This window comes from Centroberyx gerrardi, chromosome 10 (assembly GCF_048128805.1).
Source record: "Centroberyx gerrardi isolate f3 chromosome 10, fCenGer3.hap1.cur.20231027, whole genome shotgun sequence".
Taxonomy (NCBI): domain Eukaryota; kingdom Metazoa; phylum Chordata; class Actinopteri; order Beryciformes; family Berycidae; genus Centroberyx; species Centroberyx gerrardi.
Window position 1 is genome coordinate 30,383,324 of NC_136006.1, and position 60,948 is coordinate 30,444,271.

General features: G+C 41.6%; 1 protein-coding gene across 1 annotated transcript; it reads left to right on the forward strand.

Annotated features, from left to right (window-relative positions):
• The first annotated feature begins 13,887 nt into the window (after positions 1–13,887).
• Positions 13,888–59,752, forward strand: arhgap15 (Rho GTPase activating protein 15). The gene is made up of 13 exons (XM_071914583.2): positions 13,888–13,987; positions 15,649–15,826; positions 18,966–19,031; positions 19,271–19,420; positions 21,302–21,391; positions 31,863–31,961; positions 32,513–32,657; positions 35,218–35,352; positions 36,903–37,001; positions 39,593–39,670; positions 41,196–41,330; positions 49,969–50,074; positions 57,783–59,752. The coding sequence occupies exons 1-13, from the start codon at positions 13,914–13,916 to the stop codon at positions 57,964–57,966; spliced, it is 1,539 nt and encodes a 512-aa protein (XP_071770684.1). The 5' UTR covers positions 13,888–13,913; the 3' UTR covers positions 57,967–59,752.
• Positions 59,753–60,948: the final 1,196 nt, after the last annotated feature.

Consider the following 60,948-nt stretch of genomic DNA (forward strand, 5'->3'; position numbering starts at 1 on the left):
CAAAACCACTGCAGAATTGTTTTATATCTAAAAGCCACGCTGTCCACGGTAGCGGTCTAACTGGAGTTCTGGTCAGAGCTAGTGTGTGTCATGAGCTGGCTAGCTACCATTGTTAGCGTAGCTTCGTTGAAGTGGAAAAGCTGATATAGTTAGCTAAGCTAACCGGCACCAACAGAAAATATGCCAACACTGCATCACTCTTCATCCCCAGCTCCCTCGCCATACTTTTTTACTGTTTTTTACCTACCATTCTGGCAACCGCAGGGAGGCGGGGTCAACTTTGAAAGCTGTGTTGTGTACAAGCCACAGCCAGCAAAATCCTACTCAGTATGCCTTAAAAAAAATAAAAAAGGTTAGGTTACATAGCAACCAAGTCAGTTGTTGGTCAGTATTCAAAACTCAAGTCTAGAAAACAGCATATTTTGCTTTCAAGTCCACTGTTAATGTGGTGGAGGAGGAGGAGGAGAGACCTGTGTGTCTCTTGTGTCTAAAAACCAACAAATTAAAAAGATAGAGAAAAAGTTGAACTTGCCAGCTGATACTAGCTGATAGCTAACTTTAATCAACGTTATGGCTTTGTGATTAATTCACTTTCAAATTTAACAAGTGGGCAGAATGCGAGTGTTTAAGGTATATTCACTTAAGTTAATTCACTTCTCTGACCAGAAAATAAGCTTCAGGCACGAATTCTTTCTGTCAAATAGCGATGAAAGAGCCGGGAATGAATCGTTCGTGGCAGACAAACCTTCATAAGGAGCTGGGAGTGATCACTCACTCTGCCAAACAAGTCTTTCATTCACGGCTCTGCAGCAGCATACACATTCAAGAATTGAGAATCGTGAACGAGAGCTGTGTGATTGACAGCGGGTTGGAGAAATTCTGCTGCAAGTTGCGCATGTGGCAATAGCATAGGCAGGAGGCTAAGCAGCAAACACACTCTTCCTCTTTATGGTACGTTTTCACAGGGGCATCATTTCACGCTGCTTCCCAGTATTGGACGCTTGATAGGCGTGCTTCGATATTGGTTCCTTGCTGTACCTGATTGGACGAACACTGTCACTCGCTGGGCCGTCTGCTCCCGGATTTCAAACTGGAAAAACATGGCAGCTCGTTTGCAAACTTTCTCTTATATTACGAAAATAGTTCACCGAAATGTGTTTCTGAAAACATTTGAGGCGAGAAATAAGCCATGCAGTTGCTGAATCTGTCTTCATTTTAGATCGACAACGGTTAGTTTAAAAGTTTGTACGTGAGTTTCCAGAGGCGGCGAGTCGCACTGGACGCCCCTGATTTGCATAAAGTAGCCTAGACCTCAACTTTATGCAAATGTGGAGCGGCCAGCGTGACGCCCCGTTTCTCGAAATGCACCGTGGCGCTACCAGAATGCATTGCACGGCTGCTTACATAGAAAATGAATGGGAAGCGTGGAAATGACGGATCCTGTGGAAACGTACCATGACTCGCAACTCACGAACGGTGAGTGAGTGAGAGAGTTAGTGAGTGGTGGCATGGCAGTTCCGGGCTAACCCTGTAGTGTGCAGTGCAGCTCAATTGTGATTCACAAACAAGTTTTAAGAATGAGGGTTACACTACAACTAAATAAGCAGTCAGACAATAGTAATTTTACTAATTGACTGACTGACTAATTCACACTTTGACTAATTCACACTTTGCATTCCTCCACCTACGTAAATAATTTTGGTTATTCCACAAACTTAAGTCATGTTAGAGAAAAGTCAGTGCAGTCATTTTGGCTGCATCCTAACTATTGTGTATATCCTAATCATCTCTGTGCCATTATCAATTATCATAATCTATTTTGTTTGCATAGTTTTGAAAATAAACACTACTACTCCTACTGTTTTATAGGTCTACATTCGTCTTTTGTTAACTTTGTTCTTGTGAAGCACAATAAAAGCGTCTAAAGGCCTCAATACAATCAGTGTGTTTATAGTAATTTTTATTTGGACCGACAGACATTCATTCGCTGCCAATCGTTCACAAATCGACGACCGATGAATGAGAAATAAAGGAATTTATTTATTCTAATCCACACGGTTCTTAGTGATTGAATCAACGCGGTTCTCATCGATTCAAAGACTCTAGGCCTTTCTCAATCTGCATTCTTGTCTGTACTTGTGTTCTTGTGGACTTGTGAAACGTCATCAGTCGCAGCCCAAGTACTGTTCCAATTCAAAAGTACAGTACAGCCAAGTACAGTCCAAATGCCCGGATGTGTTCTTGCTCTGCCCGTTTTATCGAGGATGCATCGGGAAGTGACTTGTGTGGACTTGGGATAGCCAAGTATCCCAGAATGCATTTCGCACCAACCAGCGGCAAAATATCATCGGCAGTGGCGGAGGAGAAAACCCTTCGAAATACTACTGTCATGGAATGTAGTTTTAAGATTTTTTTTAGGCGGTAATGTAGTTGTATAAACTTCAAATCTGTGGTCGATTTATCAAGATAGAGCCTACTTGAAAATTTGCTCTGACGTTTTCAAGGATGTGAGGCGGGACTGGCTAGCTAGCTATCAAGATGATTGGGCGGTCAGCGCTCATGGTACCCCCGCCGAGAACAGCCTTATCTCGGCAAGTCCTTTTGAAATTTGCCGCTGGCTCTGATGCCTCTGTAGTGGTTAAACATGAGATATAATTAGTTTTGGGTATATCTAACGGGCAATCTTTGGTCTCAGAGTCTAAATCTATTATTTGTTCCCGGGGAAATCGGTTTGGCTGAGGGCAAAGTTAAGGTTCATAACTTTATATTTTTATTTAACTGTAACGTTGTACTAGAGCGCTGTCTTTGTACTTTTGACCGAATTGTTTGCTTGTCTTTATTCCCTATTGTACAAACTTGTTATACTTGTTATAATGGCTATTGTTGTGCATTAAAACATTTAAGCAATATTTTAATCTAGGGACAACTGAGGAAACCCGGGCCCTCATTGACTGGCGGGCGGCCAACGAGAGCCTTTTCACCGGCAGGCGAAATTCCTCAAAAACTGGATGGGAGTGAGTATTGATTTTGAGTGCTTGTATCGTTGCCTGTATGTCTGGGGAAGGGTTGGAGCCAGATTTGGGCAGTCTCCATCCATAATGATTAATATCTTATTGAAGTGGCAGTGTGTCACTCTTTATGTTTATGTTTTTGTTTTGCCCAGGGACTTTGATACCACTTCTGGCCTGGCAATAACTGCCAAACAGGCCAAAAAGAAGTGGAACAATTTAAAAGACAAATACAATATAATCTGCCTGTTTCTCTGCTTTGTATTATATACTGCGAGAGCCTTCCTGAGATTCCTTTTAAAGAAACTACTTAGCTTTAGTTTGCCAGGCCATATATGAAACCTAACACAGACAAAAACAACAGATGTAGTGGCCCTTGAAATAAAGTGTACTTTGGGACTGTGAATACATTCAAACAATCAGTTTCACAGTGTAGTAATTAATACCCTATTTTCAGAAGCTTAGGGACCCACCCACAGGCAAAGGGGTAGAGGCCGGTAGTGTGACTGCTGCCACCTGGCAGTGGTACAGTGTAATGGATGCTGCACTCCAGGGGCAGCACTCGATTAGTCCGCCCCTGGTTGTTGCAGCAAACCTGACTGCCACTACAGGTGGCGCGGTCAGCACACCGGCCTCTGCCCCTTCTGCAGAAGAAGCCAGGGCCAGCCAGCCACACAGGAAGAGGCCCAGGGGCAGTGAGGGTGTTCTGGACTTCCTGAGAGAGCAGGCAGAGAGGGAAGAGGATAGGGAGAGAGAGGCAGTGGCAAGAGAAGAGGAGAGGGGAAGGGCAGCCACAGCACGAGCAGAGCGATATCTGTCTCTGTTCGAAAAACTTCTTGATAAATTCGAAATAAATGTTCAGTTTGAAATTCAACCCAGGCAATTCATTCTTGAAAGCAACGGTGTATTGTGTATATTTACAACAAAACAAAACAAAATTACAAAGTCCTATATTTTGCAGTTATATACAATTATTTACAGTCATGCAGTTAAATTTAAATTAGCCAGAACAAGAAAAACATTGCAACAAATGAACATATACAACATGTATACACACATCTCTCTCTCTCTCTCTCTCTCTCTCTCTCAATACCATCTAAATGTTTTAACTTCGAGTGAACATGACTACATCTGGAGAGGTTTACTGTCTAGATGTAGTCATGTTCACCCAGACATGCTGGCAGTTCCTCAGGAGCAGAAAGCTGGGCAGCAAGCCTTCCTCAGACACCGTTCCCTGACAGGTCCCTCTCGTCGACTTCTGCGTTGCCCGTGTCATCCTCGTTGTCATCTGGGTCCAGGCCTTCCTCCTCCTCTTCCTCCAGAATATCACCTGCTGCCACACACATGTTGTGGAGGATGCAGCAGGCACCAATCACCTTCAGGACGAACAGAGGCCGGATCTCCAGCGCCCTCAAGAAGATGGAGCGCCAGCGCGTTTTCAAGATCCCAAAGGTGCGCTCAATAATGTTCCTTCCTCTCGTTGTACCGGGCTTCAACTTGGCCTGTTAATCAAAATTCACATAGAAAATGTATGGTGTATTTCAAAGTCACCAAAGTAACAATTTGCTGTGTGTGTGTGTTTAATGAGACAGAGAGAGTGTTCTTACTTGCTACAGGCTGGTGGTATGGTGTCATGATAACAACAGGACGCTGCAGGCACGGGTATCCTCCATCTCCTAATAGAAAGTACCCAGCTGGTGGATACAGGGCCTGTTGGTACATGAGCGATCTCCGTAGGACCAGCGCATCATGTACAGATCCTGGATTGCCAATGTACACATCCAGAAATGCGCCCTTGGCATCACAGATGCCCTGCAGTAGCACTGAGGGGAAAAGTTTCCTGTTGATATAGCATTTCTTCTGTGGCTCTGCAGGAGGAAGAATCCTGATGTGGCACCCATCGATGGCACCGGCAGCACAGCGGAATGCCTCATGGCCAGCAAGGCGAAGAAAGCCGGTCCCCACCTCCTCCATCTCCTCTGGTTTGGGGAAATGAATAGCTCTGTGGAGGATGGTCATCATTTCCTCCACGACGTTGTGGACGGTCCTGCAAACTGTGGCTAGTGGCATGGCAAAGATGTCTGCATTTACCCTGTAGGAGGCTCCACAGGCAAGCCAGTAGACTGTGACCTGCACCTCAATTTCATGGCTCCATCCATGGGCTTTTTGCCGGGGCAGCATCTGGACCAGCATGTTGATGCTGTTCCTGGATAGCCTTAAGGCTGGTTTCAAGTCCGCTCCAGAAAATAACATGGCGAGGATAGGCACATGGTCATTAATTTGTGCATACCTTTGTAAGGGACTTTGGTCCTGTTAAAAAAAAGAAATCTCTTTTTTAGAATTTTTTAACATTGTTTATTAATTGTTATATTTATTATGTATTATATTTATTGCTTATTTATGTGTTTTTACTATTTAATATTTATTCAACTGTATTCTAAATATGAATTGTCTGATATGAATTGTTGAAGTCTACCGGAATTAAATTTCCCTCTAACATCTGACCTGTTTGAGAAGGTTTGTATTTCTTTCATTGCTTGATAGGCAGTGTAAGAGCACACCTATCTTCCCAGGTTCTGAGTCAAAAAGTTACTGTAGCCTACATGATTACTGTATCACAGACATGAAATGTCCTGTTTGTGTTGAAGTCTGTCCTGGTTAATGACTAATGATGTACGTGACACAGATGAGGTACAGGTACTTCTTGCATTAATGTATATTAAACTGCATTAGTTTTTATCTAGGTGTACCAAGTAAACTGTCAAGTCTACATATAAATGGGTAGACAGGTTAACAAAAAAGCATAATGATTAGACAAACATACAAAGCTAGAGAGACATGCTAATATGGCACGTCTCCTCTCCATCCTCCACCGCATCCTGGCTCTTCTTTCACGGATTCGCCTCCTCAGTTGGGCAGCCTCCGCTTCAGCTTCTTTATAAAGCATACCGAAGGCAACGGCAATCAGGGTCTGATCCATTTTGATGTTTTTTTGTCTAATTTTCTAATGTCTGATGTCTAATTTTGTTTCTCTTCATTTATTCACTCACCGATATCCACAACAACAACCTTCCACAACCTTTTTCCCGCCACTGGCTTTTTATATGTAGGCTACAGATCTTGGAACACTCAAAATATATACATATTAATATATTTTTTTTAATTAATATTTTTAAAATGAAAACGAAAAGAGGCAGGGTTGTGTTTTATATCATATTTCGTTTTATTGTAAATGTACATTACAGTGAAGATAACCGGAGTAGACACGTATTGCCAAGACGAGCTGAGATGGTGACATCATCAAGGACGTGCTGTTCCAATTGCAGAATGACCGTACTGCGTCCTCCCGTCCTCAGGAGTTTGTACTCCCGAGTCGAACTTGCCAAGTCCGAACTTCCAAGTACGCAAGTCCCAACTTGGCGTGCTTGGTATTGAGAAAGGCCCTCTGTGTTTCCGCTTTTATGAATGTTGGCTGCCCTCTAGCGGTACTGGATAGACACTACATCGTTCACGAACACGAATCATGTGGAGGCAACCCACTCTTTTGTCATTCATCGTTCACCGGGAATCTTCCCTCTCACCCGCGCATAATGGCCAACTGAATCAAATGAACGAAAGAGTCAATTGAATAAATCTTTCCACTGAGTCACTCATAAAGAAAAGAGCCGAACCTTTCATCACTACTGTCAAATAGGGCAGCCAATATCGTACAAGACAATTTGAGGTGACACCATCAGATTTTAAAGCTACACTAAGCGATTTTTTTCTGACGACTAGAGGGTGACAGAAACCGCAACACATTTGTAAACACACAGCAACGCTATAGGCGACGGAAGCAAGGACAAACTGTGCATAAAGGCTAATGGCTAAAATAAACGTACCTACAGAGAAATATCGCCGGTTACCAGTCTTGCTTTGCCAGATTTTTCTCCTGCTGAAGGTCACATGTCCCACAATGACAAGTGAAGAGGCAGGTAGCAAGTTTACTAGTTGAAAACGTTTACTCGCTCACTTCATCGATTCCACTATTACTCGGGCCGAATTTGACAACAAGCTTTAAGGGGGTCGCACACACAAGACGAGAAGCGTCACGTCGTGTCGCGCCGTGTTGCGCCGCGTAGCAGATAGGACAAGGCGCAGGTATACCACATAGGAAACGTCACACAGAGCGCGCCAGTAGACGTTAATATGTATACTAGATTAACGTTATAACGTTACAATTTACCGGTACATCCCGTTACTCCCGCAATCTTCCTCCAAGCTGCCGACTTTAATTGGTTATCCTTAAATAATCTGTGATTGATGGCGTATAATTCTGGATATTTACCTACTTCATTGATTAACCATTCATCATCCATCTTTGTTTTTTGTTTTTGTTTTTTTAGGGTCATTCATAAAGTGAATGAATGGATATAGCTACTGGATAGCCTACATTTATAGGCGATGTTTTTTTAGATGGAAAACAAATGTCAGCCAACAAAATAAAAACAAGTTATTGTTTTTAAAATATTAGATGGCTTGCTACTTCTGTTCACAATGATAAATTGTTCTGGGTTTAGTAGCAATAGTGGAAAACATGAGTGGCGCTCCAAGGCTCTGAGCAGCGCTGGAAGTCGTGGCTGGGTGCCGGCGTGCGGCAGCGCCAGACGCCTCCAGTCGGCGGCGGTGTGTGCACCTTCATTGTAAACACTGGCTTCGAATTTTTGGACGCTGTATGTCGTCCGCCAGACGCGTCCGGTGTGCAACCCCCTTTAGGAAAGAGGTGAAAACAACAACACAGCTGCTGCTGTGTGGCTATTTGTTTATATCATTACGTCTCATGGAAATCTCCACGTAGCACACGTTAGTTTCAGGATTGGTTACAGGGTCTGAAATTGCTTATTGCAGGTTTAAAGGATAAGGCCGGTGTTTTTTAATGCATTGCTTACCGTCAACAAATCCTATGAAAATAACAAAATCAACAATACGTTTGCTCTACTTTCTGACTTCCCACGTACCGTTTTTAGCCGTTACCCGGAAGTAATTGGCTCCAATTGTAAGCTAAAAACCTTGAAATACAGCTCACAAAGACATAGTTTCAATTTTAAAACTCGCTAACTGTTACCACGAAAAGTCAGGCTGTTGTAGTTATTACCAAATCAAATTCAAATGGGAACAAATTCTTCATTACGCCGGGGACTATTTTAGGTGCTACAGAACTACTTTCCTGAGATTGCAAACGTGTTTACAGCCGGCTTATTAAGTTGTTTGAGGAAAAAGTCGGCTGGCCCGGTGCATCGTGATGATGAAATATGTTGCCCAGAGCAACGGCATGGCTCTTTGACGTGTTTTTAATCGTTTTTTTTAATACAATGGAGTTCTATGGCTGCTGGGACATGGCTTCATTGGGCATCGGCTACATGGACGAGACTGCTGATTGTTGATTTTCATAGGATTTGTTGACGGTAAGCAATGCATTAAAAAACACCAGCCTTATCCTTTAAGCCAGTGCTACCCAGGCCACCCTTTGGCTCCGCCCATTAAATTTTTTTGAGGCTGTCAAGTAGTGTGGTCGACTGGATCAAAAGCAGTGTTAAGATCAGGAAGGATTAAAATAGAGCAATCACCAGCATCAGCAGTAAGCAGTAGATCATTGGTGACTTTAAAGGTCCCATATTCTACACTTTCCAGTGTTTTATTTTCTGTCTTGAGGTCCATTCAAAGCTGTGTGTGTGGTGTCATGAACCAAAAACACTCTCAATCCATTTCTCCACGTTCATTTTCCAGCATCTCTCTGAGCCTTACCAAGAACAGGCTGTTTCTGTCTCTGTGTCTTTAAGGCTCATTAATATTAACGACCCCTCTGTTGTCAAAGTCGATCCGAATCGAAGCTCCTCCCCCGAAGCTCCCTCCCTTCAGTAGCTTTTAATTTTTTTTAAACTAGCTTGTCTCCTCCCTAGCTATTTGAAAGCCCCCCCACCCCGAAAAAAAACAAAACTAGTTTGTTGACAAATGTGTTGTGGTTTCTGTCACCCTCCAGTGCGAAAAGAGCCAGTAGACTGGGACCTATTAACAACTGCTGAAATATCTGGTCCAACTGAACCAAGGATCTCTTTTATAAACTTGATGTAGAGAGGGCAGGAGGAGAATTTCATGTGACAAATAGTTTCCTCCTAAAACCAAAAGAGTAATGGGTTGAAAACAGCTCAGTACTGTAAACAAAATACAAAATGGTGGCAAATTAAATAAATTAAAAACACATTCAACACTAACCACAAAAAATATAATCTGAAGACATTTAGATCATATAAACAACATCCCACATGATCATAGAGAATGCAATTGACTGGTTCAGTATTGTTTAACTCTAGAAGATTGTGCTGCTTTCAACTCCTAACATTAAAGGATAAGTTTGGCGATTTTGTACCTATGTATAGACCTATATGTATTGTCTCTTACATACGTGTAGTACTTTGACCCACAGAGAATATCGGCTTCTGAGTCAGCAGTCGGTTGAAACTGCGAGCTCCGTTGCTAGGCCTCTTGCTGCTGACAATGAGTCAAAATGTGGTATGTGAAAATATCTCCCCCCCCAAAAAAAACAGCCTGTGAAAACAATATGGCAAATTTATATATAGGTCCAAAATTGCTGAACTTATCCTTTATGAAAACTTTTAATATTAAGCATTGGCTTCCTCAAGGAAAAAAAAGTGCAACACTTACACACAGTGAAATCATATATTTCATATATCAAACTGTACAACACATGAAAAGGTGGATTAATGTGGTGCTTAGTTTACCTACATTACATTATTTGCACCACATTGAGTATAAAGTAGGTTGTGCAGTTTAGTACTGTAGAGCAAAATTCATATGCTTATATGAATAATATCTTTTTTACATAAACTATGCTCCACGTTCCAGGCTCCGAAAATGTATCTGTTTGAATCCATTTTATCATGCCCACTTCAGTCCACTTGAGGGAGCCATTTACTTAATTTTGTCTGGCTTCCCACAGCTTGGGTTTGACCAAACCAAGTCACCACAAGCAACCTTTTGCACAGGCAGCATTATGTTTGTTAATTGCTAGGATTAGAAAGCCAGGGTTTATCTTGCCTCTTGACTCTGTATCTAGAGAATGGATCATGTCTATTCAAGATATGTATTTTGCATTTGTAAACTATTGTGAAATAATTATATTTTTGTGATTGTCAGCAGGACAAGCAACTGCATCTAGATTCCTCTAAATCTGCATAATTTTTTATTATTATTAACTCAAATAATTGCTTAAATGCAGTTCCTGAAACTACTATACTGTACCTGCAAAAGGCCCTAAAACACTCAAAATATGTCTCAAAATGAAAAAAAATCTGTCAGTGAATATCAGTGTCACCAAATGGAAATCTCTCTTTCTCACTGCATAAATACTGACAGGCAAAATGCCAAGTATCAGCATCAATATGACATGGTCAACCCTGAATGCATCTTCCTTTAGTTTATACCATACTGGTGATACTGTCTATAGACTGTATAGTGTTGCTGTCACAACATAAATTAGTGTAAAAATAAAAAAATGGTCTGCACACAAGTTATTCCTCACGCGCACACACACACACACACAAACATGTATTTCAGTATTCAGATTTCACACTAATTTATGTCTGTGTATTATGACACAAATGCAAGCTTTTTACAATATTGCAAACAAAATGATTCATAGTTTGGAAATAATGTTGCAGCATATACAGTAAGTGCAAAAGTTCACAGTAATTACTGTAATGGAAAAGAAAATAGTGAAAGATAGATTTGACTGTGGCATCTCACAGGTCATCCAGTATCACACATCACATTTACATTTTCTTGCGAAATTGCACATTGCTAGTTGTATTTTGCATGTAAGGATTTACACAATGAAAACATGTATAAATGCATGTGTGGGAGAATTTCACTGAGATCAATATCATCTATTTTGATTAGTAAGACTTTTATTATATAGTGTTATGGGCAAAAGTGTTAATGGTGGGCGTTTTGGCACAGTTTTGAGAATGTAGTTAGTCATTTAAGGATTGCGATTGAGAAAAACTGTATATCACTGCTTACATTAAAAACGTATTATAAAACCAGATCACAAGATTGTCTAGTTGCTCCACAGTGCTCCACATATTGGCTCAGAACCTGGCAAACTGGGTTTGCATGCGTGACATTTGCATATCCGACCTTTGTGCGGCCCAGTTGCAGCACGGAGCACGGTGTTGCGACTATCTACATTTTACCTATGGGTAAGTGAATACAATTATCTTGTTTTGCTTATTTTTCCATAAACAACTCAAGTTGTACTATGAGGAACATTAAAGGAATAGTTCACCCAAAAACGAAAATTCTGTCACTATCTACCAGTTGAAACACAGGTGAAGTTTGTTAGTCAATGTGACACAGTCTGTAGCAGCCTTCTCCAAAACAACTTAAGTCAGTGGGAACCGGTTCTTTAGAGTTCCAAAAATAACAAAAAATGAACATAAAATGACTCCATACAGCTCATGCAGCATAATATAAGTCTTCTAAAGCCGAACAATCGTAGCCTGGTAAGACCATCCTGATCACGTGACCGCACATTCTGTTTCGCTCCACGGATCAGTCTGGACTTCCAGCCGCCCACATCGATTTCAGTGGGCGGGAGTACTTGCCTTGACAGACAAACTCCTTCAGCCAATCAGCGAATCCAAATTCAAATCCAGTCGGAAGAACGGCGAAAACGTCTTTTCCGCCGAGAAACTCCGCTAGTGCATACTCTTGTTCTTGTTTAATTGTTGTTATTGAGTCTATTTCTGCAATAACTGCACTTATGGCTGTGTTTACTCTACTAACGTTAACGTTACCGCTCGTTGCTTCGGGAGACGCCATTACTGTTTTGCCAGCGGCGGCCTGTATTTCACATCATCAACTACGACGCAGTCCCTGATTGGCCCGGTTACATTGTAATTTCAGGAAATCGATGTGGGCGGCTAGAAGTCCAGACTGATCCGTGGAGCGAAACAGAATGTGAGGTCACGTGATCAGGATGGTCTTACCAGGCTAGAACAATCGCACAGTGAGTGGAAAAAAACTATATTTACACCATTATTTAGCTCAACTACAGCTGTTTTTCGGAAAACGGTCATGCGTGTGTGCACCCAGACCGCGTGCATTCATGTGAATCTCCTCCACTTCCGTGTTTACACTGCTACGCATAGGTTTACATCACACAAATTAAAATAGCTCTGTTGGAAGTGCCTCCGTCAGACCTAACATTACCTTTTCGGTCATCGGCCTGTTGCCTAGCTGTTGTAGCTGAGCGAGGGCTCTTTCTGGTTGGTTTAACAGAGACTGTAAGACTGATCATTGCGGAATACAACTGTGACTTTTCTCAAATTGCAGGACCCAGAGCGGCTCCGGCTAATTGCTGGATGTCAACTTCTGTGAAACAAGTGAAATTGCATTGGAAACAAGTGAAATTATCTCAACCCAGTGGCAGATTTCTTCACTTGTTTTAAGAAAATTTGGATTTTAGGACTCAATAATAGACTAAATTACTTATTAAGATGGAGATTTTTTGCAGTGTACACACACAAAGACATATATATATATATACCTATACATACACCTATATACATACTCATACATGTAGGCCTATACATACATAGCCTCTCCTATTTATGATGGCTGCATTTACACATATATACTGTATATTTAAATATTAACCCTGGGTTACCTACATCTACATTTCCTAGACTATGAATAGGACAATCAACATGTCTGTGGTATATTACAATGGGAAAATAAGGGCACGAAATCAAGTCGAGTCATAGTGTAAGACAGATCACAGGATGTGATAATATGCACTGAATGATTACTTAGATATAGGATTTTTTATTTAAACTAGCTGGAGACATAGCGTTAACGTAAAAATCCAGCAGGCTTCATGTTGGACTAGTCGTTTTTCTAAGTTACTATGTGGTTGAGTGGCTTTCTCTATGCCGATACATTAAAGTTGAGTGACTGAGTGGTTACTTTCCATAAAGTGACGAGTAACAGGAGAGATAATATCTTTTTTTTTTTTTAAGATTTATTTTAGGCATTTTATGCTTTATTGACAGAGACAGTGTGAGAGAGAGACAGGAAGGTATGGGAGAGAGAGAGGGGAGGACACACAGCAAATGAACGCGGGCCGGACCCGAACCCGAACCCGGGTCGCCGCGGGAAGGACTGAGCCTTATATGGTACGCGCTCTACTCAGCGAGCCACCGGGGCGCCCCTAGGAGAGATAATATCTTGACGTCTGACAACTGAAGTACGTTCTGAGATTCTCGTTCTCAATTGACAGGGTGTTTTGGAACACGGACAACGCAGCAAATATATTAAATTTTTTGTGTGACACGGTATACGTGACTGAATATGAAACTTGTTTTTGCCAGAAACTGGGTTTGCAAAATAACTGTGCCCTCAACCAAAAGGGTCATGTGTGCAACGTGGAGAATGCAAAATTATTGTATACAACTTCATGATACATATAGCCCATCATTGAATTTTAAACAGCACTTAGGGCAATTTGACACACATTACTAAAACCAGCCAGTGAAAAGGAGAAGAGCAAAACCACACCAGCTTTCTCTCTTTCTCTGTGGAATATGGATTTTGACATGCAGTGAATACGCAACGATGTACAGTCTCTCACGCAAGTTACAACTCCTGCACCAAGTGTTAACATGTAGTCTCCTGAGAATGAGGTTAACGTGTTGTCTGTTTTTTTTTTTTTCAGAAGATTTCTGAGCAAGTGTCATGGCTCAGGAAATGGGGAGGCTGCAGCACAAAACACAACTCACATCGACTGTTGTACTTTGAGAGACGGTGGTTTTGAAGAAGCCACGTGACGAAACGCACTTCCTCTAAATGGAAGGCCTGTGCGCTCTCTCTGTCTTTCTACTTTTGCAATCTGTGACTGGCAGAGGGATGGCGGGGACGAGGTAAGATGCCAGTAAATGATCCGTCAAAGGACTTCATCTGTGGTCCAAATTTATGATTTTACGCATCTTTTTTTTGTTTTCTTGGTGACTGGTGTATGTCTGCATGCTCTTTTGGATCATTAATGGTTCAAAACACTTTTTGGGGTGATTTATATGCTATGTAGGCCCTCACTTACTGGATGCGTGATGCATGGAATACACAGTAGTTTGTTTTCTTATTTAAGTCTATGGAGGGTCGTCCTCGATTACAGGTTGTACTTGGGGCTTGATGAGCTCGAAACAGCTTATTAGAAGGTGTTGAGACATCTGGCTTGTGCTTTTGGACAGAGGGATTTCACGACTATTGTATTTGCTAACTGAGTTGCTGTTAAGGTGTCATGAAACTGTTTTTTGCTCAACCCTCAGCATCCGGGGTGCAGATTCAGGGTTAAAGATAGCCTTTTGCAACACACAGAACACTATGCGTTTTGGCGATATTGTTCACCAAATTTAGGGGGGTGTTTTAATAAGACTTCATGCATGACTTTAGCTTCCGTTGTACAGAGGGCTTCAATTTGTTTCCTGTTACTGAAGTTGTCTAAATATAGTTACGTAACACATCAGACATTCTGATCAGTTTTGTTTGAGGTGGGTTTTTGTTATGTGGACAGCTAGTGCTTTGCTTGGTTTTATCCGCCTAGTAGAAACCCACGATGCAGAAAGGTGTTTGAGAAAGAAAAGCAATGGACTTTAGCAAGTTTTCAGACTTCAGATCAAAGCTGTTGGTTGTCAACATGAGATTGATGCTATAGTTTAGGACAAATCTTTCTTGACATTGATTGCAAATAGCGTGCATCAGAAAATGTAAGGTAACTTCACGTAGTAGCTTTTTTCATTATATGTGATATATAGTGATTCTCTCAGGCACGCTCGACAGAAATGAATATTGTGAATGTTGTGATCACATCTTTTTGAAGCAATGTAATTGCATAGAAGAGCAAAAATGACCAGTTCATTTGATGAACCCAGACCTATAGATGGGCAGGTGTTTAGTTTAAAGAAGAATTTAAGTTGGAGAGGGTCATGTTGAAAAGCTCCAGCATCTTCTGTATTCATCTGACAAAGATCAGTCAGCTCAGTAAGTGTATACTTCCAAGAATATCATGTACATTTATATTTAATGTTCATAGAGGTCCTAAAATTGTGTGTGTGTGTGTGTGTGTGTGTGTGTGTGTGTGTGTGTGTGTGTGTGTGTGTGCGCACGTGCCTGGCTCTGGTGTTACAAGTAGACCATAGGCTTCCCTTGTTATTGACAGACACACATTGCAGAAACAGACGTGTCGCAACGACTTGTGAAGCAATCAGAGCCATGAACAGGAACCCAAAGACATCTTACCAGCAGAAGGAAAAGACAAGCCTTGCTCTTTTGTACATTTTTGTTTCACTTAATGCTTGTGGGGAGTTTAACAGAATTTATTGTTATAGTTTGGGAACTGCTCAAACTTTCATATCAAAGAACCCCCAAATAGATATTAGACACCCATTTGATAAGATTTTGTTCCAGGGAACCCCATGAGAGAAGATTTTTGTTTTTAGGGTTAGGGTTAGGGTTACTGTCTATACTTACGGTGGGGAGATAACAGTGGAGAGGTATCCCTTGAACTTTGCTGTTTTGCGTGCAGGATCACCAACTTACAGAGTGGTGGGAAGCAGCCGCTCCCCCTGGTTCTGCCTCACCAGCTGTCTGTGGCGTCGCCGGGCGCTGTGCAGATGCGCATTAAGAGCTCCCAGAGCTCCGGGGAGCGCCTGAGCCAGTCCAAGTCCATGGTGCTGCAGGATTCTGACCTCCCTCCGAAGCCTGTGAGTATAGGACAACCAATACCCTGCACTGCTTCTCGTACTGACTCATTCTGTGCCCATATGTGCACTCATCAGTGTTCCTGTTCATACACAAGGAAGGGTGGATCCTTGTGCCTAAAACTGATCTACCCTAATTTAATTCACATAGGTTCCACTGGAGGGCTTTAAAACGCTGTTTTAAAACGAAAACGTATTAGTGTGGATGTGGCCTTAGTGTTGCATACTGTAGTCTAAATGCTGTTTCAGAGGCCCTTCATTCCCACTGGCACTGACTGTCAAGGTGCTGCATGTAGCATTTTAACATCAATAAATCATTACCACATTAATATTGAGACATTAGTACAATTTCTGTAAACAAACAAGACCATAACCTAGAACAGTGATTCTCCCTTTTTCATATCAAGGATCCTAATTTAGTCCACATTAGAGCCACAGACCCCCATTTGATGAGATTTTGTCTTTCAGACCCAAATCTGCGAATATTTTTTATTGTTAGATATGATTTTGTCCAGAATTCCACGACTATCTGTATTGTAGGTAGAGAGATAACAGTGAACCTATGATCAAAATAGTCATTCTTCTACATTCTCTAATTGTGTAATGAAGTAATGGTGAAGTTTAACACTTCATCAATTTGCTGGGGACCCCCTGGAACCCCCTCAAGGACCCCTGGTGGTCCCCGGACCCCACGTTGAGAACCACTGACCTAGAAGACTGTCAAGCCTCTACCGGCCTCTACACTGGATTTTCCATTGTGTGTCAACAGGTCTGATTTGGAGGGAAATCTGTTGGATTGCTTTACAGCACAAAGGCCGATTGCTTTATGGCACAATACAGAAAACATTTTTACTTAAAGTAATCCACAACTACATTCAAGTTCCCTTAGTTTCAACCTAGGTCAAGTGGTTAGATGCATATTGGCTGTTATCAAGGGCTTTAATCAGCTCTTCTCCTCCTTGCTCTTCCAAACAAGTGCCAGGGAGGGGAAGGGGGGCAAGTAGCAACAGGAGGTAATGGGGTTTATGGGAAATGCGGTCTTAATTTTGAGAAACACTGCACTAATAATACCACTGGCGTGAGTTAGAGGCTGCCAATCGTCTCCACTGTGGTCTCATTTGTTCACAGTTATAATATCAAAGTATCACAATTAATAGAATGATATATAAATGTTTAAAAATGCTAAAAGTAGCACCTTTTTAAAAATAACCGCATCATTCTGTATTGGAAATAACTTAGATCATTTCTGGTTTGATTTCACAGCACAGACGTATTGACAGTTGTTAGCCATTCCGTGACATATTTGTATAAATTCCAGTAATGATGATTATGTATTGTTTTCTAAACTGTACTTGCACAGTAGGTGATTATCATTAGCTTAATTGAGCTGATCTCTGTTTGACTCCTAGCAGGCCCCTATGGGAAAAACATGCCGTAAAAAAAGATAAAACAGATGATGCATTTACAAAATGAGCAATCTGCCGCAGCATATTTGGTATGAAGTAGCTATCGCCGTGTGGCCATGATGATCTGGATAGAACCGCTAATCTAATCTATTTGATAAGGGCTAGGGTGAGCGGTGACACCTGTTTCGTATAGTTCTTCCACAAAGCCATTGCATCTGTTTAGTTACAAAATACAGTAATATTTCATTTATGAACCCATCCACTGACAAACAATATCCTCCTAACATTCATTGCAACTTCTCACAGTGTGAGATAATTGACAGAAACCAGAAGAAGCAACGTTTTTTGCACAGTCTCAGCCACAAGCACACATTCGAAGCGGCTTTGTCCCATGTTTGCTAATTACGCAGACGATACTCGCTACTTGTTTGCAAGATGCGGCCCTGTAATAACAGTTTTACCAGAGGGCAGCGAGGCAGAGGCTACTGAGTGTAATTAACCAGGATCGTCCTACAGACTGGAAACACGGTCATTAACATTCAGGGCACTATAAAAGTGTTGCTGTAACGTTGCATCAGTTCACCACTCCAGTGTACAGGCTGTTGTTTTGATTACGGTCATAGGTTTCATTGCGTTGCAATGAAAAACACAAAGGTTATCTAATCTCATAAACAAGTGCCATTGTGTGCTGGTGAGTGGGGATGATGACATCAAGCTCAGATCCAAACCCATTATTGTTCAGGCTGGAGGTTGTCTGCTGGTTTTGGGGGGGAAAAAATAAAATAAAACTCAGAAATAATAATAAAAAAAGAAAATAGGGCTGCAAAATAACTGGACCCAAACAGAGAGAGAAAGAAAAACCTTTGGGTCTCTGAGAAGTCTGGGCCATTCTTGCTGTCCTCAAATTCCCAGCATTCCTAGAGTGTTGAGCGACCAGTAGAGGGCAGGCCAGCACTGTGCTAGTGGGGAGAAGTTCATGTCAAACTGGAGACACTCTACTGCAGTTTTTAATAGGTCCCCGCTCTCTAAAAAGGGAATGCATTTCATCGAACAGTATTCTTCCTGTTCTTGCATGCCACTTTGCTAAAATGGCAAATACTGTTGTATTTCTGTGCAAACGGAATATTACAACCACATCGTCCTGGTAATTCTTTACAAACTTGGTTGAGGAAAGAGTAAAAATCAGATTGAATTCAATTGATTTAACAACTGCAATGCTGGATTTATGTAAAAAAATATTTGTTTTTTAGGGTGATTTTTTTTTATTTTTTTAATTGATATCAGCTATCATGGTCTGATCATGATTGGCATTGGGTTGGGGTGAGCAGCGAGGTCTTATGCCTCACACACACACATACACACACACACACACACACAGAGCTGTCACACAATAGCATGCACTACACAATACAAATATAATATACACAATATAATACACATTGCTCATATGCCATGTTCTTTATCTAATCACATGTACATGCCTAATTGCCTGCATGATGTTGCATTGCATTGCCATTGGATCTGCATTGATAATTGACTTCAACATACATTATTTTAAGAGAAGAATTATTGTCTGTATTCTATTTTCTGCACCTGTATACTTTTTTACAAGATGAAATATAATGCCTACAATATTAAATACATTTTAAATATTAACATAAAAATAAAACTAATACTATAGATGATTTGTAGCATTAACGGAGCTCAGTTCAGTGTTCCTCTGCTCTGATTTGCAGATCTCTCGCCACCGGAGGAATCAGTCCCAGCATAACGTTGGTGGTGCCGCAGTGTTTGGAACCTCAGTGAGTATGACAGCACATCCATATGTGATAGGAGAGCGCTTCAGCAACATTCTGGGTGGATCAAAAGTTTCACTCGGTAGGGAATTCTGTGGTCACCCCGTCAGAAAATAAAAATGTATTTCAGTAGTTGGATTATGCCGCAGGCCGCTGTGCCCTTTTTCTCTAATGTTGACTATTTCTGTTATTTTGATATTGATTTTGTTGATGATATTTTCCCCCTGTATCATCCCGACTTTCAGGCCGAACTGAAAGGTGAATATTTGAATAAAGCCAAAATATCGGAAGGTGGCAAGAAGCAGAGGAAAAACTGGACTTCCACATGGGTAGTCTTGGATACAGATCAGCTTCTGTTTTATAAAGAGAGCAAGCAAGAGGCTGTAACAAATTTGGTATGTAAATGCATATGTTTCCTCTCTGTCTCTCTCTTTCCATCCCTTTGTTTCTGTCTCTTATTCTCCCTCTCTGTCTCTCTCTCTCGCTCTCTCGCTCACACATCACACATCACACACACGCAGCCACACAGCTCCGGAGTGTGTTCAGGGGTAAAAAAGTGACTGTAAAGTTCGAAGTGACACCAATAGTGAGAGTTGGACACCATTACCAGCAGACTATAAGAGGGCCAGCGTTCAATTATGGCCTCATATCAACCTTCAGAGGGCTTGCCTATTAGCATTAAGAGTGCAAATGTTGAGTGAACGCACACTGTGTGCATTTTAATTTGATGCCAGAAATGAACCGTTTTCTTTTCATTTTCATATTTTTCAAACTGGCAAATTAACTTTGGCTTTGATCCCGAGGACTGGAGCTCACCCCATCAGAAAGCAATGAGGAACTGTTTACCCCCTCCTGGAGACCGCCGTGCACGAGCGTGTGTGTGTGTGTGCGTGCGTGCTTTTCTTCTGAGTGTGTACATGTCTGCCTATCTACATGTTTGCGCGCCATATGTGTGAATATACACACGCGCGTGTGTGTGTGTTTGTCAGGCGGTGTGTTTTTGACTTTAATCCACCCTGCCCTGATGTGGCTCTGACGTGCATATAGAGAGGAAGAGAGAGAGAGGGAGCGAGAGAGAGAGAGAGAGAGAGAGACAAACACAGAAAAAGACAGAAAGTGGTGACTGGTGGAGAGGGGGAGTATTGGAAAGGGGAGGGCTGTCTCTAAAATGAGCTTGCCATGGTTTTTAATGAAGCTCCGAGGACTTAATCAAAGCCCTCTCCCTTACTGAGCCCCATGAGTGTCGGGTCTGTCAGACTCTCTCTGTCCAATAGTTCATTATTTGAGAACGACATTTTGAGGCTGGGTTACAGATTGAAGTATCTGGGCCCTTTTTTCCGATGGAAATCATCGACTCGTTCCCTTCGCTTTGATGATGGCGAGTTGGTGAATTTAGACAGTTTACCTACAATGTCACATCTGTACTGTTTGGGTCTGAACTCACCTGCATTGCATAGTACACACATGAAGTGTAGATTATGTAGTATTATTCAAATAAATCTATCGCTTTTGTCTAGTATATAAACTCCTATTTACACGATTAAGTATGGCTTTTCACATCTAGCACTGATTCTTTTTACACTACAAGCTACAAATCTCTTCAAAGTCAAGCCACTATTTTCACCGGTGTAAATATGTCCAATATATGTATTAGAGATATATATTAAATTCCCTGTTTTGGATAACTTTTTGACTGACACCAAGAAATCAATGATATTGTTTTACAAGATCCCTCCATATGAAATGACATGCTTACATAATCTTAATTCTCTCTTTTTTTTCATCCTCGAGAAAATGTTCTTGTCTCGAAACGGTTCGAATTTGCTGAGACCACAGTAAAGGGCAATAATATCTAAATGGACCGCTGTGCCTTTTACTTTGATTAGTTATTGCATGAAAAGCAGTATTTTTTTTCAAAATCACATTTCCCTCTGACTGAAAACAAAGTCGTCCGCATTGTGCCGCGGTTACACACAGCAGTTTTAATTGCTGGAGAAATGATACTGGGCATATTGAAAATACACTAAACTCTAATTCTCATTTGACCAAAAGATAGAAAAATAAAAAAGCATGAGAGCAAAGCAGAAATAAATTGGTCCTCTATTATTGGATTACATTATTGCACTCGCTCTATTATTGCAATTTTACTTTGTTCAAACCTGGTGAGCGTCGTTTTGCTCGAAAGATGTTGTGAATATGCTTTTTTCGTAAATGACTGTTAGGTGTAACTGTGGTGTTTTTTTCCCCCTCTGACCTTCTCCCCGCTCTGTATTTAGAAACCTGGATGCAAGGCAGATGGAGTGGACCTATGTGGGGCAGTTGTCGAGTGGACAACCGAGAAGTCCAGCAGAAAGAATGTGTTTCAAGTAAGACAGATGTACTCAAGCCTCAGGATGTACTGGGTTATATCCGCTTACACCACATATTTCATAGTAGGGTTAGACTGAAATGGGTTTTTGAAGGCTGATATTTTTGTATTGAAGCTACCGAAAGAGAATATTTTCTGCTGATATTGAATATTGTTAATTTTTTTTTCATTTTAGTGCCAAAAAATGCCAAGTATTCAGTGTTTGATGCATCATTTTATTCTTGTCAGGGTGGAAAAGCCTCTGAAGCAGCTAAAACTCACTGTTGAACACTAAAACTCTCCATTGAAACACAAACAAATGAAATTATTTTAGGGTTACCAGTGAACCCACAACACCTATTCAATGGTAGGGAAACTCTGGGATACACTAGGCCTTTAAATGAAGAATTTATTTACAAAAAACGTAATTGAACAATTAAATGAAAAACTAAAATGTGCAAAGAAAGTAAAATGCTGTAGATTTTACAGACTTTTTACAGAACCTCCATCATATCAGAGGTGGATGACACTGACAGGGCAATATCTGATATTTAATAAAAAACTAATATCGGCCTCATATATTGGCAAATCAATATCAGTCTAACCCTACTTCATACCAGAAGCTATACAACAGAAGTAAAGATAAAATGTATGCATCTTAATTTCAACACATCATCTCTACATATCAGTCTGAGCATATGTTGCAGTGATTGGTTAATTCTACTGGTAATACATTAGAATTTCTACTAAACAGTATATGTGGTGTGAGCTTTGAGCCATGGCCCTGTGTCACTGCAGGCTGTGTGAACTGTCTTTGCTGGTCTGAGAGTGAAAGCTGGGTGTTTTGGGCGGGACCGTCTTTGGAATCCACGTCCTCCGTTGTCCTGAAGATCTAAGCAGCTTATAAACTGTTTTCAACTTCTTAAGATCATATTTGATATTTTTCCGAGGGCTTTGTCTTTGCGTTAACCACCTGTTCTGCGAAGAATTTTCATTTTATTTGTATTTAAAGGTGACGCTGGGACATCTTCGCATTTTGCACATCCGCATAAATCCTATTTTTGTACGAATTAGACTCGCAGACCCGCACAGTGGTACTTCTTATTGCCTTTTGAAGATAATCTTTTGATAAAGGCTTAAAGCCAGGAAAGCAAACTGATGATCAATTCATCGGCGGAGCAAGTTTTCATGAGAAAACACAGTGATATCCGGGAGAAAGGGGAAGAGGATGAGAGCAGATTTCCAGATCTCATCAAACGCTTAAGACACTTCATCGCGGCAGAGTGCTACTCTTCTGCACAGCATTTCAGCTCTGAAATCTTAATGCAGGGAAGATTAAAACGGGAATTACAACATAATCTTAAATAATCCAAGTGCTGTGGACAGAGAAGTGCTTGTAATGTCGACGCAAAGCTATTCTGAGGTCTGACAACATTGTCAATCAACACCAGGATTAAAGTTAAAATTAGCATGGAAAGTTCCTGTTAATTTTTGCCCCGTCCCAAAGAGTGATTCATAATCTAAGAAATACCTCTGGAAGATATGGAGCTCAGATAGACAGATGTGATTAAAAACATAATGGCATTATTTTTATACCCAGTTAGGTCACAATTTCCCATGCCACAGACGATCAGAGTGATTCTTGTTTCTTCTTAGCTGTTTCAAAGAGGACACCAGTATAATTGCTCCTTTAAACCACATAATCTGAAGGCTGGGTTTACATAGTCAATGTGTTTTACAAGCGTTGCTAAAGGCCATTTCAACTTTGATAGGAACTTTGATAGAATGACTTCAAATTTATGAAATGAACGAAATAATGCAAAGTGTTTATTTTCAAATTCAGTACCTGTTCGGTGTCATCTGAACATAATAACCCCAAAATGTAAATCATTGCTTGCTTCTAGGGATGGACAATTCCAAATTTTTTGGAGTCGATTCAGACTCTGACTCCTTGTAATGGAATTGATGGAATCAATACAAAATTTGAAGTTGTACAACAGGACTAATTTATTACATTACCACAAAATGGTATAAAACTTGGTACAAATGTTCTAGAAAGTCTGGTTACCTCAACGAGTTTTGTGGCAACTGTCCAATTGATGAATTAATTAATTACAAATTTGTTTAAATTAAACAGTTTCTTTGATTCCAGAGTTTGAGTCGAGATCGCAACAGGAGTCGACTATATTTTCGTTTATTAGTAGAATCGACGTGATGGAATCGAGAATCGACTCTCCATCCCTACTTGCGTCCATTGGGGAAAATGTGTTGACTAAATGAACTTTAAATGTTCAAATAAGATAAAGCGCTTCTTCTCAATAGGAAGCACACTGACATCGGATCGGAATAATGGTTGTTTTTTTCCACCCTGCTCTCCCAATTGATATTATTCCCTCCATTCCAGTAAAGCGAGCTTCCTCCCTGGACATTGTTGTCATTGACAGACTGGCGAGCCGAAGCCAAAGTTCACGACCCGGACCGGCGCTGCGCCTCTCGGCCTGTGTCCACTTTCTAAGACCTCCGCCGCTCGACAGCTGTTTTTCCCAGCGCTCGCTCCTCGGATGAGCCGCGCCAGCAGGCTGCAGCGGAAGACCTGCTCTTCCTGCAGGAAGTTATGGCTAAAAAGGATAGAGGAGCGAGCTGAAACCAACCTCTTCGGGCGATCGTCTCCTCGAAAAAGAGAGCCTTCTCTTCTATATGCAGAAAGTTGAAAGTTGGGGGGGGTTTCAATCAATTTATGAGGGTCCGCTCAGTAGGGATTAACATAGCTGTGGTCTGCTGGAGGGGGGTTGGAGTGTGAGTTAAAGTGTTTGGAAATGTTGACAAAAATTGGCGGGCTGAAAAAGCGGTATTCCCGCTTGCTTTGTTTTGTAATGCAGGTTTCACGGCAAATGCAGGAAGATGTTTAAGAAGTTTATTTAATCATCTTCTATCATTGTGGATGAATGACACACAGTTCCTCCAGTATTCCACAAGCAGGGCGAAAGGGGCAGATAGGAACGAGGGGAGGATGTCGCTGGGGCTATTGTCGCCGCCTCGCAGTATTTACTCAGCTGCGCTGCCTTTCTTCGTGACACTTTCCTCGCCCTTCCTTTGACTCATCAATATCATAATCCCTGTCGATGGCTGCGCATTGTTCTATAGTAAGTGCTATGTTGGAGCCGGTTGTGTTTTTTTCTTCAAGGTTCATCCACGCTCAAAGATAAAAACTCTCGCAAAGGTTCCTCGAAACAATGCGAGGTTCCTGTCCACGGTGTCCTTTATCAAGCTATCAGTGACACCAATGGCTGACGCAGTGAAATGCATACCTTCCAGCAGCGCAGGGAAAGGGTTCTGCTCTGTGTATTAAGACTCTTGACACCTGGGGGACCCCCAGATCTTGTGGCACACTCGCGGAAAGAATGCTAACGCAAACAAAGATAGAAACGAGAGCAGTGTGGCAAAAAGGTCAGTGATTGTGACAGAGCTGAGAGTAGGTCATTGTTACTCCCATATGGCTCTCAGGTTCCCGATAAGAAAAATGTTTTCCTGCAAAAAAAAAGAGAGAGAGAGAGACAGTGTTGCTACCCATCAGTGTAGCCGGCTGATGGTTATACAAAAATATGCTCCATATACTACACAGTATATTTGTTTTGGAAAACTTCAAATGGAATGGCAGACAGTCACGATAGCGTGGAGGGCAATACATAATATTTTCAATTCATTTCTTACCATCCTCGGCATTGATTAAAGGCGATCTCCTCTGAGACAGACTAAAGGCTCAAAACGCTTCCCTTGAGGCTAATAAAACTTGAGATTTCTTTGACATTGCTCAAATAATGAAAAGAAGCACAACTTTGAATAAGTGGTCATGCATTTTTCATGCATTTCTGAATATCTAAGTGCGTGTCTGGCTTGAGTGAGTTAAAAGCAAATAACAAAAGGAGAAAAAGTCCAAATTGCCGCCAACCCCCCCCCCCCCCCCCCCCCACCTCCCTAGAAGTAAAGAGAGACAAAAGTAATGTGTCAAAGGCGTCTGGTTTTATCAACTGGCCACTGCGACAAAGACGTCAACACTTGCATCCCTCTCTCATCATTAATTGATTCTTTTGAGTTTTGGGCGACGCTCGCTGTGAGCTCCTTGTACCCTTTCTGCTTTGACAAACAGAGCTCCCTTACAGTCGCAATCTGGAAAAACAGACTCCAAAACAACAAGCGAGAGGACCGAAACAACTAAAAGATGATGAAACGGAGCCCGAGGCTAGAAAATAATGAGTCCACTTCAGTTGAGGAGCCCTAACCTGCCACCACTCTCAAAAAAAACCCCCACATCGCTTTGTCTTGGACTAATCACAAGAAAGTTTAATATTCCTTCCAAAAGACCTACGCCACCTCACGGATGCGTCTCTCCGCAGTGTGTTAAAGGTGAATTACGCTCGCAGCATTTCAGCCAAATGTTCGGAGGAGGGCTCGGGCTCCGGGGTCGGCGCGGTTTGCTGAACTCTGTTTTCCGAATGAGGTCGATGTTTTTTGAAGTTCACGCTGATGAGGAGGTTCTTGAATATAAAACTGTGTTTATGGTATCCTCTGACACCGTAAACACAGAATACCCAGCACCTTTCCGTGACCGCGAATTCTTCCAAGAGCCTATAATTGGAATTAGTGTCAGTTATTTCTAACTGCGATTTGGAAGATAAACTTGTGATGAATGGTTAGAAATGACTTAGACGTAGCTGAGCAAGATAGGAGATAGGAAGAGCAGGTTGGAACTAGTTTGCGGTAGCAGAGTGCAGTAAGTGTCCTGTGTGAACTCGCTCCTGCCACCCTGATCCCAGGATGTAATCGTCCAAAGCCGCTGACCTGAGTACTTTAATGCCATCCGTCTTAAGCGAACGGTGCTTGATTGCTTCCTGATGACTCGCCGTGATTACAGTTGCGAGTAAGAGTGGCTTCATCCCAAAACACATACCGCTCGGAGAAAAAGTTGCCTCTGACCCAAATAGATCAAAACCAGTGTATGGCTTAATAACCGTGCTCAAATGTCAAAATATCTTCCTTTCCATTCACCTCGAGAAAAATCGACGGCATATTATAGCAACTGCACGTCTCTGTGGTGTCTAAAGCGCTATCATAGCTGGCGTCTTATATTCTACCTCATGGGCATGCACTCAGAATGATATGTTCAACAGTGACGCTGTGATAAGTGTTATGGCTAATTGGCCCAGGAGGGTTGCTAAACCCCGGCTGTCTGAAACTGGGTTGTAACTGTATATTGCTGCACATCAATCACTTCCCATCGTCACAGTAATATGTTGTGTTAACTCTAGAGGGTCGCAGAGCCAGACGGGCGAGTAGATGTGTTCTGGTCTTCCAACATGATGTCCTAGGTATGTTCACAGCAGAGTGAGATGGCTTCATTGTGGTCCTTTCCCGCTGGATTTTTTGTGAATCTGTGAGTTACGGAGGCAACATTTCCCCAACGTACCACAGGAAGGGAACAAGCAGGGAATTTGTGATAAGCTGTGATGTATTTGTTTCGGTGAAACATAATACAAAAGCCTAATTTGCCAATATTGGCATGAATAATAACCATATTTGTCTAGCACTTATCTTAACAAAGATACAGAGTGCTTCACAAAGAGCAAAGTAAAAGTTATAACAGTAAAAGTTCAAACAAAGTAAAACCATTTAAAACAAAATTAGAACTAATTAGAACGCTGGATCCCTGCATGAAGGCCTGCTGATTGATTGATTGATTGAATTTATTATGGGTAAAAAAAACAAAAAAATCAAACATGTTAAAGAATGTTACATTGAACCCAGAGGATGGCGCATGAACGTGTTACACAAAACAACTTATTTCCAATATGGTCCTCGAGGGAAGACAAATAACACATAACTATACAGGACATTAAAAAACACACAAAAAATTAGAAGGCACTATGTCCAGCACACAATACTACATTAAACAAACATTGAGCAGACATGCATAATAATCCAAAAAGAGTAGCTGTTCTAATGTCCAGCCAAAGCTTTTAATTGGAAGAGATGCTCATCATCCACTCTTTGACTTTGCTTCCCTACCAAATGAACTACAACACCGGTGTGGCTGCCTGAGAAACGTATAGTTCATATATCTCTGTATCCCACAGCTCTATATGCACAGTGGGGTGTTTTGAAATTTTTGTGTGACCTTTTGATGAAATACGCAGGTTCCCTATGTGTCATCCTATCAGCTGGTCTTCACTCACTCACGCAATCAACCAACCATCAGATTGTTAGAGAAAAAAAGCTTTATCTTGTACAGTTTAATCGTGTTCTGTCATTCTGGATTGCTATTCTCTTGGGGGGGAGCGAGGAAAAAGTAAACATCAGCCGCACTGCATTATATTGATACTGTTTGTGTGTCGGCTCATGTTACCTTTCTAATGTCATAAGATAATTCCTCTCTGGAGACTCCCAAACAGGGAGTTAATCTCTTGAAATGACAGTCTCCGCTCGGTCCCGGAGCAGAGAAAAGGTATTTGTGTTGTGGCCTTTACTCTTCAAAGCTGCTTACATTGAAGTGGGCATTAATTTGGTTCTTGAGAGAAACAGTGAAAGCACAGTATGTTAATCGCCAAAACGGTGGACGGATTTAGACGTCCGACAGCAGATTGCCTCGGAGATTACAACTTCGAAATGAACTTCTCCTCATAAAAACGCAAGCCTTTATTCTGGATCAACATGCACAGGACTGCGTTTAATGGTTCTACCTTTATCTGGAGCCGTGTTCGAATTCACAAAAGATCAAGAGGAGCGACCGAGAGGAAAGGGAGTTTGTGAATTGTAAATTAAGGATACTTTACATATTGTACAAATGATGGCAAAAGTGAACATCACAAACATTGCCCCGGCCTTAGAATTAACATTCTTCTCAGGGCAAACCTGACGAAACACCAGCACTTAGATACTCGCTTCTTTCTGCTGTGAGTCTAAGAACTTTTTTTTTTTTTTTTTTAATCTCTGTGAACCATATCATCGCAGTTTGACACATTCACAGATATTTTGTTGCAAATTGGAAATAATTAACTTGGCAAAGTAGAATGCTTCAACGTTGCATTGTTCCTTTATGAAGAACTGTAATTAATGTTTAATTTAAGAGCCAAATGCAAATGTATAAAGGCACAAATGGCACTCTCCGCTCTGCACCACTGTGCATATTTAAATATTAATGGCTCCAGTCAAAATAAGGCCCAGACATTCAACATCCTCTTTATTAAGAAATGTGATGAAAAAAAAAGATTTATTTCATATTCTTTTTCATTTTTCCAAATGCAAAACAGTACTTTGTGCTGGTTACTGTAACTTCATTTCACTTTGCAGAGATACACACAAAACTTTTGACTGGAATTTTTTGTTTTATCTTTTCCGTTTTCGGCGGTGTGAGTGGAATGAATAGAAACCATACTATACCCTGCTCTCCATCTGTGGATGGAGCAATTTAAATGTACTTTACTTAGACACTGGATGTGCTTTTGTGTTTTGGTTATACACACTTGGGAGTCGTAATGTCTGCTACCGAGCCAGCCAATGAAAACAACGTGATCTTGTTAATTCCTTGTCTGTTTGTTCAATGCCTGGGATCAAATATTCACATTTATTTCTATTTGTCTTCATGTATCGTGTGTTTTTCTTTCACTGGAGACCTAGGTACCACAGTTTGGTTAGTATCACCGCCTATGCTGTTGCCTCCCATTTGGACGAGGCGATTGAGAGGCCTGCAGGGGATCTATTTGCTTTCATGCACATTAGCATCTCCCCAGCAAACATTTGCCTGAGAATGACCGCGCTAATTAAAATCACAAACTGCGGTTCAAGAGGCCCGCGCGCGTCAGGATTAACATCAAGGCGAATTACCGAGTTTGCGACCGAACCTACAGCTCAATACGAGCTTGACATGAGAGGCGGCGCGCCACACACTGTACCTTTGTGCACGGCGAGATTAGGACAGCTGACATCAGGACTCGAGGCTGGATGTGGCCGCATTTAGTTGAAAGAGCTTATCTCCATTTTTCATTAACCGAATGAATAGACACGGAGAGTCCGCTGTCATCTCTTCAGGCTGCCTCTGATAATCTTTAATGCATCTTTGACCATACCGCTCCTAAAGAAAATGTTTGATATATTTTTTAAGTAGTTTGCACTCGCTTTTTGATTAAACTTCAGAAGGACGACGACTCCTTATCGGGGAGTCAGATAGACTTTGGCATGTAAAGCCTGACATTTCAATGGAGCACTTCTGTTTCCGAGATGACAGCAGAAGAAAGGGCGAGGAAATGTTCAGGATGCATTTCTGCGTGGCTATCCGGCAGAATGCATGATAAATCCACCATGCTCTTAAACCCCAGTGCGATGAGGATTTCAGCACTACTTCGATGTCGAGGCTATGGATCTCAAGATAACAAGTTGCAGGGACATCTTCAAGAGATGTGGCTTTCTTCAAGGCCCAGATTTAGGGATGAATTTATGCATATGCCCTATTTACATCAGGGGATAATTGTATGAAAATCATGTTAAATAGTTTTGTTGTCATATGTAATAGAGGGGATTGTGTCGACATTGTTGGACTATGGCTCGATCTCCTTCCGTTCGTTCTTTCGCTCAACTGTCAGTCACGTGATATTTCAAGCTCTCCTGATCGGAATTTGACAAACCTTGGCGGAATGATGCATCTCACCACTCTGTTATGGCATTTTCAAAATTACACTGATTAGCTCAAGGGGGCGCCACATCGTCTGTTTGTTTATTCGGCCACGTTTATTCGTCCACCTGATCAGACTTTGAAGAAACTTGGGGAAACGCATATTCAAAATGACATTGATTGGCCCAATTACAGGTCAAAACAAGGCTGCATATTTGTTACTGATTGGCCCAGAGAGAGATGGTATTATTTGTGAGTTTTGTGATGTTCGCTGCTGCCAAACGAAAAGAAAAGACTACGATTTTAGGTTGCACTTGCAATCATTCTTGAGCAATGAGAGGTGAAGAATGGCAGGATGAAACATACATAGATTCATCCCAGTTGAAGGTAGCTCAGGCTCCGGTGGGAGACGAGAAAGAGCTCACTGTGTCCACCATGCAAGATTCATAAGAGGAACAGACTGTAACTTATGCAAAATTAATGCGAAGACATCTAACTGAGGTTATGAAACGACCTAACCAAGTCCATCATGGCCCTGTTAATCAGAGAGAGGAGATTTGATATAAATACAGCATATATGGCTTGGTATGATTAGAATTCATCGGTTTCACCGGCCCCGTTTTTGCATTTTCCTTCATAGCCGTGTATTTCTCACAAGCGAATAGATCTAAAGGTTTGATATGTATTGCAAGGACTTCTGAATGCACCAGTCTCTTCATAACCTGTCCCCCACAATGCAGTGTGAGTGTGTAGACCCTATTACTGACACATCCTGGGGCAGCCTCCAGGAAAAACAATGTTCCAGAGCAAACATGCTTGTTCAGATGCTCGTAACCCAAGAAGAGAGGGATCACAAACACACTCTGACAAGGATTCCGCCCGTAACCATTCCCCCTTTTTAGATCTGCCATCACAAAAGGATGCTGCTTAACTGCTCCTGACGCTTTGTAATGAAGTCAGAAAAGTCAGCCTCCCAAACAGTCAGAAACTTTGAAGGTCTATGTAGGGTAACCGGATCGCACGAGTGGAATATCGGGACAGGAGGATGTGGGAAGCCACTCCCTAAGGCTACGGCTGACTCGGCGAGCACGTCGGTTGATAAAATATGAAATTTTCCTCCTCAGAATTCATTAAAAGGTTTTGTGTGACATAAAGAATTACGGTCCGGTCCGGTTTTTCACACCGGATTAAGATGATTTCCCCAAATAAAAGGGAAAAGGTTATGTGGATCCTGAACTCCTCACACTGCTGAGGAATTACCTCCTTGAAGGAACGGACGAGCGTTATCGTTTCTTATTATTAAAATAGTTCAATAAAAATGCTGCCGGTCTATTCCACATGAAATATTATGCGGTTACTTTGATGTTATTTTTGCCTCTTTCTGGTGCAGTGTGGGCTCTTATCAGTGTAATTTCAACCGCACTTGACAATGCTGACCTTGATGTCATGCTTTCTCAAAGACTTTCACTAACTACGGTTATTGTATTTGACGGCGCCAAACGCTGTTACAGCACCATTGGAGAGATGCAGAACGGGCCCAATATTAAGATGACAAGTATCACGCTAATTGTGTTTTCCCCTCTGAGGAGACAGTCTGTGTTTGTCTCTTCTTTCTTGGCACAGACGCCTGCGAAACGTGAGCTTCTTGTCACACGCAGCAAGCGGCAGGGATAAGGTTTCCTGATGTTCGGATGACGCTCATGTCTGCAAACACCATGCGGATCTGCTCATATTCATTACAGTGACCTTAAACACTCCTGTGCGATGATATGATTTATATAGAAATGATATTAAAATGTGTAGTAATTTTCTAATTCGTCTATTACAGATCACAACAAACACAGGGAGTGAATACCTCCTCCAAGCCGACAGCTACCCCACAATTTGCAAATGGTACGACGCTATTAAAAAGACAATCAGTTCTTCGGTAAGCACTCTTCTTACATACTATTCATCTTGTTCTGTGTGAGCTGCTATTATCTTATTAGTGCTATGATTAACCTGAGTGTCTGTATGAAACATTCCTTTAAAAGCAAATTATTAAATCATGAACTACTAAGTCAAACGATATTATGTACAGATAATTACGGTGGCGGTGTATGTATGTTGTTGGTTTTTAGTGATGGGATGATATATCGAAATTCAATATATCGCAATACAAAAATGTGACGATACGTATCATGGGGCAGAAAAATGAATCGCAATATTAGCTCCATTTTATTCTGCTGTAGTAATCACAAATGAGATTTCACAAGCTCTCCATCCAAATTATATTATTTGCACTTTGTAATGACATTTTTAAATTGTTGTTTACATTCTAGCAAGCCAATGCCATCGCTAGAAAGATTTGTGGCTCAGAAATAAACAGAATTCTGCACAGTCAGATTTTATCGTGCGATATATTGTCCCATCCCTAGCAGTTATGCAATCAGTAAGCTTTGTGACTGTGGAAGGTCGTGCGATCCTCTTCCTCTGTAGGATGGAGGGTTTTCTCCCAGCAAGCCAGGGCTCCGGAGGTCAAACAGCACAGAGTACCTGCCGAGACATGGCGGCTCCCTGCCCGGGTACGGATCCGCCTCCCCCAGCTCAAAGCAATGCAACCCTGGACATCGACGCTCCATCAGTAAGTAGCCAGTCCCAAGCAGGGTTTCACCAATATGAGTTCTGAAGGCCAATACTGATACTCTTGTGTTAAAGCTGCCAGTAGGTGATATTTCGCTCCGCTATTTAATATCTTTAAAATTGGCATAGATCAAAGTGTGCGGAAGTTCCATTCTTTATTCTGAGGATTGAGCAATTAAATGAAAAAAATAAAATCTGGAAATATAATATTTCATTGCAGGTTTTACAGACTGTTTCTATGGACGACACTGACTGGCCAATATCTGATATTTAAATATCGGCCCCATATATCAGAATGCGGCAGTAGTCAACAATAAATATTCAATAACATCCAAAATGGCCACCGCAGGGTCCATAGACCAATCAGATGCCAGTGTTTCCATAGTGTTGTTTTTAAAATGCATTTCACTTGCAAGCTACCTGGGTTGCAATATGTGTTCTCAACCGCATGGAAAGTTATTAGTTTTCCAATATGTGAAGAAGAATGACTTATCGTGCATTCTGCATATGTATTTGTCTCCTGCTGAAGTGATTTGGTGTGACGGATTTCCTTGATGTTTTGTGGCACTTTTTCTGTTTTGCAAATACGTGGCCAAAATGTGCGGCGACTGTTGATTTCAATTAGGAATCGGGCAGAGGAACCATGACACAAGAACATGCTAATTAGAATTATGTCAGCATATGTCAAGTAGCAATTATGGTAATCCCTGTCAATGGTTCAAATCAATCTTGTCACCTTTGGCGTAGCACGAGGAATATTATTGCCGTTGAATGATCATATTAAAATCCTAATTAGAGACGAGGGACATGGAGGCGAAGATCCAGTCTCTTATTGTTATCTTTAGCCTCTGCCTTTGGTTCTGGCGACATTCTCCTCAATGCAAAGACATGAGAACGGCGCATTATCCAAGCAGAAGAATTTCACTTTGCCTTTTACTTAAGTAGTACACATCAGTCTGAATGCATTTATGAATACAACAATAGAAAACAACTCAGATGACATCATGATACCAAGTGCAATTGACAAAATCCAGTCAAATGTGAGCATGCTGCAGTATTAGATCAGATGTATTCTTATCTTAGGGTCACTTTACTGGAACAGCTTCCCTCTTCTAGAGCAAGGAGGAAAAGTGTTTCTTTGATTTCAGCGCTATCCTATAGAAAAAAATAGGTCAGCCTCATTCATTTGGGAGGAGCAATGTTCATTTTTATTAAAATGACAAGCAGGCCCGGTCTTTTCAAAAACAGTTGGGAATTCCCAAAGACACAGAAAAGTTCAATTGGAATGAATAATAGAAAAAGACAGCCATGGGAGAGGTGCCTGGAAGGAAGCCTAATGAATAAATAAGAGTGGGAATGGAATGAAGGGGGAAATTCAGCATCAGGTAGCAGTGGCGCCACCAGGCTCTATTTAGCATCCTTATATTTTCCATCACCATCCACCCAAGGAAAAGAAAAATCCATAAAGTGGTAGTTCCCTCAGTGACTTCACACAAATCTGATATCGGAATCAAAGGCATTGCCCCATATAAAACGAGAAGTGATTATCTGTCCAAACGTATCAATATTTTGTGGGATTGTTTTACTTTCATTTTTAATGACCTTCCCTTACTCTTGCCTATTTTTCCCTGAACATATGTTCCACAGCCTCTGTTGACTTCCAGGAATACAGCCATCACATATTCTGTACACTAAATTAATAGATTAATGATTTACTTGGCAATTCAGGGAGATTACTTTTATTGATTTAGCAAGTTAAGCTAGTTTTAAGCTAGTTTTTTGTTTGTTTATTTTTGCAAAATGCTTTCACAAATCATGCTATCTGCTCTATTTTGGACAGATTTGATTATGAGAAGAATTTACCAGTTGTGTTATTTTACGTTTAGGTCAATTTTAGCTGTTTTTGACAATTTGTGGAAAATACTGCATACCTAAAAGTAGAGAAAAATGTCTCTCTTCACCCTATTAATCTAAAATCTTGCAAAAAAGGTAGTCATAGGACTACAAGACCCCCCACCCCCTTACAACTCATCATTTCTGCAGGTTCATTCTGCATCATTCAGCATTCTGATGCTTCATTCTTCATGTCACAGATCCATCTTGAATGATGGTGAAGATAAGTCAGGGACACAATATGGAACTTGCCCGAGTGTAAAAATACACAAGTCTTCCCTCCCACCGCTAAAAAACGCTACACCCCCCCCCCACACCAAACAGGCGTGTCGTCCCTTTAAAGTTAATATCTAGAAATGTCGCTGCGGGCAAAAATGAAAGCGATCGAGGGTTCTGCATCAGTATGTTTCAGCTTCACTCTCAGGCATATTATTGTTGCACTTTCTCTTCTAACTTGGAGACTAAACTCTGCAAGTCCTCTGCTTTGTGGTCTGTTATCGCGACCAGCATTGCTGTAGCGAAAACACCAAGAGATTGCCTGTCTTGATTTAGCCCTAAGTGCAATAGACCTAAAGGTTTAGCAAAGACAAATTACAGTAAATAAAATAGTTTGCCCTACATTTGAAGTTTAATCATTTGCTTTTTCCTTCATGTGTGCCTGTCTGCAGACATGTTCACAAGCTCCAAGCTGAAGCACAGCGTGTCAGACAGCGCGGACAAAAGTGGGGTAAAAAACCGGCTGAAGAAGTTCATCATCCGGCGACCATCGATGAAGACCTTGCAAGAGAAAGGCATCATTAAAGGTGATGCTTTTCACTAATTCAAACATTGACACTCACGACATGAATAAAACACCCTGGAATATGTCCCGACAAGGAGAGACTGTCTGAGAATGCCTCTGTTTATTCATGATTCATGTGTTATGCTTTCACAGGGTTATTCTCGCAAATGGTTATTCATATTGTGATGAACTTGCAATGAACCGTCATACTAAGTTTTAAGAGACTCAATTTTTTTTATAATTGATTGTCACTGTGGAAATACGACTAATCGCTCTTACAGTGATTTGAAAATCGTCTCTTCTCCTCAAACGTCGAAGAACAACAGCGGCAGATAAATGAACTGAATGCATTTTTACTCGAACAAACCGCCGCCGATCCGAGGCAGCTACCCGCCGAAGCCCATTCCTCAAAGGGGTAACTAATTTATTGAGCTCATGGTTGAAGGAAAATACACCATTAAAGGGCATATTTAAGCACATTTGCAATCCTAAGAAGAAGGTAACGGTATTTGGAATTTTCCCCCAGCTTCAAGGAGACCCTTTAATGTTGTGTCCACGGGACAAACGCAAGATCAAAGGGAGGAGGACGTTATTGACGGAATAAATGAAATACTTGTGGATTAAGGAATGGGGCAGGTGGCCCCCAGACTGTCCTTTTTGGCAGAGCTGGTGGGCAAGCCACTTCAGAGAGTGTGCTTCCTCAAATCACGTTCTCTCCCCACCCCCACCCCCCTCCACTCTTCTCTCCTATCATTCTTCAGAATGCAAATTAAATCCATGCGACGGGAGGGTTATTTGAATTCCTTTAGGAGGGGTAATTTTGCTCCATTTCTCTGCCCTCCCTCCCCCCCGCTCTTTTCCCCCCCCTTGCTTATCTTCGCCGAGCGCCGGGGAAGTGCATTTTGTATGCAAAGGTGCCTCGCTCGGAGTCATTTATGTATTTGGTGCACCCTCCCCTCCCCTCCGCTGTATAAACAAGAGAGGGCGATCTTTGATGTTCCACAGGCTGCGGAGAGGCGCGATACCGACGAGAGCACCTCACCGCCGAGCGTGAAAATCAGCCTGTGTTCCATGTGTGCTGGCTAACCCCGAGATGCGTTAAGGCCACGGCCTTTCTGTTCCCCATTTGGCTTGATGAAGTTAGTAGCTGCAGAGGCTTTTGGAATTTAGTGCCTGTTGGGTCGAGTTCAGAGAGCCCTTTCTTCGCTAAGTTAGTTGGACAAAAGTGGAGTAATGAAGCAATGGAAATGTTCGCATGAGAGAAGCGAATGAGGAGCCGCCTCTGTTTAGAGTCGCGCCACTTGGGAGACTCAAGGTTCATGTGAAAAAATGTCAATAAAAAAGTGGATCTGATTTAGTAGATATTCCACTTTTTAACTTAAATTTAGCAGTTGTACTGTTGCAATGAAAGGTGAGATCTGACAAAAAGAACGTAATAATGTCACAGAAGTTTGTAAATGATGTATTAAAAGGTTGACTAAAAAACTGAAAAGCCAATTTTTTTGATATTTTTTTTATGTTTGTGGCTCTGCACAAACTTCTTCTAACAAGTCATAACACTTCACTCTCCAGATCGCGTGTTCGGGTGCCACTTGTTGACACTTTGCGAACGCGAAGGAACCACCGTGCCAAAGTTTGTCAAGCTCTGTCTGGAAACGGTGGAGAAACGAGGTATGTGCTCTCGTACCATTCTGTTGAAAGCTCACATTTGCCAGTTCTTTTATTGTGTATGGGAACGAGATTAAAATGCACGATATCTGTGTGGGAAAGGCTCGAAGAATGCACTTCCCTGTTCTTCTCCTGGATTAGGTTTTGAGATCTTCTCTCAGCTCCACATCCTGGCCCGCGGCCTCTCTATACCTCTCCGACGCTTCATCTCACACAATCGCACAATCTCTGTTTCAGCATTTCATACTGTTTACACTTTCTTTCCATGTTGACATTTTCAAGCTCATTTGACAAGATCCACAGTCTAAAGTGGCTGCTTTAGAAGAAGTGTGTCTCGGTCATTGACTTTTAGCGTTCCAGCACAGTGTGTCTGATCAGCAGTTTCCCAGGCTCCCTAACATAGCTGGCGAGGCAAAGGGGCTGAACCCTGAGGAAAACGCTCCCCAGCATCCCAAATCACTCATTTTTGGTCCCCGTCCAGAATGGAGTCCACTTCAGACTGTTTACAACGCGCCGAAATTGAGAGTGAATTATGTGTTGGTGTAATGGGTCCCGTTTGTGGTTTTGGCTGAACATTTGTTCAGGACTATTAGTTATCTTGGGGTAAAATTGCGGCGGCCCGATAAACTTGCTGAGAAAATAATACTGATTAAGAGCGCCTTTAAACTATGGCAATTATGATTTAGAGCAACTGTTATGTTTACTGATCCATGATGGACTTTGGGCTGTAAGAAAATAAACCTTTCAACACAAGTGAAGCTCATGGCGAGGCGGTGGGGAGAGCTGTGAAAGAGAACGCAAACAAACAACCTTGAACAAGTTGAAGTAGAAAGCAATGTGCCCACATGTATTTTAGCTTCACTTCTATCAGGTCATTCTGACATGGGTCACATACACTGGAGGACGCAGTGTCTCCTTTACTTTCCGCGCCAGCTATATCCTCAAGTTACCCCGGCAGTGACAACGGTACATTCCGTGCCGCTGTCAAACGCATGAAATGTGGACATTCATTAGTGCAATCAATATAAAGGGCAGGGGGAAATGTCACCCTGGCTACCTCTGCCCAGTGTTAGTTTGCTGTGACAACAGTGTCCCGAAAATGAGCTGCAGGAACTGAGCAGGCATCTCATGGAATGTACTCATCTTTCTTATGCACTGGGTCTGGGGGTATGTGGATTACGGTTTGACCGATTTTTTAAGTCTCAGACTGGTATTTTTGTTTTAAAGCTACCGATAGCTGATAGTTTGTGTTGATGTTCAACATCTTAAACATTTTCCATGTCAAAAAATGACAAATATTCAGTGTTTCGACCACCTATTCAGTTATTGTTTCCCTGTTCTCATAATTATGACTTTAAAGTCATAATTCTGACTTTTTTCTCAGAATTCTGACTATTCTCAGAATACTGATTTTAATCTCAGAATTCTGACTTCATTCTCAGACTTTAATCTCAGAATTATTACTTTAAACTCAGAACTCAAACACATTTTTCACATGTGGCCCTAATCCTCTTCCGTAGCAAACTAGTAGTCTAACCTTAATTTGGATGCTTTCATACCTGCAGGTCACATTGCTTTAACTATACAAAGTGTACAAAATCAATATCGGCATGTCTTTGTGTACCTCTAATTATTTGTCAGACCCTATATCATCAACTAAAGCAGTATTACCTCCTGTGAAATGTAACAGGTTTCATTGAATTAATATGATTCCTATGAACACTGTCTTATACAGAATGGCATGTAAAAAACATTGTTCATTTTTAGAGCGGGGACAGTGAAAGCATGACAAGCTGTCGACTGATATTGAGTTGGTTTGGCAGTCTCATCTTGAGTCCTTGGATGCAGCACAGAATGGCAGGCCTACTCTATAATCAAAGTAGTCCTCAAAATCTCACAGTGAAATGGAGCCATATGGCATCGCAGTCCAAGCCCCTGACGAGGCTCACTGACGGTTTATTTTACAGCAGTCAGTCTGAACAATGGGAATCAGAAACCAAGAACTACAGTCTCATTGATACTTAACTGTCCTCTAAATTCATATCCATGCGTGTATTTGGAGCATGTATTTCCTGATTATACTAGACTAGTATATTCACTGGCAATTCTGCTGTAGTCATGAACAATGTGAATCAGAAATCATTGGAAATTCATATCAATCCTATACTGTATATGCCAGTAATGCTGTGCAATATTATATTATACTATACAGTTAATGATTCAACAGCAGTTAGTATGGACAATGAGAATCAGAAATCTAAGGTTGCAATACTTCAACAAGTAGTGCTAACTTCATATCCATGCAATATCAAAGTCATGCATGTATTTTGGTCACACTAAATTATTCAATAGCAGTAAACAATGTGATTCAGAAACCAAGAGCCAGTATGATTTTGATCATTTTTGCCCTCGCAATTAATATGCCTGCATTTTTAAATGTGTTTGTTGATTGTATAATACTGTTTCACTTACATTTCATGTGTATTTCCAGGTCTGGTCTGGAAGCTGATGGCATCCGTCTGTATTTGCATGTGTTTGTTGAACATACTGTAGCAAAGACCATTTCACTTCTCTTTAACATGTACATTTTCCAGGCCTGGACGCCGATGGCATCTACAGAGTCAGTGGCAACCTAGCTACCATCCAGAAGCTGCGGTTCATAGTGGATCAAGGTTGGTTGAACGAGAATGCTTTCCACAACTGCAGTTGTTAGTAAATTGTCATTTTCTGTCAGCGGGTAACAAGCTACACATAGTTTGCCCTCGTTGGAAGTTGGAATTTGACTCTGGTTTTAGTGTTTACCATTACAACAGTTTACCCCAAACATACACACACACACACACACACACACACACACACACACACACACACACAAATGATCCAACATTTCCATGAGAGATGCTCAAGCCCATGGGGATTTCTCCCACAGACAAACAAACGTCTGTACTGCCTAGTCAAAGAACAAGGACAGACCACTGACCTCTTACTAGAATTCAAAAACACTGAAACGCGAAAGCAACCCCCCTTTGGAATGCATGTTACCATATTTTTCGTTCTGCACCTTGTGATTCCCAGCTCAGAGGCTGGATCGCAACACAAGACAGTGCTCGAGAGTGACATCACCGGCATTTCCAGCATTCCGTGCATTTTGGCACGGTGACACCATGTGCCTACTTTCTGTTCCGCCCATTTGTTCTTAACGCGCGTTGTTCCTCCAACCCGCGCCACTTCAGAGACACTGGACATTGTCGAGGCAGAGGGACGCTTACAATGCCTGTGATCGTTTCCATTATGTAGGCTGGCCTACGTTTGCCACATTGCATAGCATACTATGAAAATTCCACGGGGCATATTCAGCCTTTGCGACTGATACTAATTTTCTTTTTCACTCCTCAGCTGAACTTGAAGTGCATTCCAAAGAAAAAAGACAGACTTTCCCCCAAGTGAATCCTTGTGCCGAGGCTCAATAGCCGGGCAACAGTGGGCTGATTAGAAATGAGCTTATAGGTGTCAAGTGGATCCACTGGCTGAGGCTGACTGACGGAAAGTTGAGGCTTCTAGTGTTCGAGGAAAACTAAAATAAGAATGAATGTCACTCAGTGAATACTGTTTTGGAGGTGCAAGTTAAGACTTACGCCAACCGCTTTACAAATTAATACAAATCAACAGCCTTTCGAAAATGAGTTCTCTACATGTGAATTGTTTGGCGGATCCCCTGATACCGCATGATTAGCGCCTTGTAAAGGGTAATTGTCTCAGTAGGTGAAGGATGGCATATTTCCAAGCACAATATACATCCTAATGTGACTTCATGCGGTAGCGAGGCAGCGTCAGACCTCCAGGCCTGTCAGCTTGGCTCTGGCTCACACGGCTTCCCTCCTGTGGCACCGCGAAGCCGCTTTCTCCCTCCGAATCGCTTGTCTACCTGATGGCCTGTGTCACTACCAGGGGCCCTCTCCGGTCTCAGCTCTATTAAAACTGAGTGATTTCAGCGGAGGGTTATATCGCCTCAAACGGAGAGCGACAACATGTGGCGCCAGACCTCTGGGCAGCCGGGGAGGCCCGGCTGTTAGCGAGCGAGCGCTGTTAGCAGGTAAACATTAGCATAGTAATTAGCCCCAGCTAATTCTCCCAATTAAAGCTGTGTTGTTCCCTCTGTCTTCCCTCCTGTCCTCTGCCTGCCTGGTGTTCTCCCAGAGGAGGAGCTTAACTTGGACGGCAGCCAGTGGGAGGACATCCACGTTGTCACCGGCGCGCTCAAGATGTTTTTCCGCGAGCTGCCAGAGCCGCTGTTCCCCTTCCGATTCTTTGAGCTGTTTGTGGAGGCCATAAGTGAGTAAAGCCCAGCTGCATTTTCTGTCAACACCGCTGGTTTTGTGTCAGCTGCTTTCTTTGCCATATTGGCAAGGCTCGCAGTCACCTTGCAGTCACTTCTATTGTTCCAAAGTACTGGCCTGAATACTTCTTTTTTTGCTGCAATTCATTTTCATCATCCCCTCTAATAGCCCCAATATGACATTGATTCTGGCTAATGTGTCAGAATGCTAGTTGATATTCAGCCAATACCATATTTTATGCAGTTTACCCTGCGTTTTACATAGTAACACATTCATTTGGCCCTGCGGTGTATTAGCCTTAATCCTGTTTACAGTGAGTGCCTGTGTTTGCCTCTAGAACTGTTGTCCCTTAAGGCAGCTCACTTAAAGACTAAACTATTTCTCACTCTCTGAGCTGGAAAGGGAGAGACCACTGGGAATTCAGCTGATAAGCAAAGTTGATGTTTACGCTATGTGCACAGGAACAGAGGAGAGATCAATAGAAAGCCTGCCACAATTGGGGCCAATCCAGGATTTTATAAATCGAGTCAAATTCACTTCAATACATTTGAATAGGAATTTCAATTGGAAATGTTAGGGAGATGACATGAATTTCGAAAAAAGTAGAATTGAGGAATTTAAGGAAAATTAGCTGACAAAACTATATGGCATTCTCACCTGGAAAGCTTCAATATAGCAGAAAAGCGAATGACCACATGAGGTTTCATGTGCTTAATTGAATTGAATTCTTCCTTAGATTTAATAGAAATTTAGGTCTGCTTGTTATGGTAATATCAGTTCACAATTCAATTTTGAATTAACCACAAAGCCTGCATAGCACATGTTGTACTGGAATTCAAAATTATAGTGTAATAGCACTAGAATTATGAAAATGAATCACCAGGGATTCCTATAAAACAGGGTCATTTTTGACATTCTATCACTAACATAAATCAAAGTGTTTTTAAAGTGTTTTAATGTGTTTTTCCAAGTGTGTCTCCAAGATCTAAAAAAGTAAGGAAGGGGTTATTTTGCTCACCTCTGAAATTCCCCCAGTTATGAATTAAACCCTGTCTGGGCCAACTGTGTTGGTTCAACGGCTGCTGTGAACCTGGGGTGCAATCCGGGGTCCAGACATAAGCTGTCACCAGATCCTCCAGCCGCTCATGTGTCACCCTCCTGTCTCACGTCTCAGTCAGGCTCCATCAGGCCTGGCCATCAGACCCCCACCCCCCCCCACCCTATCAGCCGGACAGACGACGCCTCTGTGCTAACCTTGTATAAACAATGCCATTAAAGGTCGGAGTCTGGTGCTGAAATGCTACCTGAGCCATGTGTTCCTTGCCTCGGGGTTGAACCGTGGGCCAGCAGTATCAGTTGGTCTCATGTGTGACTAAGGTGTACTCTTATCTGCCACATAACTTCTACAGTGGCTGAGCATTGTATTTGGACAAGAATGCTTACTGTAAAATGTTCAATGCTCTGCTGCAAACCAAGTTGGGTGCGGCCTATTTTTACCGGGCTAACCAAGTTTTCCATGCAGTTTAGAGAAAAGTCTCCTCTATTATCAAATCTGTTCCACCCCGTGCCCAAAAATATTCTCACAGAGACCTTGAAAGCAGATTGCCAACAATCCCAAGGTGGTGGCATAATTTGGCAATAAATATTTACATGCTCGAAATGTAGGCCAGAATACCCACTGGCACTCAAGGTGGTTCCATCCAGTTAATCAGATAAGCATGTGCGTGGCTGATGAGTCGCAGACAGCGTTTAGACAACTAATTAGCAGTGGAGGAAGCCCCTCATAGCAGGAGGTGTAATTAGGCTAACCTGCTACAAGTTTCTCTGCTACCCCAGATCAAACGGCCAGGGGAGGAGAATGCACAGATTTGTGACTAAACGTGGTGGTGGTAATACGGGAGGACGGGTGAAGAGAGATGTTAGCAGATGTTTTGCTGGAGCACCTTAGTTTACATTTCAAACGAGCTATCGTTTTGCGTTGTAGAGAGCGACATCTTTGTGTTGAGCGCAGTGTTCGCGGGTGACGTTTAGAGGCGATGCTGTTCGGTACTGAGGAACCGTTTGGGTCCTCGTCCACTGAAGCCCTTCTTCAGGTTCTGGGAAACATGGAGGTAGATGATCAGCCTATGATAAGAGTCTATTAGGGATTTCATGAACCTACCTTACCCACGTTGCAATCCAGGTGCGATTTCATGAACAGTTCACCTCATGAAAAATCTGGTTCTTAAATTCTCAGTCTCTACATTTTTGTCCCTAGTTCTACTTTGTCTTTGAATGGAAGATGGATTCAGGATTTCTTGAAATATGACCGATCTCTGTTAGCTTATAAAGATCTTAACAAATGAAATAATGCATGGAGGAAAGTGTCAGAGATTGATGGCCTTCCTGATGTGTAGCGTTACCTGAAGTAGCCTCAAATACTTTAGCCGCTAACTTTAGCTCTGGTACGCTAAAAAAATAATGTTAGCTAGTTAGTCTACCTACATCCCATCACATCCAAATAACCTAGCTGTAGCCACTTAGCTAGCTAGGTTGCTAAAGTATATTTAGAAGAAAACGGTTTCCAGACATATGACTATGGATTTCATTTGGGCATAATGAAATGAAGAAAATACTTCTGCTAAAGAGAATCAACAGCAACCTGGCTGAGCCGATCGGCTCATGAGCAGAGGGCAACATCTGTGCCAGGCATTAGCTTGTAAACGGATATGTGTGACTCTTTGCCCCGTGCCCATCTATCACCCTCCATTTAAGACAATGTGAAACGGTCTCTCGGTGGCGATGGAGGAGATGGGTCGTCATCATTAGCGCTGCGGCAGCCATCTTGGCAGTAATGGGGTTGCATTACAGGGGGGAGATCCTCTGGGCCTGGACGGACCCGATGAAATGAGAGGTGGGATGATTATACTAGCTCCACTTCACCAGCTCTCTAATTGAAATCCCCCAGCCAGAAGATAGTGGTGCGAGGTTTGCTTTGCCATAATGTGTCTCTACATGCGGATTTTTTCGTGACACCCAGCAAGACACAGTGTGCAGTTTGACAGACCCACTGCCTTATTATCAGCCTTTTGCAATGATTAAAAGCCATACTGTCATTTCCACTTTAAAGCTTTTGGTAATCATAGTTTTTATGTTATGTAATACAAAGCCATGTTCCACATTGCAAACTAAATACAAACACAATGTTTTGCTCCACCATTTTTTCAGTCCTACACCCCCTTTAATTCCTCTTTCTTTTCCTTTATTCATCCTCTCACTACTTTTGTGCGCACAGATCACAGATGCCTGTTAACTCCTCCCTCTCTCTCTCTCTCTCTCTCTCTCTCTCTCTCGGTTTGGTGAGTTTGTATTTATTTTTTTCTGTGCCGGGTCCTCAGGTGGGGCCCATGCCCTGTTTCCCTTCCCTGTGAGCTGTTCATTCTTGGATGGCTGAGAGGAGCAGCTGTGTTTGCAGGCCATGATCCTGGCACCAACGTAGCAGAATCTATTATTCATGTGGCCCTAGTATCAGAGCGGGGGATCTGGAATCTCCAGCCACCTGTCTCACAGACAAGCCTGCCTTTTTGTTCCCAGCAAATCAATGCAAACACTGATGAATTGAGTTTTATCTTTTTGGAACACTGACATAGATGTCGTTTGAACACCAAAGTTGTTGCTATAATTTGTATTTTTTTTTTTTTTTTTTTTTAGCAAGGGTGTTATTCAAAGTATCACCAGTAAATGTGTAAATTGGCAGAGAGATTCTCCTTTATGTGTGTGTGTGTGTGTGTGTGTGTGAGTGCGCATTTGCGAGTTGTTTATTTTTACTGTATACCAGAGAGTTGACCTCTCTTAACATAGTTTCCTTTTCCTCTTTCTGCCCCTCACCCCCAGTCTCACTCGCAGAAATTAAAATCGGGCGAGCATTCGTAAAAATTGTTATTCTATTAATTCAAAAATGCTAATTAGGAAAAGGCATATTTTCCCCAGTTGTTTGGTCCTTGTCTATGCCCTCAGTAACCATGGAAATAGAGTCATGTGAGTTTGTAACTGGGCCACCCAGGCGAGAACAGATCGTATGAATACTGCTCCACAATCTCAAGCAAGCCAGGGACTTTTGCATCAAACTACTGTAGCTGACTATATTTCCTTCATATTTTTTTTTTCATATTTCTCCACCCTAGTGACACAGAAGTGCAAACATTTTTCAGGAGCATCAGTGAGATCTGTTGTGTTTGCCCATTACCTCTACATATAAATTCATTCCACTCTCACTTTAACCGCTATTGAACATAAATGTACATATATGGCAAATTGGAGAATCTGATATTTGTGAGTATTCATCTGTATGCAAACTGGTTTCAGAATTGCTATCACACTATATCGTAATATAGTAATATTCTACATGCTGCTAAGGCTGGCCACAATTGGGTCAGCTCATCAGAAGCATATTTTATCCAAATATTTCTTGGAGAGGGTAAAGTCCAGCTCCAGCTCCAGGTCATCCTGGGTAACACACCACTTCTTTAACTTCAAAGAGCCGTCATTTACATATGAATTATTGTACATATTTATGATTTGGGTTTTAACGAATGGTCACTATTAGGGGGAAAGAAGGAACTGAGAAGTAACTGGAAATTTACCACAAGTCCCTTTACCTCTGCTGCCCCCCCCCCCCCCCCCCCCCCCCAAAAAAAAAAAAAAATTCTATTCAGTTGATATATCCAGACTTAGAGAGCACAGCAGAGCCATTATCAGTCAGATTGATTATTCACTTATCCCTAATGAGTATTAATTATGTTTGTGTGTTTTTGTGTTTGGGGTGCGGAGTGAAGCCCTTACATAAATATGCAATGATAGAATGCATAAATTCACTTTTGTACGATTGTGCTCGTCTGGCTTTTGTGGGTTAATTGCGCTATCCAGCTACCTCTGATCAAGATGACACCTTCTTCTGCGAAACAGGGCGATTCAATGGTACTTATTAGTTAATTTCTTTTTATAACTCTTTGAAACTCCGCCTCATTTGCATGCAAGTAAGCTGGCCATGCAAATCGTTTGAAATGCAAAAATATATCTAGTTTCTATATTTCATCAAGGAGCTTTTCATGTTTAATAAATTACAGACGCCATCCTCTAAGACTTTGTTATTCATTAACCAAAAGCACACAATTGGGATCCATTTAAAATCTTAATCACAACCTGCAGGATTATTTGCTTTCTGCTAATATTTGCCTTGACGGGGCCTTGGTAAGCCAGTACACTGAGCCTGGAGACGGGCTTGTACGGCAAGCTGTCTCGAAACAAACTAGGTCTCTCTGTTTGTAATGGGATTAGATGCACAGCAGTTTTAGGTGCTGAATGTGTATCTAGTCGCTGTGTCACCGATTGAAACAGTTATCTGGGAATGGGGGGAAAAAAAGAAAACTTGAGGCTGTTGTCTGGTTAATTAATACAATTTACTCAGAATGGAATAAGCAAAGGAATTTGTACATGTTGCGTTTTTTTTTTATTTTATTTTTTATTTTTTTAGTTCAGGACATTCCAGTTTGTCATTGTGTCACTGAGGACACTGTAGAGGAGAAAAATAAGTTAATGCTGAAATATCTAAGAGTTTTTATTATTGTACATTAAGCTGCAGCAGTAGTATGTAATATACCTCGCTCAGCCAAAGTGTTGAAATATGTGGGGGCCTGTTACGGCTCCTTGCGTTACCCCTTGTCATTGTATTGAATTTCATTTCCACATTGGTGTGTTTGTTTGTGTTGTTGTAAACAGACCTCAGTGGGGAGTTGTAATGGTCTCTTGTCATAACAGGCCATAAATCACTCTGCTCCCTCAAGGTGCCCAAAAAGCAGCCTAATGCTGCGGCCTGGGACTCCGCTCGACATGACTAATGTTCATTTAGTCTTCTGCGGGTTAACGTCACTTGTCCGAGACATTTCCTATCGCTCCCGAGCTCCGTCGCCCCCCCGTTTGTAATCGACCCGTAATGATGCTGGTTTTTACTCACTAAAGGACATTCGGAAGATATTAGATACAGTTCTGTGACTGTACTTTGTTCTTGGCATTGTTTGCATTGCTATCGTTTCTAAGTGGTTCCTGCTTTTCTGGTGCATGTCGTTAGTTGAAGTGATTCAGCATATTTAGATGGCACAGTCTTAACATTTCTGCCTGCTTTAAATTAATGACAGTGTCCCCACCATCTGTCCGCAATGGTAGGCTGAGGGGCATCTCCAATATGTCCGCCACCAACGGCAAAGTAATTAATGAATCATGTCCTTTGTGCCAGTAATAGAGACTAGATTAAATATTTCAAAGCCGGCTACTGCTGATAGGTTGTGCGCAACAGCAGATGCTGGCAAATATTGATCTCTTCTTTCAAATCCAAAGCAGAGACAGCACCTCTTCGCGTCGGAAAAGCTTCTCAGAGGAAACTTTGCCCGCTCAGTTTTGTCATTTCTTTACAAACTTAACGGGAGGGAGGAGGGGAAACGATTGCTCACGACTCAGGGAAGCGCTCCCACATTCCAGAGAGCCTCACCTACAGCAGAAGGTCAGGGGCCCGGCTCTCCCTCCCTGAACGTGATGGTCCATCTGTGCCCAACTGGCGGCGGTTGGCACCCGACACGGGCATCTGCCACCTGTGCCAATGCCAGCTCGGTGTACACGCAGACATCTGCTGTAGCCGTGCTCAAGGGGAGCCTCGGCCCTACAACAGAGAGCAGGCCAAACATTGTCCTGACTGTGTCTGCTAACAACCTGCCCTAATGAGAACACGCAGGGCAGACTCCATCAGGCCGACGCCGCTTGACCCGCTGTGGTGAGCGGGGGAAGCGGAGCACGGGCGAGCAGGGGAAACGCAGGGTTATCGCTTAACTGGCGGTGAAGAGGAAAAACAGGTTGCAGCATTCAACAGATGAACGGGTAGAAGCATCGCCTCGCCTCGCTGCGATGTCACTGTGTTTGGCGCTGTTTCACTGCGGTCTTTAAGAGCCAAGGCAACGGGAAGTGAGACACTTCACTTCTCTATAGCTGGGTGCTGTGAAACTTCATGGTGAAAGTTATTTCAGTCAAATCGACTGTTATTTATTGAGCGAGGTTAAAGTCAAAATTGAAGTGAAGATTTGTAATTATTCTCCTATAATCCTCTTTGGATGCAAATGCATTTGCAAAGGCGGGAGAACTTACTTCTGGGTTCTTTGTCTATTTTTTTTACATGGATTGCTGCCATATAGTCATATATACAATATATATACTACATATACCTAAATCTTTATTATGGTAATAATAATACATTTTATTTGTATAGCACCTTTCTAAAAACAGAGAGCTGTCTTACTGTTACAGACAGTAAGACAGTATGCATTTTATAATAAAGCACATTATTGTATAAGCAGTGCTTTTATGTATGTACTGTATATACAGTAATATACTATAAGCTGGTTCAGTTGCTAACATTAACTAGCAAGCCAGTTAGCCTATTCTATTCTGTATTCTCCATAGAAAAGATGAAGGCAGCTGATCAACTAGAGATCACATTCAAATAAACTGAGCATTAATTAGGTCTATATGGCAGTGTCATTAACATACTGGGGGAACTATACAGAATGTGTTTTTTTCTTACAGCTGATCACAGGCTGGTATTGTGTTTATGAGCAAGAGGTATACACAGTTTGACTTAAAAACACCCCATCCTACTCTATTCTCTCCTCCTCTGCTTCTATAAAGACAGATACACGTCTTGGCCCAACTATTCCTAAATAGAATAGATCTAAAGCAGGCAAACATCTGTTCAGATTAACACGCAACGTTGTTTTTTTCTAAATTTGGGGGTTGAAAGGAGCTTGATCCCTGGTATTGATGTCTCTGGGACTGTGAGGACTAAATTGAGGATTTTCCCCCACCCAGATTATCTAGCTCATCTGAATGTGCTCTAGGTTTTTTTTTTTTGTGTGATTACAATGAAGGAAAGTCTTACCAGATTCATCAAAGCAGATGCTCAGAGGAACTGGTGGTATTTCTCTCACCTGATTGTCAACACCCCGCAGGCAAAAAACCCCATTTGCATTAGCATGACAATCCCAGCAACATGATCGATGCTTTCTGTGTCCCAGGGGTTAAAGGTCAAAATGAAGGCCCTCCAATAGAGAGAGGAGCATGATGGTCATTTTACTGACTCCCCAGCATCTGCATTAGCGCCAGTATCTGCAGTCCCATGAGGAAGAGCCTGATAGGATATTCCCACAAGGCCTCTAATTGGTCAGCAATCAAGGCTCATGTTACAGTACAACACAATAGCATCTAATGGCTTCCTGTAATAATCAACCATTTCTACTGAAAGTCTCACTAATACCACTTGAATGTGGAGAAGCGAGGACAATCAGAGAAGCATTTTGTATTGATCCATCTACGTATGGTAAGAACGCCAAGATAGCATTTTAGCAGTGTGGAAGAAACTTCCCTTGTGCTCTGTAGTTCAGGAATTAATTACAGATGGTCAGCATGGCATGACTGGCCATAGTTTATGAGTTACTTTTAATTACCGAGGCAATTACAGCGCTCAAAGTAAGTAAATTAATCAAATTAATTACCGTATCGCAGCTAGCCCGTAATGTCATGCATAAAATGCCGTTTCCTGTTTTCCCGCACAGAAACGAAGGATCCCAAGCAGAAGGTGCAGGCGATGAAGAAGCTGGTCCAGCAGCTGCCCACGCCCAACCAAGACACCATGAGGCTGCTCTTCAGCCACCTGCAGAGGTGAGATCATGGCATCTGCAAGCGTTCCAACCGGTCCTCAACCCACAAACTCATTAGGTTTTAGAATACACAGTAAATCAAACATATTTGATTTATCCTAGCTGTACAGTACCATGAAAAAGTTTGAGTTTTTGCTCAATTTGTTGGGCTACAAAATGATTTTAAATTGAAATTATTTGTAATTTGAAACAAAAGCTGGTAACAGGTCTCAATGGAATCTCAATGGATTTCAGGGTGTGGGATGGATTCAATCTCAGAAAACATGTAGTATAGTATCGTATAGTATAGTATAGAAAAGTATTATAGTATAGTATAGAAAAGTATAGTATAGTAGAGTATATTAAAGTATAGTATAGTAAAGTATAGTAAAGTATGGTTTAGTAGAGTATATTAAAGTATAGTAAAGTATGGTTTAGTAGAGTATATTAAAGTATAGTATAGTATAGAGTATATTAAAGTATAGTATACTAAAGTATGGTATAGTATAGTATAGTAGAGTATATTAAAGTATAGTATAGTATAGAGTATATTAAAGTATAGTATACTAAAGTATGGTATAGTATAGTATAGTATATTAAAGTATAGTATAGTATAGAGTATATTAAAGTATAGTATACTAAAGTATGGTATAGTATAGTATAGTAGAGTATATTAAAGTATAGTATAGTATAGTAAAGTATGGTATAGTATATTAAAGTATAGTATAATATAGCATAGTATAGAGTATATTATAGTATAGTATAGTAAAGTATGGTAAAGTATAGTATATTAAAGTATAGTATAATATTGTATAGTATAGAGTATATTAAAGTATAGTATAGTATAGTATATTAAAGTATAGTACAGTATAGTATAGTATAGAGTATATTAAAGTAAGTATAGTATAGTATAGTATAGAGTATATTAAAGTGAGTATAGTATAGTATAGTATAGTATAGAGTATATTAAAGTAAGTATAGTATAGTATAGTATAGTATAGAGTATATTAAAGTAAGTATAGTATAGTATAGTATAGTGTGGAATGTGAGCTTCACTTATGGGTGGCATTGGAGTCCAGGTCTTCTTGTTTCAAAGAAACAATAAAACAAATACATAAAAATGAATACATTTACATTTCATTGAGACCTGTTATCAGCTTTTGTTGGCTAAAAAGGCAGAATTACTAAAATTTTGAATGGCAAATAATGTTCAAAACCTATACCTCCAACTTGAATATGAGATCTGAGCAGCACAAGATATGAAATGTTGATCACAAAATGTCACTGACACAATTTAGCTCAAGGGGTGCACTTACCTTTGCACGCCCTATTTTTCATTTATTTGAATTTTCTGACTTCATAAAAATATATAGAATTTTCTCATGACGTAATAGAAAACATTGTATAGGTCTCAGACCAAAAAATTCAAATAATTTCATTTTAAAAGCATGTTGTAGCCCAACAAATTGTGCAAAAACTCAAGGGGTGTACAAAATTTTTGACGGCACTGTATATGATTTGTTCTACTTGTTGGGACTTTCATTGACTAAATTCATTCTAAATTCAGAACCCTTCATCTTAAATCCTAACCCTAAACAAACCTTCATTTAAACCCATACCTGGATCTAAACCTGATCCTAATTCTAATCTCAATCCTAAACCCAAGCCCCAACCCTAAACTAAGCCCTCGTAGAAGCGAGGACCGACCAAAATGACCTCGCTTCGCTAAAACACTATCACTCCCAAAGTCTAAAATTCAAACTGGTTCTCACAAGGGCAGCAAAACAGGTACACACATACACGCACACACACACACCAACTGCCACTGTATAAGCCCTGAGTCAGATCTGTTATCCACTATTCTGAGAAGCAGATTGACAGAGGGTCAAACTCGCCGCTTTAAGAGGATGGAGAGGTCGGATGCTCTCCTGCCCTTCCTCCGCACCATCCAGGTCCCGCATGAGGGCCGGGGGAAGTGACCTCAGCGCCGTGTGTGTGTGCGCGAGTCGCCTGGCCCCTGTCCACTCTGCCCGTCCTGGCCAGGCTAAAGGGCCATATGGCTAAACCCACATCCCCAGAGAGGTGTTCTATCCCATCCCTAGCCCTTCTCCATATTTACCAGCCCCGCGCAGGAGGCCAACTGACTCATTTTAGATTTATGAGCCCCTCCCTAACTGGAACATACCCCTTGGCTGCGGCGCGAAAACGTGTTTGTCTGTTTGGTTTCGCATGCCAGGTTCCTCAATTAGTCCAAAGCTCCCTATTCATATTCCTGCAGAATTGCCCTCGGAGGATGGCTGCCGGGGAGGATCTCTCTCTCTCTCTCTCTCTCTCTCTCTCTCCCCTTGCTCCTTTCCCTTCTCGCTCGTTTGCACGATCATCATCTCATCCCCTCTCTCTCTCTTTCTCTCTCCCTCTCTCTCTCTCGCTGACAGACTCTTTCCCTTTCCCTCCCGCTCGTTGAAACACACCTATAGCACGCCTAATAAAAGAAATCGGAGCGGAGAGTGGCTGGAAACGATAGCGGTTCCACCTCCTCGGCTCGCAGCTACCTAGCGCCCGTGGCCGTCGGTGGGTGATCACAAAAGCTGTCAGTAGCCAGCACTGACGCATCGTTTCGTTCACACGCTTCCACTGCGAGCGGTTGCGGGGACGGGGTAAATCCCAGGCAGTGCCGCCAAGTCTGTCCCCTGGCTGCAGAATGGCTCCCCCCCCCCCCCCCCTGCCCCTCTCTCTCTCTCTCTCTCTCTCTCTCTCTCTCTCTCTCTCTCTCTCGCCACGCAAATAATCAACCCGAGAGCGTCTCATGTGACGGGGCGGCAGGAGAATCGGTCCCGAGGGAGCAACTCCAGGAATGGGGAGGGGGGGGGCGCCACACCCACACCTACTGATGTGGCCTAGCCCCTTATTCACTTATTTCTTCTCTCTCTTCTTCCCCCCCCCTCTCTTTCTTCCCCCCCCTGCTCTCTCCTACGCTGGATGCGTAGCCTCTGCCTAATCTAAATTGCACACTAGACCACACTAAATGAGGATCATGTGTGATTTATTTATTTATTTCCGTACTTTATTATTTGCTCTTTTTTTTTTTTTTTCCCCTTCCCAGAGACAAGAACAGGCATAAAAGAGCTCACAGTGTATACAGCGCCCTTCCCCTTGAGGAGAAAAAGGGGGCACTGGGAAAATAATTACAAAGAGAAAAAAAAAAAGTTTTCCATCCCTATCAGATGACCGCAGTTCTTATCAGAGATGTCAGATGAGATTACAAGATGGTACTTGGGAGAGTGTCAGAATATGTGTGTGCGTGCGTGTGTGTGTGTGTGTGTCCTCGTCTCCCACATGAAGCGAGGTTTTTCCTCTGAAACGAAGAGTGTTTTTTTATGATCCCGGGCTTCGCTGAGGGGTTTTATTTCGGTCCTGGCTGGGGCCGGGCCTTTAGTAATGGAGGAGTCTATGAAGTTTTCGACTCCTTTGTTGTGGCTTCGTCCTCTGCCTGTGTGGAACCGGCGTTCCTCTCTCTTTTTTTTTCTTCCTCCCTCTCCCTCCTCCCCAATCCGTGGGGTCTGGCTTCAATATGGAGCTGTGTACTCGCATTGTGATGATGTGGTCAAGGAAACCAGATTCTCTGAAGTGTACCTTCACTTAGCCATTCTATTTCTTCCTTCTTTTTGTGGGTGTTTTTGTCACTGCTGTTCATGGTTGCCATTTACCGCAAGGGTTTTAAAACATCCACAGGCTCAGTTTTCCGTCTCCACTTCTTGCTGACCTTAGAGAACAGTGAAAAACAAACCTTTGGAGCGACCTCGGTATAGGCGTGGCGGTCCTGAGATCAGCGGGTACCCGACCGGAATGGATTAAATCCGTTTTTTCTGGTGTGTGCGATCAACATTTCGCGATCCAAGCGTAAATATTTACCCCCGTTTGCGCACCAAAGATGCTCGCTGGAAACTTTTCAGCACTTGAACTTCGGAGGTATTTTTCGGGTTCGGGTCAGACGCCGGTGCTGTCGGGTTCACGTGACGACACCGACGCTTGCAACCTCTGAGCCATCCTCCTCTTCCTCTGGCTCCTCGGTCCCCTCCCTTCCTCTCTTCCTCCTCCTCCTCCTCCTCCTCCTCCCCCCTCCCCACCTCAATTTATTATCTGTCCCGTGATCCTGAAGGAGTCAATGATCCTGACCCAATTAGCGGGAGCCTTCCAGGCAAGGAGGGAAGAGGGACGCCATCATGGTCCAGCTCCCATTTCCTGTCATGCCCCCCCCACTCCCCCCCCCCCCACACACACACACACTCATACACACACTCAGGAAAAAACGAGATGCTAATTAATTAGCATTGGCATCTTGGGCCGCGCACGTCAGCTTATGTAGGGGATATCAATGGTTCGTCAGTTCACATCAAGAGTCCTGTGGTCACCTCCTGGGCACGCCGGACACTTGCCATTGTGCATGCCACCATGGCTCCTTCCCATCGCTGCGCGGCACTAGTGAACATTAGAATGTTAAGGCTGTGTTTGTGAGGTTGGATGACATGAGAAAGTAAAGTAAGCTGGGTGCTGCGCTGCAAAAAAACCTCCATTGTAACAAGTCATTTTAACCTATTATTGAGTCCTAAAATCAGAATTTTCTCAAAATAAGTGAAAAAATCTGCCAGTGGGGTTTGATCATTTCACTTGTTTCTAATGCAAATCAACTTGTTTCAAGAATTTTGTAGAATCAAGTGTCATTTTCTTGATAGTAGTGCAGTGATCTGCCTTATTCTGACTTGTTTCAACAGACTGACACTCATTTCTAGAAAATTCCTGAAATTTGTCTCTTGGTTTAAGAAAAATAAGATTCGAAGGCCGAATAAGGCCGCGCGGATGGAAAAGAAAAACACAAGGAGGTAAAAAAAAAAAAGACCCGAGGCAGAGGAAGAGGTGGCGAGGGAAGGCAAGGATGAAAGGGAGGGCGCGGTGGAAGAATGGCGGGGAGGACGAGGCACGGCGGCAGCTGCCGTATTAACACCGGCTCCCAGTCGATTGCCATAGAGCAGGAGAATCAGCCAGAGAGCTTAGGTGATGTATCCCTCCTGTGAATATACAGTAGAATTACTTTAATAATTGAGTCTTCTTATTTGAGATCATTAGTGAGCCATTAGGCATGGCAATCCAGACCCTTAGATCATTGTACTGTTCTAATTAAGTTAAAATGCTGATGCCAGGACAGGCATGGAACAGTGATGTACTGTGTACAGGCACGGGGCTTAGGTTAATTGCAGACATAAATGGGAAATTATAGTGTGTACACATTCTAATCAGGTTTCACTTACGCTGCACTCAAGGACACACCCCGAAACACTTAGTCACAGAAATGCACCATATATACTGTACACGCATGCATGCACACATGCTGGCATAGACACTCACTCTCTCTCTCTCTCCCTCTCTCGCTCTTTCACACACACACATACACACACACACACACACACACACACAGGGAGGTTTTGAACTCTTATCATTCTGTCTCGTTTAAACTTTAAAGACGCAGTTTGCAAGTTTTTAGGAAAGTGCCGCCGGCAATCTACATATGTTTGTACCTAGTGGTCATCTTCTGACTAAACCCACTACACACAAGTTTAACCATAGCTTCATTCCTCTGGGAGAGAATTATTATTTTTTTTTTTTCCTAACATGTTCACTAGATTTTGAAAGCGGAGGAACAGGGCAAAAGCAATGGGCCATGGTGTCTGATTCTTCCTTTTTCTGATTCATGTTAAATCTATTTCAATGCAATTCTCAATGTTAATTTCTTACACCTGGACTTTGTTAGGAGGAGGTGAATTCGCGCTTTGCAAGCACCGATAATTGGGTGGTAATGATTCAACGTCCTGCAATTTAACACCCACCTGTAAACTGAGCTTCAAATCTGGATGCAATCAATGCAACTTGCCCACAACAATTTCTAGCAATTACTCGGCTTTTATGCATTTTATTTCCAGCTTGATGACACTGTGTGACGCATGCATATTCCATAAACTACTAGAAAGAAAACACCATAACAGAAAATAACACAATGCTTTATAGTAGCGATCGTTCTTTGCAGACTGACTTCCATATATTTGCGTCTTTAGTGTTGCAGTGTTATGAATTCACCGCGCATTTATTTTGACATTATAGACTGGAGGCATATTTAAAAGGAAAATTTCATTTCTTAGCTCAAAGTGAGATGAGGATAATTATTCATAATGATTGTGTCAGTGTGGATGATCATCAGGACTTTGCTTCATTAATGAGGTTAAGGAATATGCATGGCACGCGTGTGCTCAGTCCATAGTGTAATGACATATGGCAGGGCAAGATGTTGGCTATCACATGCAATTAACCATTTAAGAGCCAAGTTTTCATAGGTAACAGATACATCCTGATTTTGACCTTATTAGAAAAGCCCTCAGAGGGCATGAGTGTATTTTTATGTTTTACACTTCACTTTTTCTACATTCTAAAATACAGCTTGAACTATTGTTTCGATACAGAAAACCCACTGCATATTGTTAGAAACACAAGACAAGGGAAAGAAAACATTTTTGCAATAGCGTACATGTGTAACAAATCTAAGCAATAACAGTATGTGCTAAGAGGGCAGAAAAATTTACAGCTTGTGTTTTTGCTTTGTGTTTTATGACATGTAAGCCATAGATAACATCACTTCAGTTCTCCAAAATACCAGCTTTAGACGCCACAGCGGCAGAGACGAACACGCCTGGCGCGCTGACAATACCTTTTGGATGCAATTATGCGCTGAGAGGCCCTGTGTGGATCCGTTTTGGGCAAGGAGGGACTCGATCCCACCTCAGAACGCTTCGTCAAGAGCCCACTGACAGCTTGGAGAGCGGCCCTGTGCCGCAGTCCTTCCATCCCGTTCCAGGCCTCACTCCATAACGGGCCCAGAAGCCTGTGGGCTGCCTCCTCCATGGAGCTGGTCCCCCCCCAGCCTGGCCTGCCTCTGTCCCCCAGCCAAGCCTCAGCACAAGGAGAATGCTGCACCCTGTCGCTAGCTTCTCCCCGCTCCACAGCACACAGCGCGAGCCAGTCCTCAGATACTCCCTTCCCTCGGCTTTAAGGTCTCCCTTTTTAATGGAACACCTTCCCAAAGAATCGGTTCAAAGGGGGAGGACAGTTCACACCAACGCACATTGTTCACTAGAGTCCAGTTGTGTAGCTTTCTACCTTCGTGACCGGTTCCCCGACCACAGAAAATGTAGTCTTACACGAGTTGAATGTGGATCTCGGTTCCCTGCGCCAACTTTTTTTCTGGTTTCCTTGCCTTTTCCAGACTCCCTGCGCTAAACCTCCGTCCACATTACTTTTAGAACTTTCCCCGTCGAGTCAATGGATGTTCTGCAATGCACACCACCACTGCTGAATTTGTGGTGTGGGGAGAGTGAGTGGTTTTAGTTGTGGCTGAACCTGGATCTTAGAGTACCTAAAGCTGGGTTCACGAAATGATATACCAGCGTTGCCAGTATTGAAACGAGATACACTTTCAACAGGGGCCATTTAAGGGTAAAAAACGACTGTGCTGACAAACCTGAAGAAATAATATAGATGCGTATTGAGAGCAGTAGATGCAGAAATGTGGCGTTTGCCAAAAAATGCATCTGACCTTCACTCACCCCAGATCTCTCCACTTGAAAAGCTATGTTTACATTCAATTTACAAATGCACACAACTAAAATTTTGTCCTTTTTTGTCAGGGTCCTGGTCTATTCAACGAAAAACCTAATGTCAACCCAGGGAATCAGCATCGTCTTTGGCCCGACACTGATGTGGCCGGAGTTGGACTCGGGGAACATGGCAGTCAACATGGTCTACCAGAACCAGATAGTGGAATTCATTCTCATCGAGAGCCAGGAGATCTTCAGCCTCAACAAGAAATAGTGTTGTGTGCAAGTTGTGTTTGTTCATCAGATGGTGCCGGACTGTAGATATTTCTGTCATTTAGTCTATTATTGAGTCCTAAAATCGTAATTTTCTTAAAATAAGTGAAAAAATCTGCCAGTGGGGTTTGATCATTTCACTTGTTTCCAATGCAAATCAACTTGTTTCAAGAATTTTGTAGAATCAAGTGTCATTTTCTTGATAGTAGTGCAGTGATCTGCCTTATTCTGACTTGTTTCAAGATACTGACACTCATTTCTAGAAAACTCCTGAAACAAGTGAAACTGCATTGGAAACAAGTGGAGTTATCTCTCCTCACTGGCTGAATTTTACTCTTTTAAGAAAAATAAGATCTGAATGACTAAAGACTAAATGACTTGTTAAGATGGACGTTTTTTGCAGTGTGAAGATCAAAAAGAAGCATTGTGACTGAAGCTCTGTTACTTCAGCTCAATTCTCAACAAGTGTCCTTGTCAAGAGTGAAAGAGTTGCTCACTCAGTATACTCAAGTCCTTAGAAATCATTAAGATTTTGTGCACACTCCAAAATTGTTCTCCCCCAAAAATTAATGCAATGCCTGTTTTGGCGCGGACTGTGAAAATAATTTGATGGTTCATTATCAGCCCAAAGTTTGGGGATGATCCTTTTTTAATTAATACCAACAAAGCTACAATTAGTTAAGGGAGTTTAAGTCCAGAATGACTGTGTTTTATTATACGTGACAGATCTCATTGTACTCACCGCTGTAGCCTTACGCCTAAAAATAATTTAAAAGTAATAAGTATTAGTTTTAAATTAGTCTAAGTTTTAAAATGTGAGTTTTAAAGTTGTGTGTAGAGGAGAACAAAGTCTAGTCGAGTGCAGTAGCTGCAGTAGAGTCGTCATAATTAGACAAGACAAGAAATGGTATCGTCATTATGTGGATGAATCTGTGTATCCTCTAAATGATTATGCCTACTTGCTACTGTTATACTGCAACTAGTGTTATTGTGTCATTGAACAGGAGGGTTTGCACCTCATGGTTATGAGTTTGAATAGTTATCTTGAAAAGGGAATAATGGTCTCCACATACCGAATTGAAATGTAATTTAAATGTAATTCATTCTTTGTCAACATTTATATGTCACATACTGTATCTGTGATGTAATGCTGAATTACAGTATTTTTTTTATTTTTATTTTTTTTTTGTAGTCTGTATTTGGCCTTTGTAAAGGCATATATTGATAAAAATTAAATAACCCTTTATCAATGTATAGTAGAAATTTAGAATATCTTTGTTTGAAACTCTTCTGTCCCCGTTTGAATTTCTGCACTGCTGATTTCTTCTTTTTATTTATTCAGTTTTTTTTAGGTTAAGTCTTGCTGTGATTAAGAAAACGAAACAGGGAGACCCGGGCAAGATGACAGCAGCGCATCAAGTTACTGACAAAACAAAACCACTTAATATGAAACACCAACACACTCTGACAGTATGCCAGTGAAAGTCTTGAAGAGAGAGGGCATGCAAGACATAGAGACAGAGAGAAACACAACTGCTCTTTCATACATTGTTTTGTTTTTTAATATATTTTCTCCCACTCAAAAGTGACATTGATTGGTCGATTCTTATCATAAAACAGGACATAATTTGATCTTATAATTAACCATAATGGCTCTGTTGTATTTAAGGGAAGTGATTCTGGCCACTGGGTGAAAATTACCTGACGTGAATAATAATCATATATACCAGTCAAAAGTTTTGACACACCTGACTGAATGTACTGTGTTTCTCATTCTCTTAAGCCATTTTGATCTAATGTGTAAATTTTTTAGCCAAATATAAATAGTGAAGTTGATCCTATGTATGAATTTCTTTCCAAAGCCTTTGCCTTTCCATCAAGGCAAAGGGCGGCTACTTTAAAGAATCTAAAATATAAGATAGTTTTGACACTTTTTTGGTCACTGCATAATTTCGTTTGTGTTCTTTCATAGTTTTGATGTCTTTAATATTATTCTAAAATGTGGAAAATAGTAAAAATAAAGAAAAATGTGGTGTGTCAAAACTTTTGACTGGTAGTATATATATATATATATATATACATATATATATATATATATATATGTATATATATATATATATATATATATATAATAGGTAATGCTTGTTGTACTTACTCACTTTAGTCAATGCCAGGACATGTTTAAATAATACATGAAGAGTTAGGGTTTCAATGTAGACAATACATTGGCATTAACAAATGCATAACATTACTTAATGCAGTTGTTTATTGTGTATTTAATATGAAGTCATCTTTGTTAATGTCACTGTTCATGCTTAATTCATGTTAGTAAACACATTAATTAACATTAACAAACATGTATAACAACATTAATTTATGCAGTTCATGTGCATTTAACATTAACTAGGCCTAATCTTTGTTAATGTTGTTATTCATGTTTAATTCCTGTTAGTAAATGCATTAGTTAACATTAGTTAACGCACACTTCATGTAAAGTGTTAAATCTGTGATGGTTTTATTGATTGAAATTTTTATTTGCGCCTACTAGTATACCATGAGGTCACCATTAAAGATACACTGTTTTCCAGTTAGTAAAAGTAATGCGATATTGATATAAAAAAAAATACAATAAGTGTGTACATACTTCAGCATATAAAATTAGCTAACAAGGTGAAAAAGTCATTTTTCATTTCATTGTGAATTCAAAATGGAATCAATGGTCTAAAAGGTCTGTTTTAGGGAAAATATGTAGAATTCCAGTAGAGGGCTGTCAGGTGACATAAACATTGTTGCCAACTTGGTGACTGCTAGATTTAGTGATTTTTCACACTATTTCTCCAAAGCAACTACTGACAAACCTATAGCAACTTTTTTGGGCCATGGGGAACAATGTTAATGTTGACTCCCAAAGCATTTGGCAACACATTTGCATGACTGATGCCGATTTCCGCTACTTGCTTGTCTAATCCAGAGGTCTGATGAT

What these genes read in the sequence shown, in the direction of transcription:
- arhgap15 (XM_071914583.2), top strand. Translation starts at nt 13,914, where the DNA reads ATGGAAGGCCTGTGCGCTCTCTCTGTCTTTCTACTTTTGCAATCTGTG. An exon ending in AAGAGGCTGTAACAAATTTG is followed by an intron (nt 19,421 to 21,301) that starts GTATGTAAATGC and finishes CTCTGTATTTAG; the next exon opens with AAACCTGGATGCAAGGCAGA. An exon ending in GCTGTTTGTGGAGGCCATAA is followed by an intron (nt 41,331 to 49,968) that starts GTGAGTAAAGCC and finishes TTTCCCGCACAG; the next exon opens with AAACGAAGGATCCCAAGCAG.